A 72,089-nucleotide genomic window follows, 5' to 3' on the forward strand; every position below is an offset into this window, starting at 1 on the left:
GCTTTAATTTCTGATATGTACATAATGCTTATTTTTGTTCAGATGATGGGAATTCTGCAGCTGGAAAAACTCTTAATCTACGTCAAGCCTCTCACTGTGTGGATTTTGTAGACATGGGAGATTTTGGTTCAAGAAATTTGCCCAAAGTCTCAGCTAGCCAAATCGGTAATTCATCTGCAAAATTTATTTTTAATGATAAATTTATGGTGGAATCAACTATAATATCTTCCAGCTTATCTGTGAATCAATATGAGTTAATTATTAAAGCAGGAAAATTGCTCCAAAATCTATCAGGTTATAGTATTGGGGAAAAGACCTGGGTACTTCCAGTCCCAGCATTTGTTTTCTGTGTAACAGTTACTTAATCTCTTTAAGCCTAGTTTGGCCCAGGAAAAAGGTGTAGCAGTGTCTGCTTTGCCCACCAGTTACTAGTGTGAGGTACTTCACAAAGTTGAAGTGCAAACATGGTCTCATCTCTTCAAAGAATTAAAACTAACCCAAGAGGATACGTTCCTGACTAGCAGAACAATTGGTATCTCCTTCTGGGGGCTACCCCTTCTTCAGCTGTTCAAAACCCGAGGGTTATAGTGCCCTAAGGTGAGGGGTAGGTGGTTGGTGGCCAAGCCAAAGTCCATCAGTTTGCTGTTCCACTGCTCTTCCTTGTCACACATTGTCCCTGTCAGAGCCACTTCTAAGCTCTCTGGAGACGTTCTACAGTTTAGAAAAGGCAACACCCTCTGAGCAAACCCAACCCCATGGACTATTGGCTTGCAAGTGAACCCTGGGCTAGACTTCAGCCCCCGTTTGCTTCTCTGAGCTGTACGTCCCTCACCCCCACGAGGTGGCCTTGGTCAGCAAGGACACTGATTGGGCTGTCTGATAGAGGGATGCTGGTGTGACGCCGGCTGAGGTCTGTGCTAGTCCCCATGGATCTCTGAGGGAGGGCCAGCCCCGGACTTCCGTGGGCTCACAGAGACACAGCTCTTACAGTTTCACTACTTCAGCTCTTTCAGGGCCATTTTAAAAAGGCAACAGCACCTGGGGAACACTCGAATGGCCTCCTTCTCGTCCGTGGACAGCCACACACTTCACCCTCAGAATACAGAGGGTCTGAGGTCAGCCCCTTTCATGAACTCCACGTCTATCTCCCCTCCTCCCCCTCCCTATATATTAGTTATTAGTTTTCTTTTTCTTTTATTGATTGATTGATTTTAGAGAGAGAGGAAGGGGGAGAGAGAAACATCAATGTGTTATTCCACTTATTTTTACATTCATTGGTTGATTCTTGTATATACCCTGACTGGGGATTGAACCCACAACCTTGGTGTATCAGGAGGACACTCTAACCAACTGAGCTACCTGGCCAAGGCCCCTCATTATATTTGAGAGACCCATTGGAGATTTACCCTCCTAAAGATGACACAAATGACTTCTAGAACATGCTATGACTGAGCAAAACAAAAAAACAATGCAAGTTAAATTTCCCTTGAGATATCTTCCTACATGTCAGTATTGTATTATATTACGGTCTTTTTTCTTTAATTTGCAGTTATGCTATAAATCAGATTGATTGTAAAGTAAATGAGCTGGGCATCATAATCTTTAGTAGAGCCTCCAAGGATCTGGACCTTTCAGGAAACTCAGCAAGCCTTTTTTTGGATACATTGGCTGTGGCTGTCATTTGCACATGAAATCGTGGGGCTGACTCACCCCCTCTCCCCCCTCCAGGCTCTTGGGCAGCAGACATGGACTGCTGCAACTCTCAGCTGGCCTCTCTTGTGACATGTGACTTGTGTAAACAGATGCTGAGGTTTAGGGGCTCAGCCGGGGGTCACAGACTAGAATTGCTTTACCTGGGGTTAGCTGCCTGCCCACAGGGCTTTTCCTTATCAGTATTGCTGCTTTTTTCTCCTCTAAACTCTTCAGCCCTCCTTAACCACCTCCCCACCCCCACCCCAGCCAGTTCTGTTAGAATCCACAGAACCACTGGACCCACGGTAGATAATTATAAACAAGAAGGCTTATTTTTCTTTGTTTAGAATTCTAGCAAGACTGACCAATTAAAAAAAAAACAACCAACTACCGAAGCTCAGTTAAATCAAAGCAAGGATTTCATGAAAACACCAGGCAACAAAACCAATAAATCATTAACTTGAACGGCCCTTGGAGGCCTGTTGCCTGGCTGGCTCTGCCACGTGACAGAAGGTTCAGTGACTTCTGACGCAGAAGGAAAGTTGGTAATGATTTCACTATTTTTCCTGTGCTCCAACAGTGAAGGAATGAAAGTGATGCTCTATCACCACCTTGTGGTAAACATATGTACATCATCTTCAATGCACACACCGCTCCAAGATTATCATGACGCCCCGCAGATAAAATAACGCACTTTGATGTAATCAAATAAAATGTGGCAGATAACGAAGTAGAACTATTCCAAGACATTCCCCTGTCTGACTTCGATGCATTGATGGGGCTGATGGGGGAAAGAAGTGGAGAGAAGATCTGGAAAACTTGTAAATTATTTGTGAAGTTGGAATTTAATTGCATGTGAAACGGCAGGAAGTGAGCAAGAGGAGAGAAAAGACTGGAGGAGCAGGAGGGGACAGTGCCCAGGAGCCAGCTCAGAAAGCTCTGCCATTGTTTTGTTTTTGGAAACAGGGAATATTTAGGGACTTTAGGGAGATGGAGTCTAGGTTTTTAGAAAATTTTGCTATTTGGTCTTCGAGGCTTTTTGTCATTTGACTTGCAGTGGGTCACAGGAATAAGCTAGGTCGTAAATCAGTAGCAAGAAGGTTATGTTTTATTTATTTTACACCCCAAAATATGACACCTCATAGTGTTATTTTAATATTTTGGCCAGCTGGGTGAGTTCAAGATTAGAGGGGATACACTTGTTCTAAGAATGGTGGATGCCACTGACAAACATCTATTAGGTCTTCCCTGTGTGCCAGGCACCTGCCCAAGTGTGCTCTGATGAAAGAGAGAACTGCAACATTGTGCATGGCTGGGGAGAAGAGGGAGTGAAATGTGATGAAAAGGAAGGTGAACTGAGGCCACAGAGCAGCTGAAGGAGACTCTGAAGGAAGCAGAAAGGTAATGAGCCAAGAGCTTTTGTAATGGATCCTGGCCAGTGTCTACTTCATCCCTTCCTCCTGGTGTCAGCAATCCTGAAGGGCAGGAGCACTTTCATAAAGCAGTGTGAGGTTCTCTTTATGGGATTTGCAAATACATGTAATATGTAAGTCAAATAAGCTGATATTTTTCTTCATAGAATTATGTCATTAATAATATAAATTATGGCTACAGGGATGCCTCACTCAATGATGGGATATTTCTGAGAAGTGGGTCATTGTGCAAACATCACACAAACTTTGATGGTATAGCCTACTACACACCTAGGCTATATGGTATGGCCTATTGCTCTTAAGCTACAAACCTGTACAGCATGTACTGTACTGAATTCTGTAGGTAATTGTAACACAATGGTGTATCTAAACATATCTAAATATAGAGAAGTTACAGTAAAAATATGGTACACTGTACTTTTATATGACTGGCAGGCAGTGCTGTAGGTTTATTTACACCAGCATCACCACAAAGATGTGAGTAACATCGTTGTGCTATGATGTTAGGACGGCTACAAGGTCACTGGGTGATAGGAATTTTTCAGCTCTTTTATCATCTTATGGAACCACCATTGTATATGTGGTCAGTCGTTGACTGAAACATTGTTATGCGGCACATGACTGTATTATGTACCTTTGTCCCAACTTTCTACACTTCAGCAGACTCTGAATGCTCACCATCCTTCTTTCCCATCCATCCATCCATCCATCCATCCATCCATCCATCCATCCATCCATCATCCATCCATCCATCCATCCATCCATCCATCCATCCATCCATCCATCCATCCCTTATTCTTCACGTATTCAGGTCTGAGTCAGACAGTGTGCTAAGTATTGAATATTCATTGGTGCTCCGTGCTCCAGGGAATTCATCCAGCACCAACCACATTCTTCTAGACTTCAAAAAACATGTTTCCATCTTCACTGGGGGGATGCTCTATTCTTGGAAAGTGCTGCCTGCTCAGCCAGTTGGTGGCCCATGCCCCTCATGGGAAGGGCAGACAGCACCTCTCATTATTTCTCACTTGTGGCCTATTGCTTATTACCTCTGGGATTTCTCTGTCATGGCTGAAGCACAAAGAGCTTCAGGACTTTGGGGGCACCTTTGTGTGTGCACTGGCTTGCCCAGCACAGCCTGAGGCAAACCAGCTCATGCTGCTGCTGCTCTGGGAGCTGGCTTCTCAGTGGCTCCCGGAGGTGACGCAACCCAAGGTGTGGGGGTTTAATGTCCCATGGGCTGAAATTCAACCAGAAAGAAACAGGAGATCGGCAGGAGCTGGTCGATGAGCTGTTCACCCTGTCTCCTCCCTGATGGACTGCTCTGAGAGTGTTCACACCGTTTCTATGGCGATGTCCTCTACGACAACCAGAGCTCTGGTGGTGCTGTAGCCATCTCTGTAACGCACAACATTATTTGGTCCTCTCTTCCTTTCCAGTCTTACTTCCCCCTCCTCTTGGGTCCTTAGGGTTTCACTCTCAACAATGTGTGGACAGTTAAGTTTTGCCTCAAGCTCTGTTTTCTAGGGACCTTGAGCTGAGGCAGTTCACATGCCCATTTTGGAACCAATGACTGGGTCTACGGTATTCAGATGCCCTCTTGGTAGGACTGAAATTCTGTAATTGAAATTCCCATCAAAATCAGGTGTTTGGGGAGGAGCTCCCCACAGGATGAGAAGAAGGATAGGAGGTGGTACTGAGCTGATCAGAGTACACCTGCCGCAGTCCACTGCACCATTCCCTCCCCACGAAGTGGCCAAATATTCATCAATATCAAAGAAGCTGAGGCCCTGTTGAAAAACCGCCACAAGGGGCATCTGATTGTTTGAGAGTCGGGGGTGCAATGGGAGAGCTGGGCCATCCCAGTGCTGGGCTAAAACAGTGTTTTTAACTTTTTTCTTTAGGAGGATGAGGATGGACACCTTTTTAAATTCTGATGAAAGTAAGAACTCTATCCTTAGAAAAATGTCAAATACAAACATGTGTGCACATACACATAATTATATATATAATTCCAGGAGATCCATGGATCCTTTGGAACCCATTTATGGGCTCTAGGGTGAGAAAGGAACCTATATCTATCCTGACATGGGATTATTTTAGAGAATTTCTGACTTAGAGCTTTGGCTGGTGTGTGGGGTTGCCCACCGAGATACAGAAGATAAAAGGAGGAACAGGTGTGGATTTTTTGGGTTGTGTGTATGTGTGTGTGGTGTGTTCTGGGTGTGTTCCCTTGAAGGGTCTGAGGGCCATCCAGATGGGTTCATAGGAGGATAAATTAGTGGACTTTGTGTGTATTAAGTCTGTAAAACCTTAGGCTGAGGGCTTTTCAGGAAGAGTATCACTGTTGAAAACTCTTATGGCCGAGGTCTGGTCCTGTGAATTTTAGTAAATGGTGAGGAAATGGGCCTAGGACACTCAACAACCTTCTCAAAGTTATTTCTTTATGTAATGGCAGACCTGGAATGAGAACCCTTATCCACACACACAGAGCCACTTGCTCTTTTTGCTTTGGGGGGAGCTTTGTTTTCTTTCATTTTGTCTAGGGGTCACTGAAGGTTTCTTAGGGAGGTAGGGCCAGCTCCCTCGTGGTCTTCCTAGGCAGCCATCCACAGAAAACAGAGTGGATACCTATTGTTTTGGCCTGCCCAGCACCATTCCCCGTTCTCTGGGCCAGCATCCAGATTTTCCTTTGGAGAAATGACCCATCCATACTTAGTTCATGAGTTCAAGAGGGACCTACCCCATCTGCTGAAGTCATGGGTGGGCATGTCACCTGTCTCTGGCCAGTGAGAGTCCCATCTATCCCCAGCCACTATAATTGATTGAAAGATGGGCATATGTGTGTCCTACCCAAGAATTTGGAAAGAGACATTCTTTCTATTGGGATTGCTAACTGGCTGATGTAAGTCTGAAGCTGCTTGGGTTCATACTGTGGAGAAAGGCTGCCTGAAAAAGAAGCCAGACCAGAGAAAATGAGCTCAGACACAGAATGTGAGACACCAGGCACTGAAGTTCTGTTCTGAGCCACTGAATTCAGTTGTATTTGAGCCGGTCATGCCCCTGGTCTCGATAGTTATTCCAAGAGCCAATGAAGTCTCTGTTTTGACTAAGCCAGTTTAATTGGGTATTTGTCATGACACCTGAGGGAGTACTGCCCAAAATAGAAAGTATCTCAGTTTGATAACTCAGGTTATTAACAGTGTACCAATGTGACCTCAATTACTAATTTAGTTCCTACATGGTCCAGTTAGCATTGCTGAGAGAAAGCTACACTCCTTGAACCTCTCTCTTTCTCAAAAAAAAAAAAAAAAAAAGAAAAAAAAGAAAAAAAAAAAGATTTTGAGAAAGCAAGAATACTGAACTATAGACCCCTTTCACAGCAAGCAGAACAATTCCTCCTGATGATGGATTAGCATTGCCAACTCTATATACAAAGAATAGAATGTTCTGGAAAGAATATAGGTAGCATATTTAAGATAATAATTTATGTTTTCCAAAGAAAAGTATTTCAACACTTTAGCCAACATGTATGCTAAATGGCACTGAGATAATTGGCATAATAAAGTTGTTGTGGGAACTGAAAGGATGATCCAATTATACAAATCAAATGAATTAAGGACCAAATAGATTTTGTACACTCATATAATTTTTTAAAGGAGGTGGAATTAAAATCTTTTGAAAGGAAGTAACTTTATCACTAAAAAATAGTATGGTAGTAATTTTTTCCCCTACAAATAACTGTAACAATAAATGAAAATCTTTCATCAGCATCTTTCAGTATGAACAGTGCCAAAGAACAAATCTGATTTCAGAATTTTGTTATTTTAAAACAACTTTTAACAGAACCAACTTCAGTTATGCATTTTGATACAATATGTTGTAGGAAGAAAATTAAACTTATGACACAGAGGAGGTGTGAAATGTGTTCCATGAATAAATTGGAAACTTGTCTGCTTGATCTAAAGACAGATTGGGACGTCTATCAATAACCCTAGAGAAAAATTTCTCCCTGGCCTCATAATCAAATAAAATTTTCTAATTTATATTTCCAGGATGCGAAGACTGCCAATTCTGACAGATTTAAAAAAATTGATATATCATAGAGAATTTGAATTGAGGTCCTGAATAGATTACATTTCCAAACTTTTTTAAAAAAATGTGTTTTTATTGATTTCAGAGAGAGGACAGGAAGGAAGGAGAGAGAGAGATACAAACATCAATGATGAGAGAGAATCACTGATCATTTGCCTCCTGCACACCCCCTACTGGGGATCAAGCCGGGAAACCTTGACATGTACTCTGATGGGGAATCCAACAGTGACCTCCTGGTTCATGGGTCAATTCTCAACCATTGAGTCATGCCAGCTGGGCACATTTCTAAACTTTTGAGAGCCATTAGGATTATGATAGCATTAAAAGTAGGATGCAACATAACTTAAACATGTGTTTAAGGGCGATTGCATTTACATATAAAACATTCTCAAAGACCCAAGCATCTTTGAATCATGGTGCATAAATCTTGTCTAGATCTCACATCCACAGCTTTAAAAAAAATTTCCCAACAACTGCAAAGTAATTCATTACTTCTTTTAATATCATGTAATTATTACAGAGTGGATCATAGTTGAACTAGTAGTGCCCAAGGACTTTGATGACAGGCGAATGTAAACTTTATGAGCCTAGAAATCACATTTCTAGCAGTGTTAATGGCAGTGTTTGAATAAAACACCCAGTGAAACATCACGTGGTCTGACTTTGCTTTGAAGTATCTTAAAAGAAAACTTTGGCTGTAGCTTTATCTCATTAATCACACTTAGTTGAGGCTGACATCAGCACGGTGACTATTTTTCTTTTTCAAATTCTTATAGGATGGATGCTGAACTCTCCACGCTCTCAGTGTATTTCAGGCATCAACTATGTTTCTCCAACTCTTGGGTAAGTTGGGAAGACCATTGTTTTTATTCCTCTTTAACCTCACACAGTACCAGGTATGCTTTTATTCACTTACTTAATAAACATTTATTGTGCACCTATGGAGCAGGATGCTGTTCAGGGTCTCAAGGAGCTCATAATTTAACAAAGAGAAAGATAAACGAACTTCCAATGATGGGGCCTAGCTTCAAGAGGGCTCTGTTGCACAGGGAAGCTTTATTGAGAAAGAGCTAATGTCTGGGTTCAAGGATCAAAAACCTCTCCAAGCCTCAGTTTTCCTATCTGTAACTGGGAATAATAACCCCCTCATAGAATTGTGGCACAGTGAACTGTAGAATGTGACTGCCCACTGTTTCTGAACTTATCTTACAGGTTAGTTACATGGAAACACTGAATCACTCACTCACTCAATCAATCAATTTCTACTTATTACTCTTTCTACTAATTTTGAATTCTTGTTGAGGAAATTTGGTTAGGTGTCTACTCCCGGTCCAGTGAGCTATGGCTATTTCTATACAACGTGGCTGCCAGAAGCCCACCTCTATGCACTGGGGGTTAGAGAGTCTGAGTGAAATAACAAATCCAAACCTCATCTGCTTTACTTACATGTGGATTTCGTTGTGATTAATACAATGTCAATCAATCTAAATATTATATTGAACTTATAATTTATTTCTGCAGGTATCAGAAACTATGGCTATTATCCTGTAGGGTTCTATGAACTTTTTTAATATTAAAAAGATGTTTTGAACTTGAAACATCTGGAAACTCCTGTTCTAGGGAAGAGGCATTTACAAAAGTATTTATAGTGCTTCAGGTTTGCCACAAAAGTGAGAAAGCACAAGAGTTCTGGAGATTAGTTGCACAACAAGGTGAATGTACTTAACATCACTGAACTGTACACTTAAACATGGTTCAGATGGTAAATTTTAGGTTATGTCTACAGACTGAAAAAATGGGAACAGGTACACCCCCCCCCCCTTGTGCGTAGCATTAAACCCATAAAGAAGAAAACCACCCGAGACACTCAAAGTGTAGAGTATAAGAAATTATTCCTTATTGCTGGTGGAGTATCTCCACCTAGGCATGTTTTTAGAACATTATTCATTTTAAATCCTCACTCGAGGATATTTTTTCTATTGCTTTTCAGAGAGCATGGAAGAGAAAGAGAGAGAGAGAGAGAAAGAGAGAGAGAGATCAATTGATTGCTTCCTACACATGTGGGTATTGAGCCTTCAAACAGCCTGCAACTGAAGTACGTGCTCTTGGCTGGAATAGAACCCAGGACCCTTCAGTCCGCAGGCCAACACTCTAACCACTGAGCCAAACTGGCAAGGGCAGAATATTCATTCATTTTATAATTAGGAACAGAGACCTAATACTTGCCAGGCACTGGGCTAAGTGTGGGGTACAGCAGTCAGTAAGACAATCAGAGCCCCAGCCACCACTGAGCTTATGCTACTGCATGGAGACCATTAGACAGAAAATTATCAGTCTGTGTAGTAAGTGTTCTGGTGGCTATAGGAACACACAGGGGAGATTCTGTATCTGGCCTGGGATTTGTTGGAGGAAGTGGCTTGTAAGCCTAGGGGTAAGGATAAGCAAGAATTAGACAAAACGGGAGAGAGAAGAATGATTCAGGCAGAGGTGATGCTGTGCTCAAGGAATTAGAGTTGAGAGGAAAGATGGTGAGTTTAGCGAAATGAAGGAAATCCAGGCATTTCCAGGGTTAAGACTTGCTGGTTGGTTGATATGGAACAATATGCAGAAGATTGAGGAGGTTGGCAAGAGATTGTTTGAAATAAAGAACCATGAAATGGAAGTTGAATTGAGAGAAAAAGAAGATCCCAGGAGCTCAAGAACTGACCAGTAAGAAGGGATTCATTGAAAAATGGGAAATTAAGGGCAGGTCCTGAAGACATAAAGCTGCAAAACGGGAAGCAGTCTAGTCTATTGGTTAAAGGAATGAGATCTGAAAGCCAAAAGGCTGGTTTGAGCCCTGCTCTTTATCATAAATTCAACTCTGAGTGTGCCACTCAACTTCTCTAAACTTCATTTTCTTATCTGATAATACCTATGCATAGGGTTGTTTAAGGTAAACATTTTTTTATTTATTTAATATATCTTTATTGATTTCAGAGAGAGGAAAGGAGAGGGAGAGAGAGAGATAGAAACATCAATGATGAGAGAGTCATTGATCGGCTGCAGCCTGCAACCCAGGCATATGCCCTGACCGGGAATCGAAACCCCGATCGCCTGGATCCCAGGTCGACGCTCAACCGCTGAGCCACGCCCGGCCGGGCTAAAGTAAACATTTTTGATTGCATATAACCAGCTTTATAAACCATTTACCTATAGAAGCCCTCAATGCATATTAAATAGCTACTGCCATATACTCAGCACTGTGAGAGATTGGTCAATCCTGGGCACATGGGAAAATGCTTTTGTAGATTGCTGGGAAGAAAGGGAGCTTTAAGTTCTGCCTTTTCACGGTTATTCACAGCAGCTAGATAGTGCCTGCACATAGTAGATGTTCAACAAACATTTGATAAATGAATTAATGATTGAGTAACAAATAAGCGATTGAAATCAGTACAGTCTTTGGGAGAACATTTTGGAAACACATAGCTTAGAAATGTTGATACTCGTTGACCCTGTGATTTACTTTATGGGATCCTAAATAAATACCTCTAAATAAATAAAACAATAAATGCACAAAGATGTTCATTGCAGTGCTAATGATAATAGTGAAAAACTGGAATAACCTAAATGCTCAATAATAGAGAACTGGTGAATAAGCTTTGGCATGTGCATTGGACGGGATATAAAATGTACACAAATTTATTTGTGATGTATGTATACTATTATGGAAAATGCTAAGAAATAGTGTTAAGTAAAATAGGCAGATTTAAACTGGTATTATCACATAATGGAAATATATCATATTCCTTGGGAAAAATCCAATCTATGCATAGAAAAATGTTAGAAAACATATCCCAATGTTGGTTGTAGGACTCTGGATGATCCCCCCCCCTCCTCTCCCCTCTTTCTTTTCTTTTCCCTTCAAAATTATATAACTTTTATGTACAAAATCGTACTTAACTTCATATAAGTGAGAAACATGCCCATCAAATGAAAAAGGGGGTCTGGGTAAAAGCCTACTGGGGGGGTTACAGCCTTTTCTGTCCTGCATGTCAGCAGCGGGGCAAAGTGTTGCTGAAAAAAGGGAGAAGAAAATGAGAATGGAAAAGAAAGAGAAGTAGGAAAAAGGGGGTACATAGGATGGTAGTGGGGATAAGAAGTGCCCTTGCTTTCTAACTCCAGTGATTGAACTCCTGATACTTCTTATAATACAGCCAGAAGGATAGTTATATGGAAAGATCACACTGTCCCAGCAAATGTCCACAACACTATCAATTGCATTTCCCTTTTGGTAGGTGAAGCTGAGCTGTCAAGAGCATGACTGATCATGAACAGCGTGACCATACCCACAAGGAGGTGACAGCCTCCCCTTTCCTGTTAACTCTGCAATGGAGGCAGGATTTATTATTTTTTAATGTCCTGTGTATTTTGTGTTTTGAAAATACAAAGATCATATGTAATAGGTTTTGGGATTTGAGACAGCATGGGGGAATTAAGGAATCATTTTAATCCGAACTCCTGAGTCACAGATGAGGAAGTTTGACAGCTGGAGAGATAAAATGACTGCCCAGGTGACAGAATGCTAGCGGCAAATCCAGCTCGATTCCCCATGCACTGTCTTGGCGGGCTGGTTGTGCTCTGTTCTGTTCTTGGAGACCTACTAACTGGTTTCTTAAGGCTATTCAAAGAGTGTCTCTTCTGGGGCACCCCGAATTTGGGAGTGGTCAGAGTGGAAACTGAGTGGAAGAGCAATGCAGAAAAGGTTAAGGACTTCTCTCTTTTACACCATTCCAGGGGAGTACATGTTTTTCACTTAAATGATGATGATGATGATGGATTATCCTTATGGAGAACTTACTAAGTGCCAGGGCTTATTTCAAATATTTTATATATTAACTCACTTCATCATCTTAACATCCCTATGAAGTAAGAACAATTATTATCCTTGCATATGAAGAAACTGAGGCACAGAGAAGTAGACAAGAAGCCAAAGTCACTCTACCCAAAAGTGACAAAGCAAGGATTTGAACTTAAAGTTGGATGAAGAATCCATGCTCCTAATCACTATTCTATTTTAAAGAGAGGAGGAAACAAAGAGAGAGAGAAAGAGGGAGAGTGATGATAGGGAGAAAGAAAAATGGAAAGACAGATAATAGGGAGTGAGGAGGAAGGGGGAAAAGGGAGGTTGAAGCCTAGTGGAGGTATATGCCCTAGAAAATACGTGTCTCTTTACAGAAATGAGCTGATTTAAAGAAAACTTCTTTCATTGCTTTTTGGCAAACAAATTTTTGTAGAAAAATATTCCCAAGGCTTTCTATTTACAATGGCTCCTTTTTGCCCCAAATTCTTAGTAATGTGTTACAACATCACCAAGATATAAGAACACTAATCCTTAAGCCTGGAACCTAAGGCTACTGGAAGTCTTGCCAAGATCATAGAACTGGTGGGTTTCCAATCTCTTCCCGTTCTGTGTGTTCAAGTCCAGGCAGATGGAAGAGTGGGAGTGGATGTAAAGGATGGTAAGAGGGAGGGAGGCTTTATATTTATTGAGTCTCTTTGCAAATTTTTAGGCTTTATAGCCGAATGACTTTATTTTAATATTTTTTGATGAACAAACAATCCTGTTTCTAAGATGATGTTTAGTGAAATTTCCTTTATTTTTAATTTTTTTATGTTTCTATTGTAAATTTGGTCTGGTCTCTGAGAAAGTAATAGGCCTATATGACATTAAAAATAAGAGCTATAAAAATGGAAAAAGAATACATATTCAGTTAATTTTTGTTTAGCCAATGTGGTAACAACAATGGCTTCACTGTCTTTTAGAATCAGCTGATTTTAGAACTAACTAGTTATACTCATAATAAGTTATAATCTGATATTCTCTTTACCTTGACTAACTCTTGCGGCTCTTACACTGTCCAGCATTTTAAATCTGGAGCGCCTGGTGGGAAAACAAGTAGGAGTTCTCAGACCATTAGCTTTCTCAAAGGTTTAAAGCAAGCCAAGTCTCTTTCATCTGGTTTATCCCTTGGTGGTGTATTTACTCACCTGGAACTGTCAAGCTTTCTTCTAATCCCCATTTTTCATCAAATCCTTTCATAGGCTTCATTCCCATTCCCATGAATATGAAACCAGAAGGGTGTTTGAATAGTGAAAAGAATCATAGCCACAATCTAAAGGGATAGAACATATGCAAAGTAAAATGTGTGACAAAAATAGCAGAAAAGCTGGGAGGGGAAATAAAAGCATACTGTTTGTAAGGTCCTTATGCTTCAGGTAAAGTGACATAATGTTACCTGAAGGTAGACTGTGATAAGTTCAAGATGCACAGTATAAACCCTAAGGCAATCAATAAGAAAACAAAATTAAGATATAACTAATGAGGAATCAAAAAGGTAAAATAAATTCATGAAAACACAATTTATTCAAAAGACAGAAAAAGAAGAAAAATGGAGCAAAGAACAGATGTGACAAATAGAAGACAAATATCAAGATGGTAGATTTAAACCCTTCCATACCAATAATCACATGAAGTGTAAATTGTCTTAACACCCCAATTAAAATGCAAGGATTGTCAAATTGATTAAAAATAAAACAACAACATAAGATTCAATTGTATGCTATTCCACTGCACAAATAGCTTAAAAAAAGAACAGAAAAAGAGACACCAAGCTAACATTAATAAAAAGAAAGCTGAAGTGGCTTTGTTAATGTCAGGTAAAGAGTATTTCAGAATCAGGAATATTTTAAGGGATAAAGAGATTCATTTCATAATGATAAAGAGGGTATAATAATTGTACATAATAATAACTTATGCACATAATAACAGGGCTTCAAAATACATGAAGCAGAAACTGACAGAACTGAATAGAGAAATAGAAAACTCAATAATTATAGTTGGAGATTTCAACACCTCTCAGTCAATACAAATATTGAGACAAATAGAAAATTAGGAAGGATACAGAATACCTGGAAAACACTGCCAACCAGCTAGATCTAATTAATATTTATCTATAATTGCCTTAACACTTTACCTAACAACAAGACAACACACATTCTTTTCAGGTGTACATAAAACATTTAACAAACCATATAGACCACATTCTGGGCTACAAAATAAATTTTAACACATTTAAAAGAATTGAAATTATACAATGTATTTACAGACCATAATGGAACTAAATTATAATAAATCAGTACCAGAAAAATATCTCGAAACTCTCTAATATTTGGAAACAAAACCACATACTTAGGAATAACATCTGGGTCAAAGAAGAGATCAAAAGGAAAATAAAAAATACTTTGAACTGAATGAAAAATGAAAACATGACATTATTTGTGGTATTCAGCTAAAGCAGTGTAAGAGGGAAATTTATAGCATTAAATACTCTTAACAGAAAAGTAGAAAAACCTAAAATTAATGTTGTAAGCTTCCATGTCAAGAAAACAGAAAGAGAAGGTTAAATGCAGAACAAAGGAAATAATAAAATTAAGAACAGAAATAGGTGAGAGATAAAAATAATAGTGAAAATCAGTGAAACTAAAACTGGTTATTTGAGATCAATAAAATCAACAAATTTCTAATCAGAATAATCAGGGGGGAAAAGAGAAAACACAAATCACCAATATTAGGAACAAGAGAGGAAACACCATCAAAAAGACATTAAAAGGATGAAAAAGGGATATTATTAACAACTCCATGCCAATAAATTTGACAAGCTCTATGAAATAGATAAATTCTTTTTGTAAAGCAACAACCACCAAAGCTCACTCAAGAAGGAGTAGATAAGCTGACTAGTCTTACATTTATTACATAAATTAAGTTGTAGACAAAAATCTTTCCAAAAAAATTTCCATGACTAAGTGGTGTTACTGGTGATTTCTACCAAACTTTTAAGAAAAAAATGTATATTGTAAATAAACTCTTCCAGAAAACAGAAAAGAAATTCTTCCTGACTCAGTCTTTGAGCATAGAATTACCCTGAAACTGAAACCAAAGTTATTACAAAGAAAGAAACTACAGACAAATATTTCTTATTAATTTAGGTAGAAAAATCTAAAAAGAGTTTTAGCAAATCAAATCCACTGATATGTTAAAGAGATAATACATTATGATCACGGGGGTTTATCCCAGGAATATAAGGTTGATTTAATATTTGAAAATCAATTTACCATATATATATTTTAAATGTGTTTTTATTGACTTTAGAGAGAGGAAGGGAGAGGGAGATAAAAACATCAATGATGAGTCATTGATTGGCAGCCTCCAGAATGCCCCCTCTTGGAGATTAAGCCCGCAACCCGGGCATGTGCCCTGACCGGGAATTGAACCACAGTCTCCTGGATCATAGGTTGATGCTTAACCACTGAGCCACGCTGGCTGGGCTCAATTTACCATATTAACAGAATAAAAAGAATATGGAAAATATGTGCATCTTCTACTTAATTTTGCTGTGAACCTAAAACTGCTCTAAAATTAGTCTATTAAAAAAAGAGAGACAAATCATATGGTTATGGTCATAAGTAGAGAAAAACGTGACAAAAACCATGATTTATTCATGATAAAAACTCTCAGAAATGAGGAACTGAGAGGAACTTTTTCCTGATAATGAGCATTATGAAAAACTTATAACTAACTAATACTTAATAGAGAAAGAATGAATGCTTTCTCTCTAAGATCAGGAACAAGGCAAGGATATCCTGTCTTGTCACCTTTATTCAACGTTGTATTGGGGGTTCTGGCCAGTGCAACAAGGCAAGAAAAATAAATAAAAGGTAAACCTATGGAAAAGGAAAAGATTAAATCATATTTTATCAAACACTGAAAATAGCAGTGTTGGTGAAGATTTGGAACAACTGAAACTCTCATACATTGCTGGTGGGATGCAAAATGTTATCACTATTTGGAAAATAAGAAGTTTCTTAAAATGTTATATATATACCAACCATACAACCCAGTAATACCCGTCCTAGGAATTTACCGAAGAGAAATGAAAGTAAGTATCTATACAAAGACTTATGCATGTATATTTGTAGCAGCTTTATTTGTAATAGCCAAATACTAAAACAACCCAAATATCCGTTAGGAGATGAGTGGATCATCAAATTATGGCATATCTTTACAATGGAAAACTACTTATCAATAAAGAGCAACAAAATTTTGATGCATGTAACAACATGGGAGGAATTTTTAAAATTGATTTTTGAGAGGGAAAGAGAGAGAGAGATTTGTGGTTCTACTTATTTATGCATTCATTGCTTGTGCCCTGACCAGAGATCAAACCCACAACTTTGGCATATTGGGATGATGCTCGAACCAACTGAGCTACTACCCGGCAACATGAAGGAATGTTAAAATGACTATGCTGAGAGAATGAAGTCAGATAAAAGTACATACTATAAAGGAGGTCAATGGGGGAAAAAAGAGGACATCTGTAATACTTTCAACAATAAAGGTAAATTTTTAAAAATTCAAAAAAAAAGTACATACTACATGATTTCAGTTTTATAAAATTCTATAAAATACAAACTAATCTATCTGTATTGGCAGAAAGCAGAGCAGTGGTTACCTGGAATGGTGAGGAGGAGATGGGTGATTTCAAAGGGGCATGATACACTTTTGGGGGTAATGAATGCTCATTATCTTGATTGTGGTGATAGTTTTGCGTGTGCATATGCTGAAACTCTAGGAATTGTAGAGTTTATTAAGTATGTGCAGTTTATGCTACCTCAATTACTTCTCAATAAAGCTGTTATAAAATTAGCAAGCATCAAGCAGAAGGTAGAGGAAGATGTTTTGGGGCCTTTTCTGATGCTCCTGAAATTTTATCAAGGGGACTGGTACTTGTACTGCTTATATCCGAATTTGGCCATAGTTTAGTGTAGAAAAATAGCTCATCTTAATTCAGGTTTCTTGTTTCAGGGGCTTCTGAACATACAATGTATTTATTTCAAATGGACCAACTGTGTCCGTGTTATCTTGCTGTAGCCAATCCCCAAGAAAGAACTGGCAGTAACCATGGAGCCAAGTTCCTTGTTCCAAATACCAAAGAATCAGGTGTGAGGCAGCTTAAAAAGCTTTTATTTTTAATCTTATGTCTTTCCAAAATGAAATATATACCCTGTGTTGATGCTTTGGAACACTGAGAATGAACACAGATGGTAAATCAAATTTAGGGAGGAGGGATGTTCTATATAATCCTAAATGCCAACCTCAAAACACTAGATGGCTCCCCTAATGTATTTTAGATTGGAGTTAAAAATAGGGCTCCTCATCAGAATTATTGAGAAAGATGACAGTCATTTTTCAAGCAACCAGTGCATCCATATGGGCTCCAGCTGATAATGAAAAGGAAAGTGCAATGCAGGCTGAATGAAATACTTTTAGAGATTAGAGCTTTTGGCTGTTTCTTTCTCAATAAAGGCTGATACACACCATGTAGAGCCCAGTGACTTGGTTGCTATCAAAGGGTTCAGGAATATGTTTAAAAAATGGACATGTATTATTTTAGGAAAGAAACAATAATTGTTTTTAAGAATAGTTTAAAAACATGTATTTGACAGTTGGTGTTGAGGATTGCAGAATATGCTTTCCCAAAATATGACTGTAGGAGTTTAGGACATGCCTCCCCAAAATATGCCACTTTGTATATTAATTATTTTGAACCATTGGAACTTGAAAAGCAGAAAATGGAGGAAGAGGCTTTCTCTGAACTTCCCTATCTGCCTAAAGGAACTCAACCGTCATTGGTCCCCTCCCAGGGGGATTCATCAAAGGGGAAGATTGACTCTTGTCATAGGAGAGGAGACTAGACGTTGACCCACACCCAGACAAAGTTCTTCACAAGCTACCATACCTTCCACCTGCTTTTGTAAGGACCTATTAATATTTCCTAAAAATTATTTACTTTCCTAAAAATTATCCCCCCTTCCCTTTCCCTATTAAGATGGTATTTAACCCTGAACTCTAAGATACCTTGGGGAATTTCTCATTTATTTCCCAAATATACATGAGATATACATGTTAATAAACTTGTTTTTTTTTTCTCTTGTTAGTCTGTGTTTTATTACTGGGGTCTCAGGTAAGAACTCAGACAGGTAGGAAACAATTATTTTTTCCTCCCCTACAGTGTGATACTATTAATAGCAGTAAAAGCCAAAACAGCCAATCTTAACCCTGCTGAAACCCTGAGAGTGTTTTAGAATCAGAATTGTGATGCTGAATTTTGCATGGGTCCTGACACACTCATTGGCTGAGGTCAGAGAAACTGATGAAGAAGAAAAGCACAGGCTTTGGAATTAATAGTTCTCAAATATGCTAGAGGTGTATATTTACTTAATTTTTCTCATCTGTGAAGTGGACATTCAATAAATGCTAGTGTGCCTCTCCCCCTAGGCTTTATTCTCTTTGCATATATATCATAGACAAATCTACATCTATATTTGCATGGTACCTTACAGATTGCAAAACATTTTCATATTTATGAGTGATTTGTAAACTTTTAAAAAAAGGAACACACTTTTTCTTGAAATGAAATACCACATGGACACACTATGAAATAAAATAAAAAGTGGATTTGCTCTGGTTGAACAAGGGGCGAATTACAACCCTTCCAATGTCCCCATCCAGACCCATTCCTTCTTCCCCTCAGTACGGTCAGTTTCCTAGGGAGCACCGTTTGAAAGCCTATGCTATATCTTATTTTACTTGGTCAAATACAGGACTTAGATGGACATTCACATGATGGAAAATATTAGAAACCAAACAATTGTGTCTGGTCACATATTTATTTCTTTAGGGGCTTTATCCTAAGGGACAATACAGTCAGATTGCAAAGAGACTTTTCCCCCGAGGTGGTCTGTGAGTTCCTTCAGGAGATCACTTCTCTATTTCCATTTCCCTGTCTCTAGAATGGTTGTATGAATAATAGCAACCTCTCTTTTGTTTTTAAGGATACCAGGAAAGAAATTCAAGTTTGCAGGCTAAATCATTATACAAAGCCAGAGAGAAATAATGAACCTAATTTGAAAATGGATGTGGGTAAAAACATTCTTCTTATATCTTAGACAAGCCAACATTTTCCTTGATGTCAATTTTTATAATACATTTTGGCTTAGTGACTAATAATGGGTTGTCCCAATTTTTGGATTGGAAAAAAAGAAATTGCTGATGAAATGGCTCACATGGGGTTCTTCTAAAGCAAATGAGCCTTGTCTTCCAGTTAGGGGTGATCTTTTGGGATGGTCTTCCTGGAAGTGGTCTCAGCTCAAGCTTCTTCAAGCTCCACACTAGGTTGGGTGGATCTTGTTCAAGCTTTTGATCTTTAAAGCCACACTAAGCCTATGGGTTGTGATGCTATGAGAAGTAGGTCATTCAGATTGTGTACCTTTGATGCTTTGGTTCCTGACACCTGCTCCCATGAACCAGAAGATCCAATTTGGGATTTCAGTCCTGGTGTGATAGGCTCAGACTGAGCACCAAATCTCACTGTAGTATGGGCTACAGAAAAACCTTGTTTTTGAGGATCTGATTATGAAGGAGTTGGGTGAGTCGGTCATTTGGGTCTCTATCTCTTCCTTTCTGTTGCCTGATTTCAGTCATCAAGGAAAGGAAGGGAAGAAGAAGCACAGAAAAGTCTGTCTGGGTTGACAGCTCTAGCAGACGGTTTGGCACAAGAGGGAGGTGGTGGAACCTTTTAGGTGTATACAATTTCTGGGTTAGGTGGTGATTTCAAGTATCTGTTTTGTTCCTAAATATATTTCAGACTCTTGGAGGAAGAGAGGTAATCAGTATATTCCTCTAGGATAATGAATCCCAGACTTTTTTTATGGCTCAGGGAAATTATTGGAAGACAGTCAATAAAAAACAAGCAATAATGTAATAAGTAAATTATTTCGTAGGTTTTTAAAATGATAAAAGTCTATGAAGAAAGCAAAAGGTAGGTCAGAAGAAGGGAGTGTGGCAATTCAGATTAGCAATATTTCAAGTGCTCAATAGCCACATGTGGACATTGCAGATCTGGGGAATCACTACTCATGTTGATTCTCAATTATTTTATTTTTAAAAAATATATCTTTATTGATTTCAGAGAGAGGAAAGGAGAGGAAGAGAGAGATAGAAGCATCAATGATGAGAGAGAGTCATTGATCGGCTGCCTCCTGCATGCCCCCACTGGGGATCAAGCCCACAACCCAGGCATGTGCCCTGACCAGGAATCAAACCGCCATCTTCTGAATTCTAGGTCGATGCTGAACCGCTGAGCCACGCTGGCCAGGCTGATTCTCAATTATTTTAAACTCGAATGAAAGGATGCTCCAAGATGGCTTTATGGCAAGGGGCATTGAAAACACAGAACAGCAGGGAGATAGATACCAGCTAGGACAAAAAATACAGGCTGGAGGCAGAACTTTATTAAATAACTTGAGAGAAAGCCATCTTTTTGTTTCCATTGTTTCTAGAGAGAAGTCCATTGGAACACTCATGATGGTTTCTCAAGATGGCATGAGAATCTCATGATGGCAAGGAATCTGCCTTTGTGTTTTTCTCCAGCTGTTTTAAGGTTTTTCTATTTTTTGGTTTTCTGCAGTTTCACAATGATTATACACACACACACACACACACACACACACACACACAAAATTTTTGCTTTTTTCATATTGGGATTCCTTAGACTTCTGAAATCTGTGGGCTGGTGTGTTAGCCAGTTCTAAAAATTTCTCTTTTGTCTCTTCAAATGTGTTCTCTGTCCCATCTTCCTTATGAGTTCACTCATAAAAACGTTTAAGTTTGCCTGGACTGGCAATAGTTTTAGAGCAAAAGTGGCTTCCACATTAATTTAGCTCTCTTCAGCTCAGTAATTCATTTCTAGCTGTTGCTCTTTGATGTAGTTAAGAAGATACTTTAAAATATTTTACTCAGTATTCTTAATTGTTTCATGTGGGAGAGTTTGTCAAACCTAATTCACCATTACCAGAAAATAAAACTTAAAAAATGTTTAAATCCCACCCCATCTGAAATCAATTTGGGGGTACAGAGTGGAGAAATAGAAATCTAACTTTTCTCTTAAATACAGGGCAAGTTTCCTCATTCTACTTTGCAGAGTACCTCATTTCCCAGTCTATCTGATATGTGGCCTTTTTCGTTTAACAAAACACCAATTGTGTGTTATTGGTTTCTGAACTCTGAAATCCATTTTATTGATCTAATTTAATTAAGCCAATACCATCTTGTCTTAATTACCAGAGTTTCATACTATATTTATATATCTTGTAGGACAAACCTACCCTCAGTTTTCTTCTTTAAGTATGGGGATATATAGTAAGTAGTTACTACCTTAGTACACTTTACTTTAGAATGACATTGACATTCATTCTAGTCATGCTTGTGATATTTATAGAATATTTATGACTTGTTTTGCTAGGTGCTAAGGATATAGATGTTTAACACAAAATATCAGCTCTGGTGAACTTTACATTCCTGAATAGAAAAGATACTTTGTCAGGAAGAGTAAAGAACTACATGAGTTAAGTAACAAAACCAAACAACAGAAAAGATGCGTGGTGAGGCAACGACTGCTTGCAGTTCCAGTATTACAAAGCTGAATGGCACACCTTCCATTGTATAAAATCCTGCTAGGAAAATAGAAAACAATAGAGAATACAAGCTATTTCTTAGGTCATGTGTCCTGTTTTTCACTAAAAAGAAGTGACAATATTACACCACAGTAAAATCCTTAATTTAATATACTTTTAGGGACAGAGAGTAGAAAATAAAAGCATGCTGATTCTACTAAAGCAGAATTGGAACCTGAAGAAGGCAGGATGGCTAGAAGCAGAGCACTCCGTGACTGGAAACAGCTCACTGTATAAAGCATCTTTCATTAGTTTCTATATTACGTATGTTTGTGTGGTGGGAGGAGAGAACAAATGTGATTTGATTTAATGTTTCTAAAGAAGAAAGGAGCTGAATGCTGGTTTATCTTCTCTGTGCTAGGGTCTATGGGAATCCCAGTTCAGACTAACAATATTTCAAGTGCTCAATAGCCATGTGAAAGCAGCTCTTCTCACCCTTGGCCACCTTTCAACTCATTGAAGAGCTCTCTCTCTCCAAGTCTCCTCCTCCAAGTCAAATATTTCAACTTTTGTTAATACTAACGGCTCATGCAGAAGACATAGGCCCTGCCTGTGATGTATTGATTGTGTGACCTCAGTCAAAACTGTTCACTTCTTTGAAACACAGGCTCCACATTTGCAAAATGAAACATTTGACGTAGTGATTTCTAAGATACTCTTTTCTCTGTAAAAACTTTAAACAAAAAATTCCTTTCGATAGTCCTTTCTCCTTATAGTGTGATTTCTGGAACTGAACTCATTAATATGGGGTCAGAGTGAGGCATGCCTGAAACTCCCAAATAAGATCGGTTCTCATGAAGTTATTGGAAAACACAGCACACTTTCTGAGCATGTTGGGTTCAACTCTGTTTAGCTCATTTTCCTTATAACGTACAGTGAAGAAGAACAAATGATACAATGCAAAATTGGAGATGGAGATGTCAATCAGTCTCCATCATTTAGAGTGTAAACTTAGAGGGTGGAGCCCAGATAATTTTCATCTTTTTATTTGGAGAGCCATCCAGCTCAGCGATGTGGCCATCTGTGTACTCAGAAGATGCTGTTTGAAGTGAACAGATTATGTACGTTACCATTTTGGTAATTACATTTTATTTTTTCAAAGATTAATTAGTCTAGAAAAGTTAGAAGATGTTTTGGCTTGAGCTGCATAACTTTTGTAGCTTGATGGAAGTCACAATAAACTGGATAATATCTGTTACTTTTCAGATTTGAAACTTGTTTTACTCCATATGTCTAAAGGGAGTAAGGATTTGATTCACGCTAACAAGCTTCACCAGAAACTTATGAATAATGCAGAGTGCCATTCTGTAAATTATAGAAAGGATAGTATCAGACAGGCAAGTCTCAGTGTCTACCATGTGCACAGCCCTCTTTGGAGAGAATTGTTCTGCTCACATTTATTAAGAAAAGGGGAGGTGAGTGGGCATGATCCCATCCTTAGCATGGGAATTTGACCTAAGGACTCCATTCTATAGGCAGTCTTCCTTCCCCCCACCCTCAACTTGGCTAATCAGTTTCTCTATTTTGAAAATTTGGATTGAAAGCATAGAGAAAATTTGCTAAAACTCAAAGGTTATTATGAAAAAAGAGGTGGAATAAACTTATGATGGGCTGTGTTCAAGCTGAAGTTAAGAGAAAGTAGTAGAAATGATGAGTCAACAGGAGTTGAGTGGTAGAGAAAGGCTATACAGAGTAAATAGAAACAGCCAGTGGCTAGAAGGAAAAGAAACAGATATGTAGAGAGCTATTTGGAACCATGTAGAGGGCCCAAGAATCAGAGCATACCCAAAAACCGAGTGGCCAGTGATAGTTGTATGTTATATCTACTGTAAACTCTCTACAAGCATGTACTTGGCAGACCTCCAATGTCAAATCTTGGTAAATTGCTGATACTTACAGTACCCAGATAAATGTGATGTCTGTTTTTCTTCCTCTCTCTTCCTTCAATCCTAGATAAATACTAATCCATTCTGACTTTAAAATTTTATTATTATTATTATTACTTAAGTTGCTTCTCTCTCATTCTCAGCAACTATTCCAGTTCCTTGACCAGCTGCCACCTTTTTCCATTCCAACAGCCGGCCTCAACTCCATTGCTGAGAAAGAGAAGGCCAGCAGTACTCTATTCCTGATTCTTGTTATGTCTGGGACTATATTTCCCTTCTTCCTTCAGGTCCCTGAGATGCTGTGTCTCTTTCTGTTGAAGGCCAGTGCCATCAACCCGTGCTTTTGATCCTATGCTTTCCTATGTCCTCTGTCTTGCCCCACATATTATCCCTGTCTTATATGTTGAACTTGGATCTCTCTACTGCATCTTTTTTTCAGTATGTAAGCATGTCAATGGGAAACCCTGAAGAACCCCGCTCTATCTATCAGCTAGCTCATAAAGATAATATAATGTTTTCAAATTTTTTGGGTAGATACCCAGAAGAGGAAGAGTTGCTGGGTCATATGATAACTCTATTGTTAATTTTTTGAGGAGCCTCTCTACTGTTTTCCATAGTGGCTTTACCTGTCTATATTAGCACCAGCAGTGAGTGAGGGCTCTTTTTTCTCCACAAGCTCTCCAACACTTGTTATTACTTGTCTTGTTCATAATAACCATTCTAACAGGTGTGAAGTGGTATTTCATTGTGGTCTTGATTTGTATTTCCCGAGTAGTTAGTGAAGTTGAGTATCATTTCATATATCTGTTGGCCGTTTGTATGTCTTATTGAGAGAAGTGTCTATTTAGGTCCTCTGCCCATTTTTTCATTGGGTTGTTTGTTTGTCTGTTTGTTTGATGTTGAGTTGTATGATTTCTTTATATGTTTTTGATATATATAAATAACATCCTGTTGAAGCTGTTTGCAAATCTCTTCTCCCATTTGATTGGTTGCTTTTTTGTTGGTAACAAGCAAAGTGCCTTTGATAGAACATTGGATAAAGATGTGGTACATGTGCCCTGGTTGGTGTGGCTCAGTTTTGGGCGTTGTGCCATGCATCAAAGGGTTGCTGGTTTGATTCCTGGTCAGAGCACATGCCCAGGTTGTGGGCTTAATTCCCAGTAAGGGCTGTGCAGGAGGCAGCTGATCAATGTCCAGCTCTCACATCAATGTTTCTCTTTCTCTCTCCCTCTCCCTTCCTCTCTGTCTAAAAATCAATAAAAATATTTTTAAAAAGATGTAGTACATGTATACTACATGTAGTAGATGAACTACTGCTATTTGCAAAAGCATGAATGAATCTTGAGAATATCATGCTAAGAGAAAAAAGTCAAGACAGAAAGTCAAGGACCATATGATTTCACTCATATGTAAGATATAAAACTGAAAGCAAAAATGAACAAACCAGACAAACAAACAAAAACAGACACAGGCAACAGTATGGTGGTTACCAAAGGGGAGGAGGTGGGGATAATAAAGGGCAGGGGGTCAAATATATGGTGACAGAAGAAGATTGACTTTGGATGGTGGGCACACAGTGCAATATATAGATGATGTAGCACAGAATCGTACAATTGAAACCTATATAATTTTATTAACCAATGTCATCCCAATAAATTTATTTTTAAAAAAGTAAAAAAAGATGTTTATGTATTTCCCACCTGCTCCTCAAACTTACCGCAATTCGATTTCTACTCTCCAACTTACCACTGAAATTGTCTTCACTAAGGCTGACAAGTAGCAAGTTGGCTGGAAAATCAAGTGGACATATTTTGTTTTTTAAATCAGATTTCCTTATCTCACTGGGTACTTTTGACTACTCAGTTCTTAAACTATCCACATGTTTGGCTTTAGTATTCTCCCCCCCCCCCCCCCCCCGCACTATCTCTATTTCTTTTTTGGTGTTCATGAAATTAGCTTCCTTTTTCATAGTACTTATATATATTAAGATCATCTCCCTATGGGTCTATATTTTTTCATTAGATTGTGAGCAATTTCAAAATAGAGATGGTGCCTTTTATAGCTTTATATCCCCAGTAACTGTTTTAAAAGTCTCTTCCTTTCTTTTTTGTTTGTTTTTTTGCGGGGAGCAGAACAGCCCTGTTGAATTATCCCTTGTTACAGTGCTAGATAAACATATTGTCAGTTAGGATTACCTTTGGTGGTTAGTAAAGACAGTGTCTAACACAAGTAAGGGATTCGTTTTTCTCTTATAAGAGAAAAGGCCAGAGCCAAGCTCCAAGATCTCCACAGGAACCAGAGTCCCTCTTTCTTCTCCAGTATTCTTATGTGGCCTTCATGCTCATTGAAAGATGGCTGTCATACTTACCTTCAGGAGTTATAGCTTCATTCCGGGAAGGAAGAAGGGGTGAAGTGTTGAAGCAAAAGGGCAAACCCTTCTCCTAGTGAGGCTGCACTTTGTCTCCTGGAAGCCCTCAGAGATTTCAGCCTGCCTCTCATTGGCTCAGCTGGCTTATTTAGCGCCCTCTAGCTGCAAGGAAGTTGGAATAGAAATATTTTAGCAGGGCAGGTGGCTATGGCTACTCTGAACACCATTGGGGTTCAGCCAGGAAGGAATAAGGGGGATGAATACTGGCAAGGCAATTAGCAATTCCCTCTTTTCATAATTTCTTATTAATGACCCTAAACTTCTATTACTTGTACATTACTTCATGATGAGCAAGTCACAACTGATCATTTCCATTTACCTTATTTATTTCAAATTTAGATTGTTTTATTTCTGATCAGATTTTAAAACATGTGCTGGCCTCATCAGGAACACTTTTAGCATGGACCTCTGAAGTAAGCTTTCAGGAAAGATGCCCATACATGGCTAATCTCAGCTATATTAGGATGATTTTTACACATTTCAAGTTCAAGAGTTAAGTTTTCTGACCCTGTCCCTAGATGATGGAGATAGTGTTTTTTGAGACTCTCTTTACTTTTCCTAGAGTAGCTCCCTCTCTCCCATTCTCAGCAATTATTCCAGTCCCTTGACCAATTGCCATCTTTTTTATCTTGGTGGATAACCTCATCTTCTTTGCTGAGAAAATAAAGGGCATTACTACTGTGTTCCCGAAATGTGTCTATTTTTGATAGTATAACTTATATATACTTATAAGGTATATATGAAGTTAAATATAGGGTGTCCCAAAAATGTATACACACATTTTGAATAATTATAAAGGCAGTGTTGATTAAAATAAATTTCATTTTCAAAATTGAGCTATCAGCTGTTAAAGTGTGTATACATGTTTTTTGGGACACCCTGTATATATATTTTAATATTATAACACTCAGTAATTTATAACATACACATATCACATATACTACAATATTTATATTGTGATATAATCATGTGATTTAGTTATATAATCTGTCTACTTTGTTAGGCTCTATTCTGTTGAAATATCATTATATATTTAATGTTTAGTACATGGAGAACTGTGTAAATCACTGCTTCTCTAGGGGAAGAGAAAGGGGTGGGCCGATGCTGGAGGGAGAAGTCCAGCCATTCAGACAACAGGAATATACACCAAGTGTAAAATGGAGAGATGGAGCCTACCCACCATGTCCTAACAACAATAATATCTTAGGAAATGTTTTGGTGAAAATTTTCATTTTGTCTCCTGAATTGGAATCAAATCCACCAGGTGGGGCTCTAATATTCTTTTGGTTCTGTGACTGAAAACTCTAAATTTGCCTGAGATAGGATTACGCCTTAAAAAGCAAATAAGCATGATCATTGTTTAATATCCTTTAATACTACCAGGTGATTTATACAGAAAGTGGCCAATTTGCTGAAAATTGAGGCATCCAAATTATTGAATTCAATCAGTTGAACCAGTTTTGAATTAAATCGTTTTGTGAGTCTTTTTTTTTTTTTTTTGTAAAGAAAACAAAGACATATAGATACACAAATGGATGCTCGTTGCTACAGTGCTGTTCCATCTTTGGAGTTACTGAGATAGTTTAAAATGTCAATTGTTAAAAATTACGTTAAATCATTGTGACATTTATCATAGCTGCAATATACTCAGCCCAATCTCGCTATTTTGATAGGTTATGTTTTGAGTGTCGAAATTTGAGTTTTTTGGGTTTTTTCCTTTCCTTAGAGCAGGGATGTGGGTTCTACAAAGAAAATATTTTGCTGCTGTTTTTCTGAGGTTCAGATTTGGAAACCTGAGCCTCTTCTTGGCCTTCTTTCTCTGTGACTCATAACTTTTGCTCAACCTGGAAATAATGCCAACTTGGGAAGATAGATCTGAATTTTGATGTTGAGGGTGAGTAGATCAAAATCATAGACATGAGATTGAGACCTGTATTAGATAATGTAATCCAGGGGAAGAGTCCTGGGTTAGGACTGGGAGCCATTGCTTAATGTCCCAGGTGAGCCAGTCATGAAGCACTAGTGCCACCACTAACAAAGATAATTGCTGACATTCACCAAATGTTTCCATACGTTATCAATTTTTTCCTCTCATTGACCACCTGGGCCTGACTGAGGTTTCCTTTGGTGATGACAATTCTCCAGAGAAGGCAGCAGCTGACACAGCAGCTGGGGGGTGAGGGCACAGCCTGTCCTTCTTCATACCTAGGGTCACCCAGCTGCACAGCTCCACTCGTACTAACACGTGAGTGGTACCTCCCGGAGCTGTGCAACACTGCAGCCCTCTTTATACTAATCTTTCCAATTAGGAAATGTGTTCTAAGTTGTAACAATTAGTCAACATTTACTTCCAGTATTGAATTTAACAAAAGTGTAAGTACATAAGCAGTCTAAATTGGTCCCAGTGGACCTAGTTGCCATTTTTTTCACATTTGTATCTAAAACATTAAAAGGATCAGAATAGACAGACCTGTTTTAAAAATCAGATGTTTTTATCATATCCACTGTCATGGCCAGCAATGAGAAGGATTTCTGAGGAGACAGAAAGGGGTAAGAACCTGCCCCCTCTTCCCCTTTGAAGTGGGGCTGGCTCAATCAACTGCTGGTGAGACACCTGCCAGGAAGGTAAAAATCAGATTCCAGGAGGCATGATAGAAACTAGTGTCAAATGCCCCTTAGGGGCTGGGAGGCTCGGGGGAAAAATGCCTTCCAGGGATTCTCTCTTCCTTGTCAAGAGGCCTCATCATCAAACTCAGTTTACGAGTGAGAACTTGACTCACCCCAGGCCACATGACTGTGGCAATGGACAGGTGTTAGCACTGCAGAGCCTGTTTTGGAAAATAAGGGCTTCCTCATGGGAAACGAGGAACCTAGGAGCAGAGGGCACTCAGGGAACTCAGTCAAGGTAGTGAGAGAGAAAGGAATCACATTTATTGAACACTTATTATGTACCGGACTCTGACACACATAGAGCACAGCCAGAAAGGACACAGGCTCTGGGATCTGATCACCGGAGTTCACAACCTGATTCTTTCATTACTCAGGCTGCCTGTTCTGAGCAAGTTATGGAATCCTCTCTAAAGCTCAAACCTCTGTTTCTAAGCTTTAAAATGGAAACCTTTGTCCCTACTTCATGGAGCATTTCAAAGGATTAATTAGGATGATTTGCACAAAGGGCTTATTTTACAGGTGGAAGGAAACCACTTCCCAAAATTATAGTGCTAGTGAGAGAGGTGGAGAAGGAATTCTAACATAGGTCTGATTCCAAAACCCGGGCTCTTCTGATTACATAGCCAGTAGAGATGAGCCAGAGATGAGACTAGGTAGATAGGCTGGGTTGTGTCTCTGCAATAGTCCCACCTTTCTGGTATCACCTCCCACTGCCCCTCTGCCCTTATTAACTCTACTTCTTGAACATATCAGGCTGGCTCCACCCCAGTGGGGATTCCATTGCCCCAGGTACCACTTAACCCCTTTCCTCAGTCCCTTCAATTATTTGCTGAAATTTCACTTCCTCTTTGAGGCCTCTTTTCACCACCTGACCACCAGAGGAACTGTTGAAGAACAGAATGAGTTCGCCTACCCTGTGCTAACAGAGCCAAACACTAGACACTGAGAATTGCAGTGGAGAAATATTGGCTATTTTATTATGAATGGGAATACCCAGGAGAATGGGAAGTTAATGCTCAAAAGCCTGAACTCCCCAGTGGCATGTAGGTTTCAGATCATGTAGGGCAGTCACAAGACACCAGATTGTGTTGGGAGATGATTGGTTGGAGGTGAGTTAGTGATAATGAATCATTTCTTCACGTCTTGAGGACAGCTCTGAGGTCTTTTCCAGCATTCTGCTGTCCAGTCAGTCTCATGGGACAGTAGCGAGGGGGTTGTATTGCCTTAAGGCTCAGTAACTGAAACATAACTTAGGTCAAGATGTTATCTTTAGCCTGCCAGAGGTCCAGACCCTGTGACCTTTAGTCAGGTCCAGGTTACTGTCTCCTGCTGCCTTGGGGGTTGTTGATTATTGGGTAAAGTCTAGGCCTCTGAGCAGTATAAATATATAGTGTCCCCCCAAAAACGTATACACACTTTAAATAATTATTAATTGAAATGAGTTAAATTTGAAAAGAAAGAAACATCAATTGAGCTATCAGAAAAAGTGTGTATACAACTTTTGGGACACCTTGAGAGGAAGAGAGAGGCTGAGAGAGAAAGATAATTTCTAGAGCTAGGATTTAAAACTAAATTTAATCAAAGTCATAAGGACCTATGGTTTCAGAATTTCCAATACACTTTTTGTCTTTTCAAAATCTCCATCAGGTCAAGGATCCTTGTCTGTTTTCCCCTCTCCATTGATTAAATAACATCAAATGTGGTATATGAAGAAAGAATTAAGAAATTAAAAAAAAAATCAAATAAATTTATTTAACCTCCCCCATAAAAGAATTTTAAAATGTGAATATTTTATTCAAGTGAAATGATTTTTGATAACCACAGTAGTTACCTATGCTATAGCTGACTCTTGCAGATGAGATTGAGAATTCATGTGAGCATTCAACTTTAAGTGCTTGCAGCAATCTTGCACAGGGATCACTTCTGCCAGTGAGAAGTCATGAGTCATGCCTGTTTGCCCTTGATAATCCCACGCAGCCAAGCAGAATGGCCCTCCAAGAGTCATTTCCAGCATCTTTTTATTATGTGAAATGGTTAGGATAGGTTCTTTCCAGGCCAAGGGTTCAGTTCTTGTTTTAGTGAGTAAAATGGTTAAGAGTTTAAATTTTAATATAAAAAAGAGATGTGGTTTCAAGTCCTGGCCCTCTTTAATCTCTTTGGATCACATATTCATTCATTCATTCATTCATTCATTCATTCATTCATTCATTCATTGCCTACTATGTGCCAGACACCACTTGTTGCCCTGAGGATATAGTAGAAAAGAAAGCATAAGTAAAATCTCTGTTCTCATATGGCTTACCTTCTAATATGGGGAGATAGTCAATAAAAAAAATATAAATCAGTTTACAAGCCATAAAGCACTATTTGAATGTTAGTCTTTATGTTTGATTATGGCTTTGATGACGGCTACTGTCTTCCTGGTACAGCAGAAAAATAATATTACCCACGTATCCTTGCTACACCTCTTGGTTTAGCAATGCCTCATCACACTGTGACTAAACCAGCATCTGCTGTAGTTGACTATGGCAAAATAATTATATTACAATTTGGTTTGCTGACATTACTAGAAAATTGATCCTAAAACATCAGATTCATGATATATTATCTACTTCTGTAATTTTATGAATTCTATAACACCTAACTGGGTTTAAAAAAGATGTGTAACAAGGTAATATCAAAGAAAAATGCATTTTTATAGGAAAAATCGATTGAGTTTCCTTGATTATTTAAATTGATTTCATTTAAATCAAAACTTCTGCAAAAAACATAATTCTTTGAAAAAAAGTAAAATGTAATACACAAATACAAAATATTGTGAAGAACTGTAGTAAAGAATCTGACTCTATTTCTTGATATTTGACTGCTGTAGCTTTTAAGCCTCACCCTCCTTCTTCCCCTTCTGCCCCATATCCAGGTGGGCTGATAAGAAAGCCTTGCTGCTCCTTCTTTGGCGCTGGTGGGAGGCTCAAAGCAGCGGGGGTTACCCTCACCCAGCTCTGTCCCCTTATCACAATAAACCCAGTCTACTCTCCCTGCTCTCAGGCCATTTTTGGAGCAGCTTGGGAGTCCAAACCTGCTCTCCCCAGAAAGCCTCATAATGTCAGTAATAAGCCTTTTCATACTCTCTTGGGTTGTGTATGGCATCAGCAGTCTTGACATATGAACCAAATTTTGGGTGAGGGTCCATCTGATTCTACAGAGTGGCCACAACAAAAATAACTTTCCAGAAACCATCAGATAAAACCCCTCCCGTTGTTTTCAGCTTATAAACATGCATTAATGTTTTGCTAAGTTGGTTTATTTACAACAACCGCTGTGTAACAATAGTCATCAGCAACATCCAGGTTGTCTGTCAGCACTTGTCTTCCCAGCACCTCCCAGTTCTGAACCAGCCCTGCACTTCCAGGGATCAGGATTTAGGTGTGTCTTAGTATCTACTGCGTGGTTAAGCCATCGACACATATCTGTCTATTGAGTCCCAGCATTCCCTTTAGTCCTGTTGAGATGATCCAGTCCATACACTGCCTCAATTTCTCTCCTGAGCTAGGAGTCTTGACATAAGCCCCACTTCTATTGAAGAAAAGAGACTTAACATTTCCCCCCGCTATGTTCTCTTCTCTGTTGTTCCAACCACTAACTGAATGGTCTGTTGATGGACTCTGCCTAAGACTTGACCAGTTGTTGTGGTGTCTCACCATTCAGATAAAACCTCCCCAGATAGTATGTCCATCCCAAGCCATCAGGATTGTCCTGTTTCTTTGGACACGAGATTGGCTCTACAGTGCTGGGACTTTTCCCAGCCCGTCTTTCTCAGTCTTGGCTCCTCTATTCATTATTCCTTTATGCCTCACCCTACCTGTACATCTCTCCACACTCCAAATGCATGCGCAGACACAGACACATTCATTCTGGTTGTGTCACTTTTGTCTTAGGATTCTTGTGGCCAAGTAATTATACGTATGAATTTAAATTTTGCGTTTTTCTTGACTGTTTCTTATGCCATGATTCTACATTGTTTACTTAACCAACTGGTCACAGAATTACCAAAATATACTTCCTGGTCATATTTGCCTCCATACACAGCTGTTTGTGACTATCCTTGAGAACTTCTAGATCCTTCTTAGTGCATATATGTGAGACTGACCCCAGGAGGGATAAAGTAATACAAAGAGTCCTGAGGCTCCAAATCTTTCCCAACTGCTGTAAAAAATGCCTTTAAAGCTTTGTCTCTTGTACTGCGTATATATATTGCTGTGTTACTAAATACCTTGTAACTTCGTGGCTTCAAGCAATAAGCATTTGTTATCTCACACAGTTTCAATAGGTCAGGAATTCAGGGCAGGTCAGCTGGGTGTTTCTAGCTCAGGTCACTCATGAAGATAAAATCAAGACATTGAGCAGGGCTGCAGGTATCTTAAGACTTGCCTGTGGCTAAAGGACCCTCCTTCAATATGACTCACTCATATGACTATTGGCAGGAGGCCTCAGTTCCTCATCATGTGGTCTTCTCCACAGGCTGCCTGAGTGTCCTCAAGTCATAGCCAGCTTCCTTCTCCCAGGGAGGAGTGATCCAAGAGCAAGCAAGATGGAAGCAGCTCTCTTTTATGACCAAGCCTCAGAAATCACACACTGTCATTTCTGCAATATCCTGTTGGTTACACAGGTCAACTTTATTCATTGTGGAGGGGATGACACAGGGGGTGAATGTCGGAAAGTGGGGATCCCCGGGGGACATCTTGGAAGTGGACTACCACATCACTTTAGCTTAGGATTTTGATCAATTCAGGTTTAAGACTACACCGTCCAGCTTTTCCTTACTCTTCGGGTCATCCCATGGGCTGCTGAAGAGTTTAAAGGTTAGTTGCCTTTGATTTGCCAGTCAGCTGTAATGAGGCGAGCGGTGGGCTCTCATGGTATAAAGCTAACTGTTGATCACGGATGGTATATGGCAGGGCCCTTTTCTAAGAAAAGGACAGAGATGAGGCCATCCTTGAAGGACAGAACCAGGATTCACTGATTTCAACAGAAGAATCTGAGAAGGGAGACAGTAGGAGAAAGGGCATGGAGGAGAGAAGCAAACTAAGCCTGCCTGCCTTTTTCTCAGAAGCCCAGCCCAGCTAGCTGCCTTTACCTTTACATTTGGTGGATGTCAGGATTGCAGCAATGGCATAGGACCGGAAGAAAACAAGCTGCTGTGAGCCAGGGGCTAACATCTTCAGGATAAAAGACAAATGGAACAGTAACATTTCAGAGTTGGATGGAACCTGGACAAAACAATCTCCTTATTTCAAGTGTTCAAGGACACTTAGCCTTCAAGTGGCCTAGTTGGAATTTGAACCCCTAGCTCCTTGGGCATTTTCCTTTGTCATTATATAAACTCTTCGCTTTTCATTAGAATCACTTGAAAAAAGGCTCATCACATTTTAGGCAAATGGAAAAGATTAGGCATACTTCACTACTTCCCAAATTTGAACAAATGTATAATAAAATTTTTGAGATTTTTATTTTTGACTTAAATCATTTTTATATTGTTTTACTTAAACACATATAAACATATAACTAGGATAAAAGTTCTTATATTTAGAGCTCTTGTAAAGGAATTCAATTTTTAAAACTAAGTTGACAACATTAATTGGATGTGAAATATGCTGTTTGTCCTGGGGTTTAGCTAAAACTACAGTTACCCACAATCTGAATATGGTAATAAGTTTACTGTGCTTATACCCCCATAGGCTGTGTGGTTAATCAATTTTCCCAGTACTTCTTTTTCTATTTAAACTGTGACAAACCTTCATTTGTATAGTAGCTCATTTTAGCATTAATTTTTTCTCACTTAGTGATAATACTTACAGATTAATTTCACTTCTTTATTCGTTAGCCTAGATGGTTCTACTTGTCTCCAACATAACTGTAAACATAAATGCAAACATGAGCAATGAAATCTGGGGAGATAATTAGTTATAAGGTGGTTACCCAGAGGTTATATTTATATTAATATGAACATTGAAATAAAAACAAACTAAAAAAATCAGAGAACTTGTAGCTCCCTGAAAATAAGCCCACAAACCCTTGGGTGTGACACCTCACACTGAAGTTAGAAGAGACATTGCATAATGCGTTTGATTTTAGTCCTGGTAGTATGTTCTAGGCATGATCTTGTTATCAAGAGTTACCTTCATTTAAAACAAAACAACGAAGGCCACTAACACTTGTTCGATTGTCGATGACAGTGTCTTAATTGCAGAGCTCATTAAAGAATGCCCAGAGAACACAGACTTGAGTTTGCCTTTCCTTGTGGGATCCAGATGAGAGGTAGGCACTGAGGAAAGGGCAGGAGTCGGGGCAGAGGCTGGGCTCTGGACAGCTCAGTCTCCGGCTCCATCGTCTGTTGTAGGGTGCCTGTTTGGACTTTGCTGGGAAACTGATTACAGAGCAAGGCATGACTAAAACCAGATGTTGTGTGTGACCTGTGCTGCAGGAGCAAGAAACTGCAGTTAATAGAAAAGAAAAATGATGCCTTTTGGACTAATCCAAGAGTATCCTGCCTGAACTATCTCGCAAAACTTATTTCACTTAAGCATATTTTTGGTTTAAAAACATCAGACCGCTGCAGCCCTATTTTCTGAGTCTGATGAGCAGCATCCCACAATCAGGGCCACATGTCAAGAGTGGAGTTTGTGACTAACCCTGTCAATGTCGTGCTTCTGTTCACAAGCATTCCTTTTCTCTGAACCAGTGGGAGGAAGGAAGCAAGAACACACTGTTCCCATTTCACTGTAACTTAAACAGAGAGAAAAGAGGCAAATGAAGGGTTTAGGCTGAATTAATTAAGCCTAACACATTTCAGTGGAAAATTTAAAGGTGTGAATATTTGAGAAGTTTAGATGAGCATTATATATTCACACGCTGTCTCCACCTGTTGAAATATTTTTCTTCTTTTAGGCTTATCTCCAAAGTTACTTTTCCCTGAAGACTTTCTAAATTCCCATCAGATGTGGTTCACCACCCTTAAGCCCTGTGACCATTTGTAGGGAGACCTTGCTTAAAACACCACTTTTCCCTAGGTTCTACATTTTTTTCAAGACACATTAACCTGCCTGGCTGGGTGGTTCAGTGGCTGAGTGTTGACCTATGAACCAGGGGGTCACTGGTTGGATTCCTGGTCAGGGCACATACCCAGGCTGCAGGCTCCATCCCCAGTAGGGGGTGTGCAGGAGGCAGCCAATCAATGACTCTCTCATCATTGATGTTTCTCTCTCTCCCTCTTCCTTCCTCTCTCTAAAATCAATAAAAACTTTTTTTTTTTTTTTTAAAAAGACGCATTTTTCTCAGAGTGCTTTGTGGATGATATGAACTCAATGAGAACTGGTTAGATCACAGAAAACTCAAATAACAGTGAAACATTTACAACGTAAAGGCTTCAGCCAGGAGGACTTTCGTTTTCTTAGGTTCAAAACTAAAGTGGGCTCATAGAAGAGGCAAAAGAGGGAATGGAGAGCTTCAGTCTCAGCCTCATCCTCAAGATGCCGTCAGACAACTGCTTCCGAGAACAGTCACAATCCTGCTAAGGAGGCTGAAAGCAGTGCTTTGATTTTGGCAGGGGGTGGGTGGGTGGGTGGGCAGCGCAGGAGGGGACCCTAGTAAGTGATGGGCCCTGAAACTGCAGATTCCCCCTATTTCATTACTAAGGTGTTTAACTGAGAAGGACTCCCTTCGGCCTGACCAGGCACACTCCTGGCTTGGCTGTTTTGTATCGGATCCTCTCTTGGCAATAGCTTCCTTTCTGGTAAAAGAGGTTGGAAGTGGGGCTCCCAGCAGAAAAGTTCCCAAGAGAAAGGGCACATGGCAGGAGAGTGGCAATCCTGGTGTGTGATCACTTAGGGGCTGAGGAGAAATAGTTGCTCAGGATAAGTTATGGAGCTTTAAATGATGGGTACCCTCTGATTTCTTTGCTTTTTCCGCCACATCATTTCTGACCTTGCAGGACTGTGAATGGACTTAATCAAGGCTCTTGATTGCAGAAGAAGGCTACGAATAAAATTTAATTGTCAATCATGGCTAGAGAACTCTTAGCCAACAGAGGCTGGGCTGGCCAAAGTTAGCTCGATGTGTGGTGCTTGCCTGGACATGTCATAAAGGACAAGCATTTCCTTCCAAGAGTTATGGGAAGTGAAAATTGGGTAAGGGATTTTCTTGAGTGAGGGTGAGGAATGGAAGGGAGGAGAAGAAGAAAGTGCCCAAATATAGGCTCACCAATATTTTATTTCAGCATTGTTGGGGACCTTAGCACGCACAGAGTTCAACCTCCTATCTGGTTGATTGATTCATTCAACTCATATTTACCAAGTGTTTATCATGTGCTAGGCTCCAGGGTACAATAGTGAACAGATCAGATAAAAAACCCTGCTCTCACGGGGCTTACATTCTAGTAGAGGAAGACTGATAATAAACACATGTGCAATTAAATTATGTAATATAGTAAAATGTGATATGTGCTGTGGAAAAAATGAAATAGGGAAGGGAGCTAGGGATAGTCTGATGGATGTGTCAAGGGTTATCATTTTAAGAAGGGTGGTCCTGCCCGGCCAGGCGTGGCTCAGAGGTTGAGCATTGACCTAGGATCCAAGAAATTGCAGTTCCCAGTCAGGGCACATGCCCGGGGTTGCGGGCTTGATCCCTGGATGGGGGCACGCAGGAGGCAGCCGATCAATGATGATTCTCTCATCATTGATGTTTCAACTCTCTCTCTACCTCTCCCTTCCTCTCTGAAATCAATAAAGCTATATATTTTTAAAAATAGTTGTAGGTAGGGTGGTCCTCCTTGACAAGGGGTTACATAATATTTGTTGTGTCATGAACTTACTACCTCACAAAGGAGCCTCTTGCATTTTTTGGGATGCTTTCCTAGAAGTTTTTTCATAATTGAATTAAGTATGCTTTTTTGTAATGAGCATCCATTGGTTTAAAGGTAGCTAAATAATGTAGCATGGGGCAGTGTAGCAACCTGGGTAAGGTCACAAGCTCTACAATCACACTACCTTGGTTTGATTCCAGTTTTGCCATCAACGAACTTGAACAAGTTGTAACTCCTTCATGACTCAGTTTCCCTGTATTAAAATGAACATAATAATGATGATAATACTACCTACTTCATGAGATGAGCCTCATGTATTTGGCACGTACCATACATAATAAAGCATTTTTTATCATCATTCAGAGAATGTTGTGTCATGAAAATAATGGAAATGCATGACAGTGCCCACATGAGAGGGCACTCAGTAAATATTATTCTTTCTCTTTCTGGGATCCTTTATCCCTTCCTCTCTCCCTAATTTCCCCCTCTTCTCTTACTTTCTTTTCTTTACAAAATCTTAGCCACTGTCTCAGAGATCTATTAAGCCTCATGAGTTCTATAGATGGTTTTAGATTTATCAGGAAGTTATTGAACAGAGCTTCTAAGGTCCTCACTCGCACAGCTCCTTCCAAGAGAGGAGCCCTACCAATGTGTTCACATGGTCCTGTTCTTTTTCTCTTAAAGAGAGAGCTCCCCATATTGTTTAAATGTCAGCCCCCATTGAATCTGGATCTATTCCTATTATTAGGTAACTAATTTGTTTATTCTTTATTTACATTTAGAAAAGAAAGAGAAAACAGAAGTGGCCTATTAATCTATTATTTTTTTCAGAAAACCATTAACATTAAAAAGCAAAACAAACAAATAAAAATAAAGTAAAAGGAATATCATGCAATGGTAATACAATGAAAACAGTAAAGATTTTAACCCTGCTCTGAATCCCTGAAGGTCCTATCCTTAAAAGTAACTATTATATATTTTTTGCATTAAAATAGAAAAAAGATGCATACACCAGTACAAAATATATTATATCTTAAAACCCTCTACATTTAATTGCCCACTGTTTGAATCTTGCCTTTTTGTAATCTACTTTTAGGAGAGGTCTCCATAACTGCAAACAAAGAACCACCCCATTCTCATTTTCTAATTGTTCATTATATCACTATTTCTTTTATAACTATTGAATTCATTGTTTGATATATGTCATTTCCATTTTTTACTACTATAAATAATAATTCAGTGAATATCCTTTTACACAGATGAGATTAAATTGTAACTTTATAAGGCAAACAAGCAAGAAAATAGGGTCCATAAATGAGGAGAAAGATCAATTAGTTGAAGCGGAGTCAGAAGTGACATAGATATTAAATTTAGCAGACAAGGACATGGAATAGTTGGAGCTGTATTCCAAATGTTCTGAGAGCTAAAGGAAAGATTAAACATGCTAAATAGAGAGATGTAAAATTTCACAAAGATCTGAATATGCAGAGATAAAAACTACAGCCTCTGAAATGGAAAAATATTGAATGGGATTAACATCATACAGGGTGGGGCAAGAGTAGGTTTACAGTTGCTCATATGGAAAATAACACAATAATTAATAAATAATAATACAAGAATAAACTGTATTTTGTGCACTCACAACCGTAACCCTCCTTTGGCCCTACCCTGTGTGCATTGCAGAGGATACTAGTGATGTTGAAGACATAACAACAGGACCAAGTCAAAATAAGACACAGAGACAAAGACCCCTGAGAAAATGAACACAGCATCAATAAGATATGGGTGATCTATTGGATATCTACACGTAAAAACTGAATTTCTACCCATACTCCTCCAGTACTCTCTGTTGCCAGGCTAACTGCCATGATGTCTCTGGGCTTTCAGCATCGTCTCAATTCAGGATGTTGGGCCTACTCCTCCCTGCACAGCAGCCTGGAAACTTTCTCAAGTCAGCAATTGAGGGCTCCTTTAACTTATTTCCTGTTTCTCAGGGATTGTTGTGCTTCATTGCCTGGTGTCCAGCACTTTGAAAACTACTGATTCATGTATTTTGTCTGTTTCTTTTTCTTGACTTTGTTGTTGTTTCAGGCAGGACAGTAATTTTGCTCCTTAGTCTTTCAACTTGAGCAGAAGTGAAAGTCTTTTTCTTGCTTTTTAAAAGATAATTTAATTTAATTAATTAATTTATTTTAAATTTATCTTTATTGTTGAGAGTATTACAGGTGTCCCATTTTTCCCTCCAAATGACCCCCTCCACTTTGCTCCCATCCCCTCCCCAGGCCTTCACCCAGTTATTGACTGTGTCCATGGGTTATGCATATATGCATATTACTTCTTTGATTAATCTCTTTCCACCCGCCACCCCCCTTCCTTCTTTCCTTTGAAATATGACCTTCTGTTGCATGCGTCAATGTCTCTGGATCTATTTAGTTCATCAGATTATTTTGTTCATTAGCTTCTTCTTAAAGAAGACCCTTCAACTTTTCCTGTAGTGCTGGTCTGGTGGTGATGAACACCTTTAGCTTTTTCTTACCTGTGAAGCTCTTTATTTGACCTTCAATTCTAAATGATAGCTTTGCTGGGTAGAGCAATCTTGGTTGAAGTTCCATATTTTTCATCACTTTGAATATTTCTTGCCACTCCCTTCTGGCCTGCAAGGTTTCTGCTGAGAAATCAGCTGACAGTCGTATTGGTGCTCCCTTGTAGGTAACTAACTCTTTTTCTCTTGCTGCTTTTAAGATTCTCTCTTTGTCTTTAACCTTTGGCATTTTAATTATGATGTGTCTTGCTGTGGGCCTCTTTGGATTCCTCTTGTTTGGGACCCTCTGTGCTTCCTGGACTTGTAAGTGTCTTTCTTTGCCCAGGTAGGGGAGGTTTTCTGTAATTATTTTTTCAAATAGGTTTTCAATTTCTTGGTCTCTTTCTTCCCCTTCTTTCACCCCAATAATATGAATGTTGGACCTCTTGAAGTTGTCTCAGAGACTCCTTATACTATCTTCATATCTCTGGATTCTTTTTTCTTTTTGCTCTTCTGGTTGGGTGCTTTTGTTTCCTCATGTTCCAAATTGCTGATTTGATTCTCAGCATCCTCTACTCTACTGTTGATTCCCTGTAAATTATTCTTCATTTCAGTTCGTGTAGCCTTTATTATGTTATCGATTTTCTCGGTTATTTCCCTAATAGTATGCTTAAACATCCTTATAAACAAAATTCTGAACTCTATATCTGTTAGCTTGCTTGGATCTATTTCATTTAGTTCCTCTTCTAGAGATTTCTTCTGTTCTTTCCTTTGTGACATGTTTCTTTGCCTCCACATTTTGGCTGCTCCCAGATGTTTGTTTCTATGTATTGGGTAGAGCTGCTATGTCTCCTGGAATTTGTAGAGTGGCTTTGTGTAGTAGGTGTCCTGTAGGGTCCAGTGGCTCAGCCTTCCCAGTCACCTGAGCTGGGCCTTCTAGGTGCTCCCCTGTGTGGGCTGTGTGCACTGTCCTGTTGTAGTTCGGCCTTGGTCGCTGTTGGTGTCACTGGGAGGAAATGACCCCCTGGCCAATCAGTTGTGAGGACCAGCTGAAGCTATAGCCAAAGAGCTGCTGTGCTGGAGACACCCCTATGGAGCAGGATTTACTTCAATTCACCAAGTGCACCCCTTGAGTGTGTCCCTCGTGGATGTGTTAGGGTTGTCTCCTGGGAGGTGTAAAGTCAGCCTCTGCCTCTGCCTTGCCCAGGGTCACCCAGCATGAGCTACACAGCAAACCGTGGTTGGCTGCTACTTGTGCTGGGCTTAGAGGTGTCCAGGAGAGGCCACGCCATGAACCAATGCAGCTGCCGCTAGAGCCAGGCCTGGGGCCACTTATCAAGCCTTATGGGGCCGCTGCTGCTTGTCTGAGAGATTTTAGGGAAGTCCTAAGCATAGGGCTTGAGAGGCCACTTGCACAGAAAAGCCCCTGGAAATGGCCTGGATGAGCTGCAGGTGGGGAGGGGCGGGGCCTCCGGGAATCACGGGGCGGGGCCAAAGGTGTGAGTCAGGTGCTGGCGATTCAAATATGGCGCCTGCCTGCCGGCTGTGTGCGGGGAGGACTCGGCAAAGGAGCAACGGCCTCTGCCCACTCTTCTGCCTGGGAGGAAGCCGCCCCTCCACCTCTTGCTGGGATTCCAGGCAGGTTAGTTCCTCCCCGAGTGTCCCGGGTCCTTTCAGGCTGCTGCCCGGCGCTGGGCTCAGAGGGAGCATCCGAGTGAGTCCATGTGAGGGCCCTTTAGGAGGAGCTGCTGGGGCGCCCGCAGCCTCCGCGACCCTCAGGGACAGTCCCCACTGGTTTCACAGCCCGGAGTTGTGGGGATGTCTGTTCCCGGTCCTGGAGCCCTGGGCTGGGGGCCTGCTGTGGGGCTGGGACCCCTCAGTCCTCTGGGAAACCTCTGCAGCCGAGATGCCCTCCCGGGTTTAAACCACAGCACTGGGTGTGGGCCCGCGGCCGCGTCTCTGCGATTCAGCCCCGATCCGCCCGCGTCTCCGCCCCTCCTCCGGGTCTTGATGCTCCTTCAGTTCCCTGGTTGTGGGGCTTCCGTGCAGCCAGATCTCAGGAGGCTCTGAGTGACGGTGGTTCTGTATTTTAGTTGTAATTTTGGTGTGGTTGCGGGAGGTGGTGGGTGCAGCTGTGACCTATGCTGCCATCTTGTTTCTCCTAAAAGATAATTTTAAAATGCTTTTGCTTTCTCTAATCTCTGGGAAATTATAAACACTGTTAGAACTCAAACCTTGAAGATTTGAAAAAATTCACCTTGGAAAACTTTGAGACTGGCACTCTGTCAGGTGGAGGCCATTTGACAAAAAATTTCGGTAATTTCCGTTTTCTCAGAAGAGCATTCGTTTCACCCATGCTTTCCAATTCACTTAGAGAGCTATAGTCAGAATTAAGACTCTGAAATCTTTAATTTTTTTCTTCTATCTGTGGTACTTTACCTATTTCTACTTCTATTTTTTTCCTTTCCTTTTTCTCCTTAAAATTGGCCAAATTAAAAAAAATTGGCCAAATTAGTGCTTTACTTTTTTCTTAAAGAAAATAGTAGCTCTTGCATGTCTTTATAAATTATACTGCATCTTAAAAATAATTCATTAATTCATGCCTTTGTTTTTATTTTTTCTTTCTTCTACTTTGCCTGGCTTGCTTTGTTAATTTTTCTAACTTCTTGAGTCAAAACCTTAATTAATTCATTCATATTCTTTCTTGTTTAGTAGGGAGGCATGTCGAATATCAATATGTACATGTTGTAAGCAAGTGCTAAAACAAGAAATAATTTTCCCAGAGAAATTCTGACTTGTTGAAAGTGGCATTCAAATTTGTCATAATTAAATGCATAGGTAAGATTTGTTTCTCCATGGTTTCCAGAATTAAAGACTCTGTAAACAGGCAAACTTATAATGCATATAATCTTAATTGATAAGATATGTAAAGTGACATTTGTTGCTGTAAAAAGTAAGAAAAGTTATACCATTATTTCTTTGTATAAAAGACACATTTAGCTATCTTAGAGAAGAATTACTTTTTTAAAAAAACAGCTTATTGAGGTATAATTGATATACAAAGCACCCCTGCATGTTTAACATATTCAAGTTGGTGAGTTTGGACATATGAAGACACCTGTGATATTGTCACCACAATCAGAAAAATAAACACATCCATCACCTCCAAAAATAAACATATCACATCACCTTCCCTGTGTCCCCCTCTTTATGTAGTAAGGATATTTAATATGAGACCTGCTTTCTCAAATAGTTTTTAAATGGACAAATCTCTATTATTAACTACAGACACTGTGTTGTACAGCAGATTTCTAGAACTTATTCATCTTGCATAACTGAGACTTCATACCTATTCAACAACTCCCCATTTTCCTTTCTGCCCAGTCCCTGGCAACCACCATTCTATTCTTTGCTTTTCTGAGTTTGATTATTTTAGATACTGCTATAAGTGGCAGCATATAGTATTTGTCCTTTTGAGACTGACTTATTTCACTTAGCCTGTATCTTCCAGGTTCATTAGAATTTTTTTATAGGAAAAGGAACTTATGTGAGTGGCTAGTCTATAGCCATTGACCTGAGGAAATTGTTTGACCAGGCTTTTTATTTTACATTGATTAGCAAACTAAGGATCTGGAGGAGAGACTGCAGCAATTTATAGAGAGAAATCAAGGTTTTTCTAGGTGGTGGGAAACTGGTTCCCCTAACCCCCTTTTTTCTATGTATTCTTTTGCTAGGGCTGCTGTAACAAAGTACCATAAACTGGGCGCTTTAAACAACAGAAATTTATTGTCTCACATTTCTGGAGGCCTGATATTTGCTATCAAGTTGTCAGCAGGACCATGCTGTCTCTGAAGGCACTGGGTTGTTGGCAGTCTTTGCTGTTCCTTGGCCTTTGGGCACATCACTCTGATTTCTGACTTCATCTCCACGTGGCATTCTACCTGTGTGTCTGTGTCCAAATTTCCCCCTTTTATAAGGACACCAGTCATATTGGATTAGGTGCTCACTTTTGTTGACTTCATCTTACTAATGACATATGTAAGCAAGAACCTACTTCCAACTAAGGTCTCTTTCTGAGGCACAGGACTTCAACATATGAATTTTGGGGGTATACCATTTAATTTGTAACACTCTGAGGCCCAGAGTAAGAGAAAGATATTGGGGTAGCCAGAGTGACTCTGTTCAAGGCCCATTTTCAGGACAGACCATGGAAGTAAAGTTACTACAGGTGAGGGAATTGACAGGGGTAGTGGGATGAAGACGGTCCAAGGTGAGGAAGGGAGAAGGGGGCAGAGTGTCCTGAGTGTGGAGGTATAAACACTGACACAGCTTCTGGGAAGGAAAGCTTGTACCCAAAGCATATTGTGACTTGAAAAAGCTGCCAACTTATAAGAAAGCCCTGGCTAATTTGGTACTTGGGCTTTTCCATTGCTCCTGTGATTGCATTTAGAGCTGAGGTATAGCATGAGTTAGGAGATGCAATGGGAGTGGAAGGGTACTTAGAACATTGTCTTGTTATAACTTGGTATCAGTTATTGCTACATAGCAAACCACCCCAAAACTTATTTCCTGATTCTATGGCTTGCCAATTTGGTCCAGGCTCAACTAGATGTTTCATCTACTGGTCTTTAAATGACCTTACTCACGTGGCTGCACAGCTGGGTCACCTGAGGACAAGTCACCTGGGGGCTGTTGGTTCCAGATGGCCTCACTCACATGTGTGGTGGTTGGCCCTGGTAATGCGGGCCACTGGGTCATGTTTGCCCGGCATCTAGCAGGCAATCCCGAGCTTCTGTCCTTGGGACTGTGTTCCAGAAGCAGCAAGAGATGACAAGCCCAAACGAGCAAGCACTTTTGGAGTTTCCGCTTGTGTTCCTTCAAACCAAGCAAGTCCCAAGACAAGGCCAGGTTCAAGGGATGGAGAAATACAGACCTCACCTCTTTATGGGAAGAGGTGCAAAGAATTTGCATCTTTACAATTTAACCTAAGGTTGTTTAGCAGAACCATACTGCTGGGGAGTGCAGCCTGAACCAGTGTAGGTTTAGAGTTCTCACAACCGAGGGTAACATTGGAAATGAGGCTGGAATTGCAACATTGATTATTGATGACCAAGGCAGCTCATATGAAACTGTTTAGGGAAACCTGGGGACTACCTCTCCAGGATCCTTCTAGTCTGCTCATACTCTTGGGATTCTGAGAGCATTTGTTATACTGATATCTGCCACTGATAGAATCACCATAACCCCCTCCTTTCTGACATCTTAGGAGAACTTCTCCTTCCATCCCCCCAATGCAGGCAGCTCTGGTTTTTCTGCTCTCTGTAGCTGCAGCTCTTTTCATGGATGGGTGCTCAGCAGCTTTGATTTTAGGCTTCAGAAAGAGACACTGATACTAACAGAGGCAAAAGAGTCTGCATTGAGACCACGGCCACCTTCTTGCCTGGGAGGAGGAAAATTTCTTTCCATCTTTCCAGGCCCTACAGGAGCAAGAAAAAATAATCACAAATTAATATCTCAATAAATTATCCTGCCACGTTTGTTTACCCACTAAGTGTTGGAACTGTTTATCTTCCTTTTAAATTACTCCTGAGCTCCATAGAGCAGAGTATTTTGTCTTATAAAATTTATCATTGTGAAATTACTTGTCGCTGCTCCTCCGGAAATGTCAGGGTTTTGAATTAGTAAAATGGAGCACCACAATAGTACAACTTTTTTTCTGTGACATGTAGAACTCAGTCATTTGGATTAAGTAGAAATATCCATTAGCATACACAGGTGCCTAGACAGGTATTTAAAATATTAACACAAAATTCTTTTAACATGTGGGACCTGCAAATGGGTGTTTTGAAAAAAATACAAAGGGATATTCAGCCTCTACCCCTACTACTTCCCCCCCTGTAAATGAACAGAAAATATATCCAGAGATGCTACCATATCTCTCAAAAATCCAGAATAAACCCCATCTACTCTTCCTTCAGATTCTAGATGTATGGTGTGTATATAATGAACAGGTTCTCCATGAACATTTGTGTAGAACCCCCTGGGCCTCTGGGGTATGTCTACCCAGAGGGAATGACACCCTTTTGTAATTCTCCAGTAATACGAAGTGGAAATTGGGGCAGGAAAGTGAGAGTATTTGAGTGTGTATGAATTTATATTTGTATGTTCAATAGAACTGTGTTACTTTTTTTTAAGTTTGTTATCAATGTCCATTTCTCTGTTGCTACAGAAGGTGAATTTTGTGGGAGCTGGAACAGTGTGTCATTGAGCACAGTGCCTGAAGGGTGCTCAGTTAATGAACCGCCATTCAGAACATTACACTGGGCCCTGTGTGAGATTGGGGGATGGGTGTAGTGTGAATAGAGCAGCTGTCATCACCAGGCCAATGACAATCTGTTGATTGATGTCAAAATCATAGCCGGCCACACATCATCCTCATCTTCAACTTGTGCCTTCAGCCTTCTTGTTCAAGACCTTCCTCTTCCTTCTCAACACCCCCTGCCCCTCGTTGTCTTCCCTTGCCCCTGCAAATGAAAATACCAGAGCCACCTCTATTGGTGCTTATGATCCAGCGGAGTGATTTGAGCCTGTCAGTTGCTGGCAGTGTCTAAGAACATTAGAAAGGCAGAATATGCCATTGCATTTCCGAAGGAGTGCACAAGGTACTGTGTCTTGGGGCTTGGTCACTGAAAAAAAGCAAAATAAAAATATTAACATATATAGATGCATAGTCTAACTTGGATCATGGACCCAGTGTTTTGGAATTTAGGCAGACTATATAGATTCTTTCTTCTTCTGGGCTATTTTAAAATAGCAATTTAAATATTGGGTTAGTGTTCTCTTACCAATTTCCTCACCTCTGTTTCATCCTAAGTTTCCTTTCTTTGCAAAGGAATCATTCCATGATGTAAGGTTATTTTAGCATTTCTATGCCTCTAAATTAGGGATCACATTCACCTTTGGCACCAGAACTACCTGTCCCCTGTGTATACTAGATGCCCTAATGTTTGTTGATTGAACCTAGAGAGAAATGAAAAGCAGAATAAATGGCTTGTTCTGGAACCTTGGACCAGAGTTCATTAACTTTGATGATCAGTGCTGATCTTGCTAAATATCTTGCCTTCCAAGCCCTGGACCTTATCCTTCAGTCACTGTGTGGATTAGCTCATCTAGCCCTTATATAAGCCAAGAGCAAGTTTCCAAATGGACTGATGTTTCCATTAGTGCCTTCACTACTGGGAGACTCAGTACCACACTGGCACTCATGATACAGTTCTTGTTCTTGAATTTTAATGTATGTGTATTTGTTAAAAATACTTGTGAAAATCAAGTCAGTATATAGTATTAACATGCACCTATGTCATGTCTTTTCTTCATCTGACTGTGTTATTGGGGTGCCAGGCCCTTCCAAAGGGACAGGTGAGGAAAGCTCCTAGAGATGTAAATAACACAGGTAAGGACCTCATGAATAAGTGAGAATGAATCAGAGCAAACTCAAATTTGGAGATTGCCCAGAGATTTTGAAAACATTCTAAGCATTTGTAATTCAAATGCTATGGGAATGAGAGCTGTAGCGTTTATCTGCATCTTAAGGTCAGCTAAGCTGCCATTTCCCCAGAGTGGCTGGTTCTGAGGTCTCTGTATTTACTGTGCAAATATTTGCAGTGAGAATAATGAAATGACTATGGAACCAACGATTTCTAAGTAATGTGGGAGTGGGATAGTCTTCTGGGCAGCATTCTACCTGAGACCATGTTCTGTCCTGCCCAAACCTCCTGTGGGGGAGGAACTAGCAAAGCAGGGAGTGCCAGAGAGCAGCGCCAAGGGAAGGAGAAATCCAGTGCACCCCGTTGTGCCAAGACAACAGGAACAAAAGTAGGATTAGGCGCCGGGAGCATCTGGAAGCGCTCTTTGTTTGCCACATGACTCTGACTCAGGGAAACCATCGAGTGGAAAAGAGAAAGGGAAAGACAAAGGCATCAGAAGAAGTCCCCTCTTGGTGATAACACCAGAAAGAAGAAGGAAAAGATCTGGTTCAAAGCTGGCAAAACTTTATGAACATACAACTGAGGAAGGCTTGGTGGTTAAGCCATACTTATTATACCTGCGCATCGTGTGTGTCATGTGTTGTGTGTGTATAATCTTGCATACATGAAGAAACACAAAAGTATGTGTTTAAGGTGACTCGGGGTGGAGCCTCACCTAGTGTACTCAGCTCTTTGGCTCTTCTCAGTGGCCCTGTCACTCACTCATCCGGTCACTCATTTGCTTCTACGTTGTGCCGGACACTCCACTGAACACTGATGTGTAAAGATCACATAACAGTACCTTTTGCAAAGAATCTCACAGTTCAGTGAAGGACATGGCCCTTTGAATGTACAATTTTAAAGCAGTGATTACGATATATCAAGGGCATTATGGAAACACAGATAGGGTCAGTTAGGGACTGAATTGTGTCCTGCCCCCCACCCCCCACCCCACTCTATTTGGAGATAAGGTTTTTAGTGTGGTAACTGAATTAAAATGAGGTCATTAGGGTGGGCTCTAATCTGACTGGTGTCCTTGTGAAAAGGAGAATTTTGGGGATGGGCATGCATATAGGGAGAACGCCATGTAAAGATGAAGGCAGAGACTGGGACATCACACACCAAAGATTGCCAGAAAACCACCGGAAGCTAGATGAGGCACAGGACAGCTTCTTCCTCATAGCCCTCAGGACAATCCTTCGCTCAGCTTTGGGGAGGAGGGTCAGAAGGCTTCCTGGAGGAGATGACAGAGCGGAATTTTAGAAATTGAACAGCAAGTCGACAGGTGAAAGAGGGTGTGGTGTGGTGTCAAGTGATATTCCAGTCAATGGAGGAAGCATAGGGAAAAGTACCAAGATGAGAGGTGATGAGGGAGGGAAGCACTGGGGATGTGTGACGCAGTGGTAGAAGCAGGAAGTAGGGGGAGGAAGATCAGCTAGGATAAGCAAGCACAGGGCCGTGGGCGCCCCACCACAGAAGGACAAACCAGGCAGGCTTCCTGCCTCTCTGGAGGGTACAAACACGTAAATTCCAAGCTGGGAAACCCTGTGGAGCAACCAAGCTCCTGCCACCTCCCCAGTTCCCAATCACAGCTGAACCCTGATGGTTAGACTCAGTTACTTAGTTTCACAAGGTTGGTGCCTTGATGGGGACAAATTCTTGTTCAGTCATGAGAGAAGTAGTACATTTTTGGATGGCTCAAGTCCCATTCTTGAGTACTGGAAGGTCTAGTCCTGCTAGGCCTGAGATTTCTCTCATTTTGGGGACAGTGATTTCCTCCCCTTCACCAAGAAGCAAAAGCTCCCAGATGATGTTAATTATAGGGAATTTTAGCATCATGTAAAGTCATAAAAATGTCCTGATTCCTGAACATTTTTGTGCCTTTGATTTTCCTCACAATAGGACTGCTGCTAATGAAAAGGCTTTCCCTCAGTCACTTCATTTTATAAAGTCTGGCTTAATAGGTAGAAAGCGGTTCCTGTAAAGGCCACCTGATGTTCTGGGCTCTGTCTTCCTCACATGACTCCATGTGGTTTTGTCTGTATTTTCCGCCTCTCTAGATATTTCAAAGGATTCTTGTGAAAAGGGATGCTGTCCTGGGAGCATATGGCTAGAAATGCACAAAGGTTTATTCTGGCTAATTAAGAAGATTTTTGTTTTAATGTCAACCCACCACCTTTCAGATAATCTTTAAAAAGTCTGGTGCTCTAGACCAGAGGTCAGACCATTGACCCTAGGAGGAGCTTTAAATTGAGGACATTTGTAACCTTTTCCTTTTAGGTTTATTTAAAATTAAACCTAAAATAAAATATAGTGGCTGGCTGACACTAAAATGTAATGGTCCTTGCCTTTATACAATTGACTTAAAATCATATTTGAATCAGACATTAAGTATCCTAGTTATGAGTATCATTCATTTTTTTTTGAGAATGAAAAGGTCATCTTATAATCCAGGCCACTTTCTTCTTAATTATTTTAAAAATTAGCATTATTATATACTTAAAAGGAATGAATTATGTTCAAAGTCTAATACTCTGTATCCAGAAGAATAAAATGGCCCACATGAATACATAATTGAAATTACTTAATATTTACTTTTTTAACTGAGTAAAGTTAAGGACAAAGGTTGTATAGCACACCTGCTTCTGACATTCCTGCAACACACTGCACTTCCATTTTCATTTATCAAATACTTATTACTGCTGGAGTTCAGGTACTGAGCAGCAAAGGAGAGTTTCTCACTCATGAGGAGCCACAAGTCTAATGGAGACTACTGTGCAAATACTGCAAGTGCTGTAACAGGGGTATGAACAGGGTGCTGGGACAGCTAAACAAAGGGTGTTGAGAAATGCTTTGGAAACCATATTTAACCTGGGGCCTGAAAGATGAGTATGAACTCAACAAGTGAAGAAGGAAGGGAGGCACATCCCAAGTAGAGGAAAATCCTGGATAAAGGAAAGAAGGAAGGAAATGTGAAAACCCACATGCTGGGACATCTAGAAGATCAGTGTGACCAGAACGTGAGGCAGGGGAACAATGGCTGGAAATGAGACCAGAGTGGTTAGGTGAGGGTTAGATGGGGGGACTGTGCCATGAACCGTTTATGGTGTCAGCATGGACATCCTGACCAGATCTGTTGTTTTCGATGCTGACTGGCAGCACCATAGTGGAAAGACACGGGGAGTGAGAGGAGCAGGAAAACCAAAGGAAGTGGTCTAGATGAGGCACAAGGAGACCTGAAAGTGTAAAGGTAGGGGTGGGAGGAATAAATGGGCTAAAGAGAAATTTAGAGCCAGGACCCCATGAATTGGGATGCCCATCTGGATGTGGGGGAGAGAAGACTCACGGATAAGAGCTAGCTTGAGACATGGTGCCTGCTATGGACTCAGTTGTGACACCCCACCATTCATATTTCTAAGGCCTAAACCCAATTGTGTCTGCCTTTGGAAAGAGGGCCTTGAGAAGATAATTAAAGTTAAATCAGGTCATAAAGATGGGGCCCTGTTCCAATAGGATTAGTGTCTTTATAATAAGAGACAACAGACAGCTCTCTCTCTCTTTCTCTCCCTCATGTGAGCACACAGTGAGAAGGTGGCCGACTGCCAGCCAGGCGGAGAGCTCTTGCCAGAAACTGATCCTGGACTTCTCATCCAGCCTCCATAACCATGAGAAATAAACGTCTTTTGTTTAAGTAGAATGTGGTACTTTGTTATGGCAGCCTGAGCAGACTAAAATAAAACAGTGTCAATATGCCAATAACTCATATAAAGTATATAAAGGACAGAGATTTTAATTGCTGTTGTATTTTATTTACTTATTTTTAGTTTGGTTCTGTCAAGCATAAGATATTAAAACCTGACGGAAAGAGAGTTCCAGTGGGCAGCTGGAGAGATAGAAAGGAAACAATCAGGAGCAGTCAGGCCAGAAGATAGTATGGAGAGATTTCAGTGTAGATGAAGCAGTAGCCACAGTTGTAAAGGAGGTTGTCTGAGGAAAGAATGTAGGATAAGTAAGAGAAGAAGGCAGGAAAGAAGCTGGGGAATCTGGACAGTTAAGGACAAGTAGGAGAAGCAGCCAGAGTCACAAGAGAGAGGTATTCTAGAATCTAAGGGGGAGGGGAGGGTCTCAAGGCCATTTGTTAATAGTGCCATGTGCTGTAGAGGGCTGAACTAGGCTGAAGATCCAAAGTTCAAGCCCTGGGCTGGGAATTAGGAGATAATTATTAGGAGCCAAGTTAGTGCAGTGCTATGGAATAAAGCCAGTTTGCAATGGGTTGAGAAATGAATGGGAGTCAAGGATGGACTGTAATTTTAAGATATCTGCTTAGATAAAGCAAAGGGAGATGTGGAGGTAGCTTGAGAGAGTGGCAAAGGTGAGACACAGCTATATCCTTCTATGTTTCTGAAACACCACATTAATTTCCATTTTTATGGTAAGGAACCATGAACAGCTAAAACAAACAAAATTGTTCTTTGCTTTTATGCAAATCAACCCCTTTTATTATTTGGAGTATTTACATGTCTGTTTCTGCCCATCAGGGACAAATCCCCTGTCCCCTTTCCCTATAGGCTCTTCATCTCATTGGTTCATTTCTACTAATCTCCTGATGATCATCATATTTTAATTAGGTGCCAGGATTTCCAAAATGAGGGTAAGGATGTGCACATGCTTGTGACTGTGAGTATGTATATGAATGACTGTGTGTGTGTGTGTTAGAGGACAGGATCTGAACATACAATATGATGCCAGAGGTCCATACTCTATGAAGAGGATCAGATGTTGTTAGTGGTCAATTTTATGTTATATATGTTTCCACCACCACCACAAAAAAACCCTATAAAAGAAAAAAATTATTGTGACCACCCTTCTTTCAACTTCAGATTACAGTTACATTTTTCTCTCTGTCTATCCCACACTTATAGACAGCTACTTAGATATGTTTGTATGTATCTGTCTTAAAGATTGGCAGCCCAGTGGGATGTGATGTAAGCCTCTGTTTTAAATTGCTTAATAGTTGAAGCTAAAAGAAAATATGTATTAGAACATTTTTCCTGGAACATCAAAATAATGCATTAATTTAGGGGGAAAAAAGTGAATCATATGTGACCTTGTGTAATGTTTGACTTTTTAAATGCCACACATAATACTTATCTGGTTTTAGCCTTGCTGGGAAATGGCTGTATCCAGCAAGGATGAAAGGCTTCCAGCTGGGATAACTATCCTATAATTAGGGATGCATTTTTTAAAAAGGAAACCTAGAAATTATTGGAGACAGTTGATGAAAAAATCTCTACATTTCTAAAGTATGTGTGTTCATAGCTTGACAGTTTTAGTCCTATAGATGCAATGTTACACACACACACACACACACACACACACACACACACACACACTGGTTTCTTTTGCTAGGATATTTGAGGAAGTCTGTTTTCCTTCTATTGATTTTAATAGAATGCCCTAGAAATCAAATTTGGATCTTGTGAATTTGTGTGATAATGTAATATAATATATATTTATTTGGTCTTTGTCCCCAGTTCCTGGCAGAGCTCCTAAAGCTCTTGTCATTTCCTGAGTAATAGGAGCATCTATTGTTATATATTTGTTTTTTCTTCCTGGTTTCTAACGCAAGAACTTCTAATACTTTTGGAATTTTCTGAGTGACAGGGGTGAGAGGAGCATCTTCTGTTATTCATAATGAGTCTCTTTCAACCATACAGGAGTTTATGCTAATGAGATGATTCTTGGTGGGCCCCTAGATAGCTTCAGGATGGGGTCTGGTTGCCAGAGGAACCAACCATGTGGTTAGAGGGTTGGAACTTTTACTCTACCCCCCTGCTCTCCACCCACAGGGGAGGGCAGGGGTACTGAAGATGGAGTTAAGCATCAGTGGACAATGATTTAATCAATCATGCCTACGTCATGAAACTTCCATAAAACCCTCTAAATGACAGGGTTGGGAGAACCTCTGGATTGGTGAACACATCAGGGTGCCAGAGGAGGATGCCATAGCAGGACTCCTAGGAGGGGAGAATGAGTATCCCTACATTATCCAGGCAGCAGCTTTTATTTTTATTTTATTTAAAAAATATATATTTTTATTGATTTCAGAGAGAGGAAGGGAGAGGGAGAGAGAGACAGAGATGATGAAAGAGAGTGCATATGTCATGACCAAGAATTGAACCCTGACATCCTGGTTCATGGGTCAATGCTCAGCCACTGAGTTACACTGGCCAGGCCAGGCAGCTGTTTTTGTTTGTTTGTTTGTTTTTTAAATTTACCTTTATTATTGATAGTATTACAGATATCCCTCTTTTTTCCCCCATTGATCCTCTCCCCCCTGCATCTGCCCTCCCCTCCCCCCAGGCCTTCACCACATTATTGTGTGTGTCCATGGGTTATGCATATAAGCATATAAATTCTTTGATTAATCTCTCTCCACCCACTCCCCACCCCTGCCTTCCCACTGAGATTCATCAGTCTGTTTGATGCTTCTATGTCTCTGGATCTATTTTGTTCCTCAGTCTATTTTGTTTATTAGATTCCACATAAGAGCGAGATCATATAAAACTGAATCAAGAAGAATCAGAAAACCTGAATAGGCTAATAACAACTGATGAAATCACAGCAGTAATAAAAAAAACAACTCCCAGCAAACAAAAGCCCTGGTCCAGATGGCTTCACAGGGGAGCTTTCTAATTCTTTAAGTTGTAGGGTTAGATAGTTTACTAAACATTTTTCTTGCTTTTTGAGATAGGCCTGTAGTGCTATGAACTTTCCTCTTAGGACTGCTTTCACTGTGTCCCATAGATTTGGGGTTGTTGTGTGTTCATTTTAATTTGTTTCCAGGAAGTTTTTTATTTCTTTCTTGATCTTACTGGTAACCCATTCATTGTTTAATAACGTGCTATTTAGCTTCCATGTGTTTGAATGTTTTTGAGTGTTTTTACTGTAGTTGATTTCTAATTTCATGCCATTGTGATCTGAGATGCCTGATATGATTTCAATCTTCTTGAACTTGTAGTGACTTGTTTTACATTTAAGGTTATTATTGATAGATACTTATCTATTGCCATTTTAATTCTTTATGCCTATTTTTTTCTCTCTCTCTATTTCTACTTCTAATTATAGCAGTTCCTTTAACATTTCCCGCAACACTGGTTTGGTCAGGCAGCAGTTTTTAAAGGGAGGCCCCTGCATTCTGGAAATTCACACCCTTTAGTTCTGGTTGTTTTCTTGCCTTATTTCATTGATGATTTTATCTTCATTTATTTTCTTTACTCTCTGTTTCTGAAATTTCTTTGTGTTTTTTTTAAGCTAAACTTCTGGGCATGCCTTGTAATTTCCTCTACTTTCCTTTTATATTTTCTACATGATTATCTTTTCAGGAAACGTCCTCAACTTTAGCTTTTAACACTTTAATTGACTTTAATTTGTACTATCAAGATGTGAGTTTCCAGAAACCATTTTTTTTTTTTCTTGAATGCTCACTCCTTTGTTTGTTTTAAAATAGTACCCTGTTTTTGTTTCATGTATACAAAACTTCTCTTATCTCTCTTAGGTAATTAAAGCTAAAATTCTTTTTTCTCTCTGAATAGTATCTAGAAGTCTCACAGTCAAATGTTTTTAAAATAGGGATTCAAATTCAGGCATTCTGACCTCAGGCCTGCTTCCTTGACCATTGACTTAAAATGCCTTCATCTTAATAAACATTGAATTCTGGCCAGGCTAAGAAGGCACATTGAACATAAACATAAATTTTTTTTCCCTTCAGTAATCCCACTAAAAAATAGAGATAAAAAAAATCCCACAAACTTACAAGGACAGGGAGAAGAGCATAGCTGATAACACCAACAAAATATTGGAAGCTGGATTTTTGTGAGAAACTAATAAAATAATTCATGAAAATGGCTAAACACAGTGCCTGGCACCCAGCAAGTGCGTCATAAATGTTGGATATTATTAGTATAACATAATACCACTCTTAAAAAAAGAAAAGAATATTTTTTATTAAAAAAACAAATGTGCTGTATATGATTTAAGAGCTCTCTTATACTCTTACTGTGAAGTGTGAATGTTAAAGAAGGGAAAAAAAATACTTTACCATGCTATTGGCATACTATTATAATTTTTTGGACTGAATTCATTTATTCTATGGGGAAAATACTTGATGTATAATGTATAGAGAAAAAATACATTATCAATAATAAAAATATTGTGTAATTTAATGGTATATTTGAACTTTACATATCTTAAGTTCACCTGGGAGACTGCCATAGACAATACTACACTAATATGAAAACAGCACATTAATTATTTTATGAAAGTATAATCTCTTTATCATGGCAAAAATAAATACATCCAACAAATATTTATTAAATTTTGACAATATATTTTAAAAAAACCAAGGTGCTGATTCTGAGGAGAATCCAAAAATAAAGTCTTAATCTGTGCTTTCAAAAAGCTTATTAGGGGAGACAGATAGTTACTAGTTAACTATAAATCAAAGCAGAATTAAGTACTGATTAATTTAATTTTTTTTACTTTAAATAGTTTTTATATTTTTAATAACAGTTGATATACAATATTATATTAGTTTTAGATGTACAACTCAGTGATTAGATGTTATATAACTTACTAAGTTATCACCCTAATAAATCTAGTACCCATCTGACACCATGCATAGTTATTACAATATTATTGACTATTTTCCCTATACTATACTTTATATCCCTGTGACTATTCTGTAACTACCAATTTGTATTTCTTAATCCCTTCACCTTTTTCACTCATTTCTCTCAACCTCTTTCCCATCTTAAAGAAGACACTTTAACATTTCTTGCAATGCTGGTTTGGTGGTGATGAACTCCTTTAGCTTTTCCTTGTCTGGGAAACTCTTTATCTGTCCTTTGATTCTAAATGATAGCTTTCCTGGGTAATCTTGATTGTAGGTCCTTGTTTTTCATCACTGAATATTTCTTGCCAGTCCCTTCTGGTCTGCAAATTTTCTGTTGAGAAATCAGCTGACAGTCTTATGAAAGCTTCCTTGTAGGTAACTAACGGCTTTTCTCTTGCTGCTTTTAAGAGTCTCTTTGTTTTTGACCTTTGGCATTTTAATTATGATGTGTCTTAGAGTGGGCCTCTTTGGGTTCCTCTTGTTTGAGACTCTCTGTGCTTCCTGGACTTGTATGTCACTAGGTTAGGGAAGTTTTCTGACATTGTTTTTCCCCCATAGGTTTTCAATTCTTTGCTCTCTCTTCTCTTACGGCTGCAAGGACTGCCTGCCACAACTGTGGAGGATCAGCTGTGCAGGAGCCCAGCCCACTTGAGCAAGACTTACCTGAGCAGGGCTCTGGTGCCTACTGAGTTCACCCCTTGGGTGTGTTGCTTGTGGAGGTGGCTCGGGGGCCTCCTAGGAGGTGTAGGCCAAGATCAGCTGCTGCCTGTGTCCTGCCTGGGGCCACCTGGCATGAGCTATAAGGAGATCTGCAGATGGCTACTACTTGTGCTGGACTTGGATATTCCCAAGGGAGGCCAAGCTGCAAACCAGGGCCAGCTGCCACTAGTGCTGGGCCTGGGGCCACTTAGTGAGAGGTACAGGGCATGCACAGGTCACATGCTTCTTGTTGGAGAGATTTTATGAAAGTCTGAAGCATAAACCAAGACAGGCTGTTCATATGGAAAAGCCTTCAGAAGCAGCTTGAGAGGGCATGCAAGTTGGGCGGGGCGGGGTCTCAGGGAATCACCAGGACAGGGTGAACAGTTAGCCAGGTTGAGGGAGGCTCAGGTGTGGCTTCCCCCTGAGGGCTCTGTAGAGGGAGGGCTCATCAAAGGAACAATGGCCTCTGCCAGAACTGATTTTCACAGAAATATAAGCAAATTGTTACTTAAGAGTTTGGAAAAAAGAACAATTAATGCTGACCAAGGGGACTGACAGAGGTTTCACTGAGGAGGGGGCATTTGAACTTGATTTTGAGGTTGCACTAGGGCTCCCTTTAGTTGAGGGAATCACAGAGCAAAGTCCTGAAGTGGGGGAATGCAATGCCTATTCCAAGTCTTGTCTGGCTTTCAATGCCCTGTCCATCTTCACCTCTTATTATAGCTAACACAGTGTCACACAGTTTAATGTTAAATGTTCTCAAATGAGTTCATTGGCTAATTTTGTTTCTCAAGTAGACTGCAATCTTATTAGGAACAAATACCACATGATATAATTCTTTCGTATTTCCCTCCAAACTAATCTTTCAGTGTTGGTACATGGCAAGTTCTCTGTAAGTACTTATTCATTGATACAGGAACTTTTTGCTACTTAGACAATAGATTTTTATGTAGAAAAACTTGAAGGGCAATAAAAAAGCAGTACTTAAGGAAAGTACTAGGACTTTAGGATTTCTGCCATTTTAAAATAGTTTTGAACTTAGCTAGAAGTATATACCTATCATTTTGTGAATGAGTCTAGGAACTAATCACAAAAGAGAAAAATCCTAGTCTTCAAAAAAGAATTTATTCATACTGTCAGCCATTGCAAAAAAGAACCATTAAAAAAATGATTTACTGCTGCTGAAAGTGCTTACCCTGAAATATTTAGAATTTAAGAGTTTTACGAAAGAATACAAGTAGAGCTAGGTAATGTTGGAAACCATGATTTGGTTCTAGAATTCCAAAAGCAAACATATTTTTTCAAAAACATATTGTTTGTTGTTCTTTGAGTAGCATTTATTTCAGTTGTTTCTATTCTGTGACTGGTTGGACTACTAGAATCATCACAGCCATCCTCTCGACTGCCTCAGGAGATTCCTGCCCTCAGAACTGGGCTGGCTTCAGTAGAACAAACTTTCTATTTATTAGTTCAATAGTTTAAAATTAAAAGCTCACACTCAGGAATGAAATCACTTTATAACATATCCAGAACAGATGCCATTCGTCATGATTTCCATTGATCACCATTTTGCGCAGTGTAGGCAGTTTCTTCATGCCATGAACTTATTCTGCAAAATCAGTTACACGAGAACCCTGGTTTCTGCGAGACTACAGTATAGACAAGAAGACCCTAGAAAGTGCACTTCTATACTTGAGGAAATGTTGAAGAACATTGTATGTCCCTGAAAGCCTTTTGAGAAGAACAGATTCCAGGGTAATAATGTGAGACTTCATAAAGTGTAAACCCTGGCAGACCAATTTAATTTTTTCAGGAACATTGTGGCAAGCGAGATCGATGGAGAGAAAGCCAGGGATGTAATCTGCCTTGACTCTGCAAAGATCTTAGCTCCACGCTTACAAGAACACTAATCAAAAAATGGAAAATAAGTTGCTGCTGCTGCAGTGCCGCACAAGCTTGGGGGGTGCTAAGATGAGGACACAGCTCCTCGCTGGGCCCTGGCTTTATTTCTGCCTGGGATGTCAACCTCACTGACAGTGAGGGCAGGTGAAGGAAAGGAATATGTAGTACATGTTGCTGGGGTGCCCAGGGTGTCGTCTTCCCACAGGAATAGGAAGGAAGTAGGACACAACAACAATATCTAATGTTTGTGCATTGCCCTTGAGGTTTACAAAGCACATTGCATGAAAAAATCATAGTGGGAGTGTGTGTGTGTGGGGGGGGAGAGCAGAAGCAGCATGGTCCTTTGAATAACTTGCCTTTCAATCCTTCCATCTTTCATAAGCAAGTTTTCTGAGCCCAGAAATGTCCTGTGTTAAGAATACTGGATTAAGCAAAGAAGTTCAAGCTTCTTGAACATGGCCTGAAGGAGGTTATAGTAACTGGACTTGCTTGGTGGGAGGCTTTTGCCTCATAGGTGGTTATGCTTATATCAGATTCAATTGACATGAACTGAAGAAACTTGCCTGTTGTTATTTATTTAGTGCCCATCTCAGAAAAGTCAATGGCCCCAGGGGTTTAATCTGTTAGCCTCAGTAGGACTTATAACTTGACATGTTAGTTGCCTATGTTGGATGGTAAGCCCCTTAAGGACAGGGACAATGTTTTTTTTCTGTCTTGGTGTTCCTAGTGCTTACCAGCATGGTTCCTAACAAATAGTATGGGCTTAAGAAATGTTTTGGGGGAGGGGAGACAGAAGGCAGGGAGGAAGGGAGTATGTGATTGTCCAATTACTATGCTGTGCACCTGAAACTAATACAAAATAATATTGAATGTGAACTGTAATTGAAAAAGAAAATAGAGGAAAAAAAAGAAGGCAGGGAGGGAAGGAATGCACCGAGGTCAAGAACCTAATGTGGCCAGCCAGTTCCAGAAGCTAGATGTGGTAGAGGGAGAGGAAACCAGAGAGGCAGGAACAGGGTGTTGGCAATAAAGCAGGAGAATTCCACATGGGTGAGAGTAAACTCAATCCCAGAAAACATTCTGAGATCAGGACTGAGAAGGAGTTCACGCTAGGGAGTTAGGATGAACAAGTCCCATTGTTGGCCAAGGACCTTGGACAGTGTTCTGGGGGCCCTGTGGAAGTGCCTCAGCCCCTTCTCTTGGTCAACAAGAGGGTCATTGGGACTGTTGTGTTTGATAACACCACGTGTCCCAAAGCCATCTCTAATATTATCTTCTGCCTTCCTTTCCCTGGTCTCCTTATTTCTCATAATATTTTCATAAAGAGAAAACTGTGTGAAACAAATAACCCAGGCTGTTTTCTTTTGTGTTAGTCTTATTTCTTCTTTTTTGTTCTTTATAGGTCTGAACAGTGTCTTACACATAGTAGGTGCTTCATAAATTTTAGGTTGAGAAACTCTGTATCCCAGATGGAAATGCTACAGAGACCAACCTACTTTCTGGTTCCTTTCAGGCCAGTGGCATCTGCAGGGCTTCGGAAGATATTCCTACCAAGTACTTCCATTCTCTTTTCTGCCAGGGAAGTTGCCTCTTGTTTGGAGCTGGGGGCATGTAGCAAAAATTAGTTCTAAGGATATTAGTAATCTTCATTTTGGGAATTGGGTCTAAAATAGATGTTGGGCAAGAGAAACAGGTGAATATCAGGGCCAGAGGATGACCCTAAGCTGAAAGTGGAAGCAAGATAAGGGAGAGCCTGGGCAAAGGAATGCAAGAGGCAGTGTGAGGCAGTGGAAAGTACTATGGACTGTTGCAGAGATGTGGTCTCTACGCTTATTGCTACCTTTGCTCTTGTTCACATTTGAGTGAGTGACTGCATCTAAAGAGGCCAGTGAGGAGGCAAAGCATCCATCTCTCAGGAGGGGAAAGAGAGAGAGAGAGAGGGAACTCCCTTTGGCTTAAGCTGCCTGATACCTAGGCAAAGCATGGCCTCACAGTGGACAGGTCCCAGCTAGCCTAACCCCCTCCTGTCCTTGGGAGAGGAGAAGAGGTTTGCATGACTTTGCAAAAATCTCCACATCTATTTTGATCACTACTAAAAGATACCATTTTACCTGTTTGTACAGAGAAAAATGAGTATTTCAGAATAGGAAATGTCATCCTGTGCATGGAGGGTAGTAATTTGGAACCCTGAAGTGCCTGGCACAACACAGTGTGTTGGTTTCGGGGAATAGTCAATTTGGTGTTTATTGATATCACAACAATATATATGCCTTTGGCTAAGTACTTGTTGACTCTTGTCCATAAAGATGGACAGAATGCATTTGAAGGGAAAGAAAGAGCTTTGTATTGATGTTACCTAGCAACCAAAACCATATCCCCCGCCCCCCAATTGGCTGTTTTTAAAAATTCTATGACATGTTAAATTAATCTGGGTATGAGGCATAAGGTGCCTGTTTGTGTTTAGTGTCTGCTGTGCACACACAAGAAGATGGAAAGACTTCCTTTTAGGCATTTAACTCCATAACTGGGCTACAGGGTCTAGAAGCAATTGTCATCAACTTGAGGGACACATACAAATTGGGCAGAAAGGGACCATCAGGGACAATTCCAAGCATCTGTCTCCCCAGCTGGGGACCAGCTTCTCTGGTCCTATATTGAAGGCTGAGCACTGGGGCTCCTTTCCTTCCTATGTCCTCCCTGGTTCTGGGCATCAAACTATGGGTGTCATCTCTTTATCAGCCAGTCCACATTCTGTCTCTGTTTTCATTTTCAGCTGGCTGGTCCTTTGCTTGATGACTTGGCTTGGTGTGCACTTACATTTTCTCCTCTGATTACAAAGTATGATCCTGGACTGGCAACTCAGGAGACTTGGGTTCTAATCCTCACTCTGCCATTAACTTGCTCACTTAATTTGAGCAAATTGCTTGGTTCATCAGTTAGGATAGGTAAACTGTGTTGTAAGAACAAATAAATCTTGAACAAAGGTTCATTTCTTGCATATGTGAAGTCTGATGAGTGCAACTCTCCAGGGCAGCTCTCTCCCATGGAATAATTTAGAGATCCAGGCAGCTTTCAGATTGAGGTTCTACCATCAACATGGGAACCACCCAGAGGAAAGAGAGGTAGAAGGGGCACATTAACTCTTCGCTATTTTGGCCAGGAAGTGGCATGCCATTTGTGTTCATAGTACATGGGCCATAACTAGTGACATGGCCACAACCTAACTTCAGGAGAACTGGAAAATGTAGAAGAACATCTGGAATATTTTGTGAGTAGCAACTGTCTCTGCCACTCTTGGCATCTTTGAGCCTCAGTCTAGTCATCTGTAAAATGGCAGGATTGGGGTAGATAATTCCTAAGTGCCCTTTTATAACTGTAAAGATCTAGGAAGCTGTGACTAACCACACTGCCATGATTGTAGATTAAGTATCCCAACTTCTCCTCTAAGTATAGTTTCATTTTTAAAAGGAATAGATTAATATGAGCTGAACCAAATCACATTAGTGCCCTAAATTGAATAGCCTCACTTCTTTTTTAAAATTTATTGTTGAAAGTATCACAGATATTCCCCTCCCCCCCCATTGACCCCTGCCCCCTGTTCCCCCCGAATCCAGGACTTCACCAACCTATTGTCTGTGTTCTTGGGTTATGCATATATGTATATAAGTCCTTTGGTTAATCTCTTCCACACCTCCCCCCTTCCCTCTGAGATTGGTCAGTCTCTTCCATACTTCCATGTCTCTGGATCTATTTTGTTCATCAGATTATTTTGTTCATTAGATTCCACATATAAGTGAGATCATGTGATACTTGTCTTTCTCTGACTGGCTTATTTTGCGTAGCATAATATTCTCCAGGTGCCTCCATGCTGTCTCAAAAGTTAAGAGATCCTTCTTTTTTATAGCCACAATATTCCATGGTGTAAATGTATCACAGCTTTTTTATCCACTCATCTACTGATGGTGCTTGAGTTAGCTCCAGATCTTAGTGAATAGTCTCACTTCTTTTACCATAAAAACTATTCCTTATTTTTAGAAAAATCAGAAAAATTAGTAAAAAATATTTCTATAGGCTAAACTTCCTTTAAAACAAATTCTTCTGTTGGAAGAATTTAAGAAAATTCTAATCATTTATTGTGCTTTTTTAAGCAGATGATGAAAAAAACCCTACAATATGTACAGACAATGAATTTTTTTAAAATATATTTTTATTTTTATTGATTTCAGAGAGACAGGAAGGGAGAGGGAGAGAGAGAGAAACATCAATGATGAGAGAGTCATTGATCGGCTGCCTCTTGCATGCCGCCTGCTGGGGATCAAGCCTGCAACTTGAACATGTGCCCTGACAGGGAATCAAACCTCGATCTCCTGGATCATAGGTCGATGCTCAACTGCTGAGCCATGACATTTTTTTACTGAGGAAAATATTTGTTTCACTTTCTATATTAAAGGATTATAAAATTATCTCTAAATTGGTGCTGGGTTTCTTAGAGAAGAAGCAATTTTAAATGAAGAAAGACACAAGGGAAGGAAATTTAAGTTTCATTAAAAAAACAAAACAAAACAAAGATGTGCCTGTGAAAATCTACAGGAATATTCTTGCTCTCTGAGAAGTGAGATTCCTGGCAGCTTGGTAAGAGATATTAAACAATCTCTCCTTTGATGATAGCCAGTCACCTGGCATTGATAGTGGATGAGCCTGTGATCTACTTGTCACTCAGTCCTATGCAATTAATCCTTTGAGTTCTATGGACAGGTGGAAATATTTCTGAAGTTCCTTTTTTGGAGGATCATTATTCAATAAGTACATCAAATCAAATGCCTTCCAGACCTATCCTCTTATTTTGGATTTTTAGCAGATTTGGTTTTGATTTAGCACATTTTCTGCAGTTTAAAAAATTCTATAAATTCCCCTGTGGGGTAGGGCATTTCTCATTGTCGGTTACTCTAATTGCTGGCTTTAATACAATGACAGAACATTATTTTGACTCTTTCCATCAAGACTTAGGGTATTTGCCTCCACCTCTTGAATCTGGGCAGAGTTGTGTTGCTGTGATCAACAGAATATGGCCAAAATAATGTAGGGCCACTTGTAAAGTTTGATTTCAGAAGGCCATGCTATTTTTGCCTTGCTCATAGGAGGAACACACGGTCTTGAAGACCTGAGCTGTGATGTAAGAAGTCTGATTACTCAGAGGTCACCATGCTGTGAGGTGACCAGGCCATGTGGAGAGGCCATGTGCAGGGGATCTGGCCAATGATCCTGGTTTAGTCCAGTCTTTGAATCATGTTAGCCCAGGTACTAGACATGTGAAAGAAGAAGCCTCTAAAAGATCCTGTCCCTTAGTCATTCAAGTCTTCTCGATGAAGTCTTTAGACTTTGTGGAGCAGATACAAACATTCCCAATTTGCCCTGTCTGAATTCTTGATCCACAGATTCTGTGGATATAATAATAACTGCCAGGAAAGTTGCCATCCCTGCTGACTTAGAATTTGGAGTATGCATTATCATGCTTTTTGTCCACTTATAAATGAAAATTCATAACATAGCAGCAAAATCTATACATTTAAGTGGGCATTTTCTTCAATAAGGCCACATTTAAACACATATAACTTCATTTGATTTCTTGCTTCTTTATTGTATGGAATTCTAATACTTGAGGGCATGAATTGGATCTTTTCATCTCTATACTCAGAGTGTGCACTTCAGAGACATTTAGCACATGTTAATTGAATGGAAAAAGACGACTATTGACAGCAACATTGACAGATGCCTTAAATTGTTAAGAGATTTTGATGTTAACTAGAATGTGTAAGAATTTTAATTAGGAGGTTAAAGAATCTATTCCAATCATCAGTTACCAGGGGTTGGCAAATGATGGCCCCTGGGCCATATCGACCCCACTGCCTAGTTTTATAAACAAAGTTTTATTAGAACACAGCCATACCCATTCATTTATGTATTGCCTATAGCCACAAAGGCAGAGTTAAATAGCTGCATTTAGTATCAGGCCCTATCCAGGAAAACTTTGCCAACCCCTGGGTTAGACAACCTAAATGCTAACCTCTTAGCTTATGGAAGCACTGAGAGTTAGTATAGACTCCAACAGTGGTTCTGAGACTTGAGTAAGCATCAGAATTTTCTGGAAGGCTGGTTAAAGCAGAGTGCCTTGCCTCATCCCTGAGAATCTGATTCAGCAGGCCCAAGGTGGGGTCTGAGAATTTGTGTTAAAGTTGCTGGTCTGGGAACCATACTTTGAGAAGCACTGGGGTATTAGAAACATGAATAAAGAGAGACACTTAAAGCTCTATTCTTGGCTCTGCTGTGACTCTCCAGCTGACTGATCTAGAGTAAGGATCTGATTTTCTCACCTGTAAAGTTAGGAGACTGGCCTAAAGCAGGCCTTTTCAACTAGTGTCTCAAGATACTGATTCCCTCAGTCCTCAGGGACGCTGGGCAGGACATTGAGCCCAGTAGCTTCCTGCCCTACACAATCTCCTTCATTTATCCCACAATGCTTTACAAATATTGTCATTTTCTATATGTGCTATGACTCATACAAGACTGGGAAGTGTTGGACCAGAGGACTTTTGAGGTCTTTTTAGCTCTAAAATTTTATGGGTTTAAAAGTTTTGATTCATAAACACCTCTACCTCAAGTGCATACTGATTACTGTCCACTGAATGTGGCATTTAGCCTACACCTTACATACATATGTGGTGCTTGCATTTCTTTCTTTTAAATCAGATTCTATAGATGGTCTCCTACCTAGTTGCTTACTGTTTCTCAGACTGAGATCAGGTGTCTGATAGCCTATTCTAAAGCACATGGATTTGATGTTCATTCAGTCATTCAACACTTATTTGGCACTTCTTCAGAGCAGGGGGCTGCCTGGTGTTTCTTCCATCTGCCCTTTAATAACACTGTCTCTATTCTGCAACAGTGATGCAGCTAGAAAGCAAGGCTGTGTTATCTTTCCACTTCCTCCCCCTCTTCTCTGCTCCAACAGAGGGAAAAATCAGACAGCTGTAAGAGACTAGAAATCTTCTTTTCCTACCATCTTAAGAGCCCTCCCTGGCATTTTGTAACTTAATAAATGTTAATTGAATGAATGAATAAACATAGTGTGGTGTATATACATATACACACATATACACAGTATTCTGTTAAAGTCACTGCTGTGCTGAATTTACTTCATAGTTCTTTCTATGCACTTCAGCATGTATTGAATACCTACTAAGCTCAAGTTTGTTAAGATGTTGTATAAAAGAAAGTTAGACACAGCTATTATTTTCAGTGAGCTTACAATTTTACTCTATAATTATTCTTTGGAAAACTAGCTGAGAGAAGAGGTGGGCGAAAATTCTTTACTGAGAAACCATCTTTTGTTGTAGGATTGGTTTATAGTCTTTCTGTCTAGTGCCTCCAAATGATATCGAAATGAAAATAATTTGTTACATGGTGAGCATGAGTCATCGTCTAGTGAAGCGGGCACACTGAATTTCAGAGGCAGCACAGCTAGAACAAATTTATGAAAGTAGAAAGCCAAGGTTGGAAGGAAGCCTGCTCCAGAATGAGCTGAATGATCAAAGGCACACAGTGTACCTTTCTGCACTGAAAAGCTCTCTGGTGGTGTTGTTTATATGGGTTTAAAAGGCCAATTCTAACTTTTGTCATTACATCTTCCCTTTAGTAGGGATTTGCACATTTGCTGTCTGGGACTAAATGTCTGATTTGCCACCCAATCTTAGACATAATTAACTTCTTATGATTGATTAGACAAATATTTACCAAATGCCTACTATATGAGAGAGGCTGGTGTAGCTACAATGATGGATAAGAAATGATTCCTGTCTTTAGGCTGGTGGAAGAGAAAAAGCACCATAAATACCACAACAAAATAAATCCTGAGAAAAGGTTGAAGAAAGAACTAATTACTTGGGCAGCCAGGGAAAATTTCATGGGGAAACACATTTGAGACTTGATATATGAAAAGTTTTAGTATATTTTATAGTCCATTGAAATGACCTTTGGTACAATTAGTGAATTTTTGGATTTAGATCAAAGCCTGGAAAATAGGATGGTCAACAGAAATTGCTATTTATTAAAATGACTACATTTCAAGGGGGTTGATTTTTTTTTTTTTTTCTGTGAAAGAAATGTGTTGAGTACCTTCCTGAGTGCGGATAGGTCAAGATGAGTCTAAAGCAGTATCTGGAAGAGAGGAAGAGAAATTTAATTTTTCTGCATAGTAGAGGGAGAAGCATTGGGAACTGGAGGGTTTATGGGGAAGAGGTGATGTCATGGAGACTGGCTCTCTAAGAGGCCTAAAGTGGTCAGGTGGAAAGAATCCCTAGTAGTCAAGTGGCCTAATGATGATGTAAGGACAGGATGCCCTATGTTTTACTTGGAGTTGTCTGCATGGTTGAAATGTAACAGTGGGTCTAACTAAAGGTTCATTAACCTTAACACATGCATGCAACTGCTTTGACTGGGTGGTGATTTTGTTGAAAACTAGCTAAGAGCTGCATCGCATGGCTGGTTCTTTGCGGTGCAGGGGAGAGGGCATAAGAAAGAGGTCAAGAAATACCAAAGTGAAACTAATTCACAATGAAGTGTTCAGAGACCAGAGGCGGAGCTGAGAATCTGAGTTCCTCTGAAATCTCCTATAACCTTGGCAAGAACATTAGACTTAAACAAGGAATGAGGGTTCATGACCATTTTATCCAGCTGTTGGAGAGGGAATGGTGGTTACCACGGCCAATATCCAGGCCTCAACTAGAAACACCAAATTTGCTGCACAGTACCACCTTTTCTTTATTGGTGACTTGTGTAATAATAATTACTTAATGGTTGTATAGAATAAAATAAAAGCCATAACACGAAACTTTTAGGTGCTCTGAAACTGAAATACCAAATTATTTTGGAACACGTGAATTTTTTGTATAATTTTTGGCTTTATTCTGCTCATACATATTTTGGAATGAAGTGAGGTATAAAAAAATGAATAAACAAAGAAATAGAACATTTCAGATTAGCTTCTCTTGAGACATTTATTTTGGCAGCATTGGTTAATTGTATGGGTCTTGATGTGAATTCCTCCGATCCTTGGCCAAACACACTGATTTTGTCACACATGATTTATCGCAGCTTTTAGATTAGTAAATATCTTTCGCATTGGAAATTGCTGTGTTGGGCAATGTGCTGCTTAAATCTAAATTGGGAATTTGTTTTTATCAACTTGATCAAGTGTTGGAGGTAGTCCTATAATTTGTCTTCTGAAAGCAACATGAAATGTTTGTCTCTATGAATCTTTCAATAGAATATTTATTGAGGGCTTATTACATACAAAGAACAGGGAGAAACAGGGACACTGATTCTCTTTATGAGCTGGTAACTTGGAAATGTACTCAATAAATGATAATCAGTGACACAATAAATGTAGAGGCAAATGAATAGTGGAAGCATTAAGTGTTTATGGGTCTCATGGGAGACCAGCAAAATGGTGACTTGGGGTCAGAGATACCTCTTAGGGGATTAGAGTTATGAACTGCATTGTGAAAATACTTTTTATTTTTTAAAAGCTTTATTGAGTTAGAATTGGCATCAATAAACTATATATACTTAAAGTGTAAAATTTGATACATTTTGGCATATATATGCACCCATAAAACCATCATCAAAGTCAAGATAATGAATATATTCATCACCCCCAAATTTCCTCATGCCTTTTTATAATTTCTCCCTCTGACTCCTTTCTACCTCAAGGTAGTCATTGGTCTGCTTCTGTCACTAGAGTTTGCATTTGCTAGAAATTTTTATCTGGCTTCTTTTAAGTAGTACAATTATTTTGAAATTCCTCCAAATTATTGCATGTTTCAATGGTTCATGCTTTGTCATTGAGTAGTAGCCTATTTCATGGACATACCACAATTTGTTTATCCATCTGTTTTTTGGATTGTTTCCAGTTTCTGATTATTTCAAATGAAGATGCTATAAACATTTATGCTCAAGTCCTTGATGGACATATATATGCTTTTATTTCTCTAAGGTAACCACCTAGCAATTTGCCTTTGTATAGTTGTGTCAATACTTGATTAAACTCTCTTCCCCTAGTAGACCATAAGCTTCTTGAGAGTAGGGTCCATGTCATTTTTATTAATGAATCTCCATTGTCTAGCACTGTGCCTGGCACATACTAGATGCTCCATAAATATTTGTTGAAGAAAGTAAGTAAAGAAACAAAAAAAGGAAGGAAGAAAGGATTTCACATAGCAGTGGGAATTAGAATCAGATTGTGGAGAATATATAATGTCCTGCTAAATAACTTGGGTTTATTTTAGGCTAGGGGTTCTATTTAAAGTGTTTGAACAGGAAAAATGGCATGAATAAACAATATTGTAGAATTGAATTGGTGTGTATTGGATGCATTAGAGTAAGAAGAAGAAAAAAACAAAACACAAGAAGGTGTCTGAAATACAGTTGAAGGAGCAGAGGGAGAAGTGACTAGATGGATGAGACAGCTGTTCTATAAGGAATAACCTACCGAATAAATATGTCAGCCAATGGGAAATGGAAAGAGTAAAGGGGATAGAGTCAAAGTTAACTCAGGATAGGAGCCCAGACAATTTGGAATGGTATTGTTGCATTGGTTGAAATAAAGATATTGGGAAGAAGAGACAATTTAACAGAGAAGATATGGAAGAACTATTTTAGTAAACTTAGTATTAAAACATTTGCTTATATTTTAAACTTTACTCCTCTCATGAATTTTAGGTCTATCTGTTTTTATAGACTCTCCAAAAAGCACATTTTGGGGTAAAAGTTGTTTGTCTCTTACCTGTAACAAAATAACGATGCAAAATTGCGTAGAATAGTGATTTATGGGTTCTATAAAAATCTTACTTTTGAGTATCCTGTTTGTTTTGTTGAACTAAACAATGGGATTTCACCCCAGTCCTTTTTGTCTCCTGAGTCTGGCTTCTTTCTTTAGCACCTAAAAGCTGTCTCAGAGCTCTGTATTTTGGAGGCTGCTAGGAACACATTTTATATGTGTCCTGGGAGGATCTGTTTACTGCCCTCTGTTCTCCGTGGGGTGGGGTGGGGGGCTGTTCTATAACAATTGATAGACTTTCAACTTTTCTACTAGACTGGGAGGAAGGGCTGTCTGTTGGGGGAGCCTTAGCTGTGGCTTTGGACAAAATTCATCTGTAAAATCAGGAGGATAATAATATAGGTTAAAATAAGGTACTACATGTGAAACTGCCTGGTACTAGTGTATAATTAATGTTATTATTTTTTTTTTTTTGGACTAAAATAACTGCAACTTACAGTAAAAATTAAGAAGTTTGACAATACCAAATGTATGTGAGACTGTGGGTCAACAAGATTTTCTATACACTGCTGGTGGAGGGTAATGTGGTGTAAACTCTTTGGAAAACTATTTTTCATTGTCTTATAAAATTGAAACTTCATATACTCTGTCTAGAAATTCTATTCCTAGGTATGTACCTAAATGCAACCAACTCATGTTCATGCCCACTATGAGATATATACAAGGATGTTCACAGATGTCCTTGTTGTAACAAACAAACAAATAAAGAGAAAGACAATGATAATGCACATCCTAGTCTATTCCTTATTCCTGACTTTAAGAATATTTCTTTATTAAGCATGAGGCAAGGTCTGGATTGAGACAGATTTATTTTATCATGTTAAGGGAATATCCATCTATTTTTATTTGATAAGAATCTTGACTCAAATAATGTATATTGAATTTATCAAATACATTATCAGCCTCACTTATGGAAATGTATTATTGTTGGAATATAATATGACAAAACATAGTCATAAATTTCTTTTAATATTGATAATTTTTACATTTCTGGAATAAACTTCATTAAGTCAGATGTGCTATCCTATTACACCTGGATATTGTTTGCTAATATTTTATTAAATTTTTCTCTCTTCATATTCATATGTCAGCTTGATTCGTACTTGATTTTTCCTGTTAAATCTTTGCTGGATTTTGGTATCAATATTACTTTGTTAAAAAGTATTTAAAAGTTTTCCTTAATTTTTCATGCTCTAAAACAGTTCAGATAATGTTGGAAGTATGTGTTATTTAAAGATTTCTTAGAGCTCGTCTGGCATGGCTCAGCGGTTGAGCATCGACCTATGATACAGGAGATAGCGGTTAGATTCCCGGGCAGGGCACATGCCCGAGTTACAGGCTCCATCCCAGTGGGGGCGGGCAGGAGGCAGCGGATCAATGACTCTCATCATTGATGTTTCTGTCTCTCTCTCCCTCTTCCTTCTTCTCTCTGAAATCAATAAAGACATATTTAAAAAAAAAAAAGGAAAAAAAAACCTGAAAAAAAGATTTCTTAGACTTCCCTTGGGAAACCATCTGAGGCCATTACTTTTTAAATGGGAAGTTGGTGAGAGAGAGCTCTTTGATATTTTTTTCCTATTTCTTCTATAGAAACTGGTCTATTAAGACTTACTTTATTACGTTGTACTTTTCTAGAAAATTATGCACTTTAACTTTTCAAAGTCATTTACACATAAAGAAGTCTATGTAATTATCATAATTTTCTATAGTTATAGTTATTTCTTATTACTTTAAAAAAGTTTTATGTATTTATGGTTTGTTCTACTTTTTGCTGTGGTTTGTTGCTTTGTAACAAACCACTCCAAATCTCGGCGGCTTAAAACAACAAACATTTATTTCTTCCTTGTGGATCTACAGGTGAGCTACAACTCAACTAAGCTAGGTTGGACCTTAGTCTTCAGGTTCTAGGCCCCAGGCTCAAGGCTGCAGTTCTGGTTCAGGTCTGTTTCATGTGTCTCTCATCCCCTCTGGTCCGGTGGCTTCCTGGGGTCATGTTGCACAAGATGAATGAATGGCAGGAGCACAAGAGGGCAAAAGGGAACACATGGTGCCTTTTAGGTCTTGAATGCACTGTGATATGTGCATGCTGTCATGTATACCTACATTACATTGACCTATACAAGTCACATGGCCAAACCCAACATCAATGATGCGTAAAAATATACTCTGCCTATTATAGCTGGTGTTACTGTAAAG

This window comes from Miniopterus schreibersii (assembly GCF_964146895.1).
Source record: "Miniopterus schreibersii genome assembly, chromosome: 2".
Classification (NCBI taxonomy): Eukaryota; Metazoa; Chordata; class Mammalia; order Chiroptera; family Miniopteridae; genus Miniopterus; species Miniopterus schreibersii.